Source organism: Ylistrum balloti, unplaced genomic scaffold (genome assembly GCF_031769215.1).
Source record: "Ylistrum balloti isolate Yb309-2 unplaced genomic scaffold, AGI_CSIRO_Ybal_v1 Utg370870, whole genome shotgun sequence".
Lineage (NCBI taxonomy): Eukaryota > Metazoa > Mollusca > Bivalvia > Pectinida > Pectinidae > Ylistrum > Ylistrum balloti.
Window position 1 is genome coordinate 159,544 of NW_026782497.1, and position 50,615 is coordinate 210,158.

The following is a 50,615-nucleotide window of genomic DNA, read 5'->3' on the forward strand; positions in this document are numbered from 1 at the left end:
ATATGACTGCTGTGGTATTAACATCCCGAACAGATTTACACTACAGTGAAGCTGGTATGTTAATTTAGATGCCACCTGAGAAGCATTTCGTTTACCTTATCTACAAATCATAATCGAAGTGTGAATAGCAAATCCGAAGGATTGCATTCATTAGAAACAAGAACGGTCTAGTGAGAATGAACTTATACAAATAAAGCATATGGTGTCCGTACTGATAACGATATATTTTCCCCAAATTTTGTGTAATTAAGTCGTGAATATGTTGACAGGTGAACAACGATTCTCTTTGAAATACATGTATGTTTGCTGAAATTCCGCGACACTGCTAGATTTATCAGATTGAAAGTTTTTCAGTTGTATGACGGAACAATGAGGCTCTTGGTGTCAAGATTATAAACACAAGTTTTTCATCTTTTGTATTGAATTCTAGCTTCTTCAATCATGAAATTTTATGAAAGCAAATTATTTCTATTTCCTGGTGAGAGTAAATTACCACTCAAACGGTCTAGTGACACGTCGCATGTCAGACGCGATATCTTTTTTAACAACGACAACTAGCCTTGAAAATTAGACTGAAATATACTGATTAAAGGTGTTCCTGATCAGATAAACCGCTCGCCAGATATCTAAACTGCTTGACAGTGAAGACCAAGGACTTTCCTCATGCTAACATCGCAAATTGCCGTCGATGTAGACCGTAAAATTTTTCACAAGCTTCTTATCGGTTGAAGTAATCTTCCCTGTGACAAGCTCCACCACTGAGAATGGTACTTTATACAATGGTGAGGCATATCTATGAGACGGGCTGACACGACACTGCGGGTGAGCAGTAATGGCTTAGAACCCGTATCTTAAGAAAACATTTTTTTTTCTCTCTCTATCTCAAATCGAAATGCAATAGAAGTAACGATGTCAAAGTACGCGACCGTACAACTTTGTTGATGGAAGGGAAGGACAGGGACTAAGGCATGAATTATTGGAATAATATGCGGCGTTTGTCGGTACAGTTTAGTTCATGAAGTCGTTGGAGCTTGTGTGGCCTCGTGTCATAGTCTGTCCCTCCTGACAGAACCTTTCCTAATGACACTTTCACTGTACGCATTCCTCAGCGCAATTACAAGGATAAATCCACAATGCGGCGCATAATTGTCTATCTACGATGCTTGTATACGACTTAAGACCGTAATTCAGTAGCGAGTGATAAAAAAAACATATTCACTTTTTTTTTATTTTCTTCAAAACGTTTCGTAAGGAAATATCTTCCTTTTCAATATCTGTCTACCCATCTGTACGTCTGATTATCCCAGCTCCAATTTCTCATCACATTTTTTGCCTCTATCATCTAATCTCCATTTGGAAGTATATTAATTGTTGTCACTCACTGGAGTGTGTGTTTAAATTATGTAACAGTCATTCGTTTGATATCTTAATACTTGAAAGCTGTGTGGCACGCTTGATGTGACTATGAATATTATTTGTTTACATGGAAGACAACATGTTATTTAGATATTGATTCGGACGCTGTGTAAGTGATGGTGTTTAATATGCTAATATTAGATTGTCGTAATCATCACAACGAGAAAGGATCTATTTCTTTATACGATATGAAGCTAGGCGTATTTAACGCTCGTCGATAAGCTTAGTGATTCCGTTGTTGTTTACCTTGCTCTCCTTTAGGAACGTGACATTTCTTAATTGAATTGACCAAACCCATCATCGATAAACCAAAAGAAGGTGAATCTTCCAAACATCTGGTCTCATTTTCTTTGCCCTTTTTTTAGTGTTGCCATGGAAATCTTTTTCTTGTTCATATTTGCCCTCTTTTCATCAAACTGGTATAATAATTAAAATTATATTGACAAATTTTGAATATTTTGAACAGATCATTAACTAGGACATCCCTTACACTTCGTTTCTTCATGTTGATAAATTTTATCTAACCTATTGTTACGTTTATATTGGATTGGCTCCGACTGTATTTATTTCTGATTTTCGTTGAAAGTTTTTAATCATTTGTGTGTCTGTTGAAGTTAGCGACATCTAAACTGAGTTTACGCAATTTTGAAATAACTATTACTTCGCTCTTGGAACGTCATTACAATGGATTATAGCTAATACTAGAGAAAAAACAATTCTCGCGTGTTGTAAATTGTACAAAAGACAAAAAGTGAATATCATCAAATCATCTTTCAGTGAAAATAAAAGATAGGAATGGCAGAGCAAAATAATCGAGTAAACTGCATTATACATCTTTGTTGTTCTTCTAGAACTCGTCAGTGACGCTAAGGGCTTAAGTTAAACCTAGGCCCTGAGCATCACTGACGAGTCCTGGAAAGATGAAACAGCCTTATGATAGAGTTAATTCATTGTTTAGCTCTACTGTATCTGAATTTGCATACAAAGGTGCTATTCACTTTTGTGTCTTTTGCACAATGTTATTAAGAAGTCTAGGAGGCGACTGAAGAAACCCAAAATATACCAAAGCATGTTAAAATCTAGATGGAGAAGCGTAAGTGGAAGCTTGAGATATACCCACGTTTGAACGAATTGAAATAGAAAACAATTGCTTAATTTTCTCTACACGATGTTGCGGATGCGGAAATGAATGAAAGATGATAAACGTTGTTACCAAAATGTCTTATTCTAAATCGTTTTGTATTTCTTTTGAATATTTTATTTACATTTTACATTTGTGAATAATGTGAGGACACAAGCTATTGATTCTTGACCTTTTATTCAATGCTGATATATTGCCATGACTGATCTGTTTCAAAATTCAAGTCGATCGTCTTGGAACACAGCTCTGTGTTATTGTCAAAACTATAAAGTTAAAGATTTAGCGTGATGCTTTCTTCAACTTAAAGCTGAGAATTGAGCGTCATGCCTTTCTTAACTGTTAAGCTAAGGATTCAGCGCCATCCCTTTTTAACTGTTAACCTTTAAGTTAAACGTAATGTCTTTAAAATTAGCATGATAATTAAGCGTTATTATATACCTTAACCGTTATGATGAAAATTTAGCGTGATATGAATTAATTGTTAGGATGAAAAAATTAGCTGATATGTTTTAACTACTTGGATGAAAACTTAACTTGATGCTTTCTGAACTGTTAAGCTGATAAATTGAGAGCGATGCAAACCTCCGAATAGGAATTAAAGTGTAACAAAAAAATGTATTAAATCCCTACAATGATTAACGGTTTTGTACTCATTAACTTTGTCGTTTGTATTCATTAACCGTATCTGTCTATGCTGGTATGTCTACATTTAGTGGCTTTTTAAATGCAGCTTTTAATGAGTAATCCGTTTCAATTCCACTCGAGTAATTGTAATGTAACCTATACAAGTGTCTGCATGTTTCAGCGATGTTTACGTCACATTGTTCCTTTATTTGTCCTTAAAACAATGCATTTCCAAACAATGTCTACGCGATATAATACCATGGCTGTTACCGAGTGTTATTGTGTCAGCGGAAGACAGCGATACAGTGCATGTTCCATGCAGTCAACCGTATATCGAGCTACGGATATACAACATACCGTTATAGGGGTTCTGCTCAATACCATATGCCATTGTAGCATTTTTTTTTCGTGAATGCCACAAACGTTTGCCCTTTGTCATTGTGAAAATATGTATATGTGCCTAATATGAAACCTAAGTACCGTAGAACATGTTTTGGTTTATTCATATCTGTGAACCCGTGCAACTAGAACAGATCTAGGGGAAGATAATTGTTGTGTAGGGTCTCTCCGCCTAACGGTGTTCGTGTTAACTTTTTATCTTCGTCAATATCGGGTAAAGTCTTAAAGCCAGTTATTCAGGAGAGGGTGATACAATCTTTTCTTTCGCCTCTCGCACGAAATTCTTTTGTTTGTCTTCCTCGCTGTCTTTCCTTGCCGATTAGCCATCAGTTAGATTCTATCTACTTCTGGGTCGGTATATAAAACAAGTTATTGTGTTCTTTAGACAGAATCATTAAGAGGTTTGCACATTTTTCTTTGTTGAAAGTTTCTCTCCTTTCTGTATTCCTGACACCAGCTCTTGGCTTAGCATTCGGATATAAAAAGCGAACAAAGATTATTTCATATATTTCATTTTATTTAAAATTTCCCCATCCATCACAATAGATTCATTTGATTATCGCTTATTGCGCAAAAATAATGACAAATATAATGAAATTCATTGCTAGAATTCCAACAAACATTCTTCGGCATTATGCTGTCAAGAAATACTATGCTGCATGACCGGAAATAAATATAATCGGAAATGACGTCATCGTGGAAACTATATATGTAGCTGTCTTGTTTTTAAAAAACATAAATCATGAAGATTAATAAAGATTTATGATGAAGTCATATCATTATGAAAAAATTTGATAAGGAAACATTATATGGAAGCCGAAACTTGCGACCAGTCAGAGTTTGAAAAAAAAAGTTAATGATAATTCAAAATGTTATTTTAAAATTAAAAAACAACTACAAAATCTAATAAATAAATTTGTTTTGTTAATATAATTTGGAGCATTTAAATCTACCAAGCAACAAAAAAAAATTCCTAACGATTAGCAATTCCTTACTGAGATTCCACTCCTTGTCGCTTATGATGAAGAAAACTGAAGAGCATTGCACATTCCCACGTCAATATCGCTAGTTCTACAACATCTCGTGGGTATCATTATCAAACGATCTGTTTGTTTTCTTGGCATAATTATAGATAAAGCAATTTATTTTGAAAAAAACAATGTGCTGTAGATGCATAACGTATCGATTCTTCAGTAATGAAACAGAACAATTGAATAATTAATGCATTTCAAATGTAATGTGCGGACAAACTAAGATAACAAATGTTTTTTGTTGAAGTGAAAGCCATGACAGTTTGAACTTATTTCAACGATCTTGGTTAAAAAAGATCTTATCAAATGACTCCTCCAATAAAATAATGTCCGACATCAATGACGTCATGGAACTGACTAGCCAAACATTAATTACATTAATTGATTCCATTGTAAATTAATGCAAAAATATTATTGTCCATTACATGATAGCAGTTGAAAGACAAAACGATATTAGCACTTACAGACTGTGTTGCTACGGTAACCAACTAAATGCGTTACCATAGTAACCACTTAAGGATATATACATCACGAGATACATATATCTATTTACAAATGTACAAATTATTTGTTAGTATTTACATTTTACATATACAATGTACGGTGCGCGAGCTCGATCATACATCTAAATATTGATATTTAATGTATACACATCGATTTTTTTTTGCTTTATTTATAATGTTTCCATTTTAATGTTCCTCTCAAAATGATGCACAGAAATATCAGAATTGATGGACTAAGAAGCGCTGGTGTTATAACATACACACAGGAAGTGCTATATTTTGATTATTTTGTCTTATTTTTTCAAGAATTCGATATCATTACCGTAACATACGATGTTTTACGATTTTCTCGTTTCGTTCTGTCTGTTATATGAGCGCGCGCAGTAGATGTGCTGGAGACATTTAGTTACCCTGAGGAATAGATGCCGTATTTACATGAACATGAAGAGAAGCCAGAAACACGGCACACAACAATCAAACGCTCGCTTTGCTGCCTTCATTTTTATGCCTAGCTATTTGATAACGCGTTGACATGGAGTATATATCTATCTATATATCATATTTTTGTGTTCGAATTGCCATCTAAATTGCAAATTTGATAACAGAACTCTTATTCATATTCCTAACGAATAACGTTTACATAATACTCCGGTGGATTTTTTATGGATGATTTAAAATGTTCTCGACCAAGACCGATTTGGTCAGTGAAACTCTTGTGTCGCTCGAGAATCAAACGAGGTTCTGATTGACCATGACGCGATCGGATTCAGCTGAGTGTTTGATTAGAGGCTGACAGCAAGACGACAACAACAAACATAGTACGGAGGTAAACAATGACACAAATACCCTTGCTGTTAGTGAGAGATCGGGGTTATGTACACGATAACAGTAGTAGGTACTTGACACGTAATCTGGTGTAGTATGACACCTTACAATACACCAGCCTCAAACATCCATCACACTTGTTTTACATTGAACACTCTTACACTATTCATCCTCTTGTTCAACCGACTTTCATCCTGACGATAATTTTACTCTGATAGTGTACCCACTCATACTCCAACCCTTACTCTAACGACACACACGTCCTCTAGGTAACATACTAATGATACCTCACAGTCGTCATATTACACTTAATTTGTACACAATATCTCTTTCACAAATTGCGTCATCATTCTTTTTTCATACTCTTCTTTCTTCATTTTCTTGTACTCGTCATCCATCTTTCGTCCTTTTAACATTGCGACCTTTCTCCCCATAAATAATAATGGAACATATTTAACGAGTGCCTTAAAACAAACCACTTGACAGTAAATGACTATTTACAATGATACACAAATGAGACAATGTCCGAAATGGCTACCCTTATTTTGTGTCATTTTTCCCATCGTTATAACCGAGATATAAAGATATAATGCTCTGAACGAACAATATCTAGTGGACAGGAGATCAACGAAAAATGTTTCTTTACAAATCAGTTAAAGTTTAGTTCCTTAACAGGTGAAAAACAAGTCTGTGTAATTAATTTGAATAGTCAATGTCATTCTTATACATATTCTCCATCTCAAACGTTGATAGGAGATCATTTTCAAAGAAACATTCAAGTCTTTTCCGCCAAGTTGGCGAAAGCCATTGCAATTCACACCAGTGATCGAATGGTGTTCAGATAAAACAGACTCCGACGTTGGACGAAGACCTCCAGACATGTCAGACATGTCTCTCGGAGTTATAATGGAAGCTGTATCAATCCAGGAATACAGGTGTCCATAGATCTGATCTCCACATTAAAAACTCCGACTTTGCTGTAGGGTAGCCGATATACAGTGTAGTGATATGGGTAGTGATTACATCAGTCACCCCTATAAGAATAATTTAGTTTCACTGCCCGATGATGATCGCTCACTGTCCGTACACCTGTTCAGTTTACATGCGTTTGCACACTTTGCGTCACTGCACTGTTGGTGATGTTTGGGCACCGATACGGTACGTGGATATTGGTACCGCTCGTAATAGTCTGTGCGCCTGCGCAAGAGATACATTGCAAATATGATAAGAGCAAGGAGTACACAAACTCCCGCCACCGGAACTGCTATGTAAATGGGATTGATCATGCCGTTCGAGTTACTGGTCCCATGCTGGTTTGGACATCGGGCTGTTGCAGGAGTGGGCTCCGTATTGAAATCCTCGTACACAGGTTCCTCCACTTCCGGTACTATAAAAAATGTAAATAGAATTTAAACGAAACGAAATTGCAAGGTACATTGTTGTTCCAATAGTTTGAGAAATCTTCCAAAATATATCTTCCAGAATCATTTAAATAAAGCAAACAGCAAAGTGATTCTAATTCTCAGAAATATATATATACGAAATCTTTTTAATAATTAGACAACTAAATTATTGTAGTTCTCAGAAATTTATCAGGATGGTTGTTCTAAACTCATTTTAATCACCGTGTCATTATCTTTAAAGTCTGGCATGATTATTGCTCCAACGTCTTAGGAAATTTTGCCAATAATGCGTCGAGAAATTACTAAAAATAATTTGAGCTTCGTCATATACATATATATAAAGATATATTTATAAAGACGGATTTGCACCATTACTGAGTTATGTAAATGTCATGTTTACGATAACCGATCAGTTCTGAAATAATTAGAGTGCAATCATCAATCTAAAATGGGATTTGGTCTATATGGAAATTTTTGGTTACAATCTCTCTCCATCAGCCATTACGTAATCACAGAATTATGACAGGGCTAGGGAATTCATGATTCCTTGGATTATATTTAACTACGTGCTACGCAGTCAACTAACGAGGATATTTCAATGCAAATAGGTCTGTTAAAACCCGTTTAAATGTTTTCTGGTTTTTATGCAACCTAAATTACATAAGAATAAAGAGAGTAAGGGCCGTTTACTGGAGACCATATTACTAGTATTGTAAGGAAGGTGTGTTAAACTTGGAATATACTGGCGTTTAAATTTAGTTGCACAGTGTGGCGTTGATACATGTAGGTACCGTTTGTGAGCTATGTTACTTGTGCGGTACATAACAAGCGGAGTGAGGTAGTGGGGTACAAACCTGGTCTTTTTTGTGTTTTTGGGTTTTATTGAGTTTTTTTGTTTTTTGTTTTTGTTTTTTGTCGACGAAGTAGTGCGGTATGCATCTGGTCGGTTTTTTTAACTTATGACCGCCACTGATAGTGAGGTAGTGCGGTACATATCAGGTCGTGTGGACCAGTACTGACGGTGAGGTAATGCGGTAGATATCTGGTCGTGTTAACCGGTACAGTTTGTGAGGTAATGCGGTAGGTATCGGGTCGTGTTCACCGGTACAGTTTGTGAGGAAATGCGGTACATACCTGGACGTGGCGGCTGTGTTGGTACGACATTTTTGTTGCAGAAACTCTTGTCGTTACAGCAGTGGAGAACTGGCCATGCAGCCCTCAGCTTGGCGGGGCGACGGTTCTCACACAACAAGGGTGTGCTGCTGTCGATGCACCCCCGGGAAGTCAGGTGCTTAAACAATGGATCGTCGATCGTCTCGCTATAACAGTAATGGGACGCACGACATGTTGTCATCTTCCGGTCCATGCATTCCTGGGTCGTGCAAACGCACTCCAGCCCTGAAACAACAAAATAATATTACGGTACAGCTCAAACATACAACAAGCAAGATAATTTGTACAGGAGCTGGTCAGCTAGTCACTGGTCAGATTTTATTGCTACAATTAACGTCCTTTTCTGTGTTAAGAAAATAATACGTAGTTAACTGCACGTGTTATGTAGACGTATTGTAAACGGGTCTCACTGAAATACATTTATCGCGGGATTTATATAGAATGGATTTGGTGAATGATAAATTGCTTTCTCCTCTTTGCCCTACTCAGTGCTTTATAGGTAGAATGCTGTTCCGGGTAGCGTTCCGCCCCCTGTATTCACCCTGTGTCTGTTCCAACCCCGCCCTTCCATTTACTGCGTGTCTTCTGTTGTTACGCCCCCTACGTTTACACAACGAGTGGGTATTGTACTCAAGCCAGGCTTTCTGACCCAGTACAATATTCTACGCGTTTTTTGTGTTCATTTGACAGTCTCATTTAGATTTTCGGAGGTAAAAGAGCAACATAGAGTGTGTAATGGAGCCGATGTGTGTAGGAATAGTGACAGGGGCGTGGTGGACCTCGGAACCCCTCGTCAATCTGCACTGTGTAAACAGTGGTTATTCCGGATCAACCACTTTGTCAACAACAGAGAAGCACAGAGGATTGTGTCATGAAAGCGTGTGCAGTACTACCCTATTTAGAAGTAGTGAAAAGATACGCAAGCGCAGTATATCAATACATGTTGTAGTATCATCCAATTGACAAGAAATGAAGATGATATTAATAACTTACGATATTCCAAAAAACAACACGAACATACCAATATGGCATCATTATCCAAACTAAAATTCCATAAAACCAGGGCAATATATGAACAGAAGAAAGATTTACACGGAGACTCCTGAAAAAGTAAAAGGAGAATAAGACCAAGTGTTCCGGAAGAGTATGCGTCTTATGTTTCATCGATGGTTCCCGCCATGTAAACCTTGGTCAATCCAATAAAGTAATATCACGTTCTCAAATGAGAATAAGGTAAAGAACAACGGAACCAACAGGCAAACTAACGAGCATCAAATACTTCCAGCTTCATGTCACACAAAGAAATAGAATATTTCTCAATGAGATTACGTTGGCGACCAAGGTACTTCCCCCTAATTTTCATCAACTTGTATCATTTTCAGCGTTGTGTAACAATCAACCGGTTGTGTTGAAAATGCCTTTTTATAAAAAGACTCCATTTGTAAATAAAATGGATGAAAGTATCAAGCGTCTGTTTCAAATGTGTTTCTATTCAAGCAGTGCATGTAAAAATATAAAAAGATGCATCAGCGAAATTTTAATTTGCCCCGTTTACAGTTTGTGACTGACAATATCGGTGTTACATCTACATAAATAGCTATATAGAACGACTTTATATTTGTGCATTGTAAACAGATCATACATTTGGAGAAATAGGAATATTTTTTTATTTGACATATAACTGAATTGACACAACACAAATGGCCCCTTTAAATTTGTACATTGTTAAAACATGCCGTTATAGTCGTTGTCTTATCAATTGTACAATTTACGATATCATACACCTCTCCCGAACAAACAATGCACTAACTGCTAATAATACCACTTCCCAAACAGTCTGTCGAATAAATAATTGTTGATTACCAAAGCATGAGCCCTTTGATGTGATATATCATATGTGCATATCTTTACCTATTTGGTATACCCCATTAGATAGGTAGGGGGCCGGACCTTATGAACAGCCGTAAAACAATACATATGCACTTTGCCCGTTGAACCGATAAATGACGTGCATGTATTTAGCTACTGTAATATACCTGACTAATATCTGCAGGTCTGTTACTGACCTGTAAGTTCAGAAAAGGGTTATCTCTTTTGTCCAACCACGCCAGCATGTCTGAACGCTAAATTAATAAGGTAATGTACATCTATATCCACGAGTTTTTCATTGCCGACCTATGGTGCCAAGTGCCTCTTAGAATGATTGTTTTGAATGGGGTAGGTGATATCACTATTCTGAGGATTTTAGACGGTTTTAGACCCGTAATCAGATGATAACGCCTTGGTAGACATTTCTATCAAATAACCCCGCTAATTAAACACAATGGAACCGGTGGAAATAGATTATTTAAACAAAAAACAAACAAAAAAAAAACAAAAAACAAAAAATCAAAAACAGCGCATCGTGCAACCTTCATTGTGTATTCATGATAGTATTTTGGTGTTTACTTCGCAAATCTATATTCTGAGATGCTGTTGCAAATTTCCCCAGAAAGAAATACAAATGTCGGAACAAAATCCCGATATGAAAGGTTTCTTTTATGGAGGAAATCTCTGATTTTAACAGCTAACAAGAACTTCTGAAAACTGAGGCTTGGATAATAAAACTGAAACGTTCATCAAGCAGTTGCGGACTGGAAATCAGTAAGGAGGCGTAATGATGGTGCACATTTCTCCACAACACTCGGAATTGATACGTCGAACACGCAAGGGACATGACCTAATTTAGTGTTATTGCTGAAGCGAAATTTAATAGTTTTCCAACTCGATTTCATAAAAATATTCACCCAACAAAATGAAGGCAATTCAAAAACACATTTTCAGCAAATTCAGCTGAGCATGAGAGACTGTTTTGTTCTCAATAAAAATACCTTTCAACAAACCGATTGTTTTGAAATTGTCCTTTCATTAACGCTAATGATCAATTGTCTTTGGAATCGTGACGGGAGACTTAAAGCATGTTTTCCCAAGCAAACACGAAACGAACTCATTGTGTACACACGGGGATGGCCCATGTCATGCTTCAGATTGAAACGATATGCAGAGAAATGACTCTCACTGATGTTGTTTGTATAAAGGTCGCGTGTACTTTTTATAATCCATATAATTTAAGACGTGTTCTTTTAATGAAAGTCACGTAAAACGGACTGAAATATCTGCAGGTCCAATATCTAGTTAACATGGACAAGTCGGAAGAGGGAGATAATCTGGAAATAGATATATATGAGACGATGTTGAACCACCACAGACATCATGATGTGCTACTTCTCTAGATCGTCAGGTATAACACTGCTGACGATAAATGTTGTAAAAGTCATTTCTATCGCGGAACACGATAGCTTTGTGGCAATATTGAACACTTGGAACATCAAAGCGCCCGGATGAATTTAACACGCTCTCGGCAAGGGAACCATCTTTCTGTTCCGACATTACTCAAAATTATTTCCTTTACAAAGCACGGTTAGCTTGCATTACAGAGTATTTCTACTTTTGTTGGAATTTAATTTGCCATTTTAAAGCTATTTGAAATAATAAATTAAAAACAACAGCAGAAAACTAGACTTCTGAATTATAATTATCTTAAAACAGATACACGGTAGTTACCGGTTTAATTTAGTTGTGAGTGAGTTGAAACGAATCTGTACGTTACGTGCGGTGAAGAAAGTATGGCGTTACACTGTTGCGTGCTAATATCGTCAGATCCTCCCAGAGGCTGTTGCGGAAACAAGTTTTTAAGAATTTATTTGAATATTGGAAAAGGAATGGAAACTTTTAAAAAATAATATTTTACTAGCATTGACTGTTATCGTCACGGGATATGAGGAAAAGTATAATGTTGAAATTTAAATCGATAGACGGCAGGCTTATGAAATATTGAAACGATGGTGTAATTTTCGAGATATCTCACGAGGTTATGGATAAATGAAATGTAACAATCCCACACGAGGTTACCGAGAAAAAAAAACTGCCATTTTCAATCCAATCACCTGCTATTTTCAAAGTTTCAAGAATGTCAGCAAACCATTAGAGGGAGGAAATGAATGATAAAATCTGTAGACAGAAGCAAGCTCAGAAGAAAACGATGCTGCTACCTTCAGTCGTATTTTATATTCAGGCTAAACAATGATTCTGGCTTTAAGTTAAATAAACAACATTTCCATCAACTAGACGGTTTAAGAAAAACCCTTTGTTTGAATATTTCATTCAAATTCTCCGATTATGTAATAGATACATCTACAGTAGTCTGAACTGCTATGTGTTAGAACAATTTTCACAGATTTGTTCTACACAGTGTTAAACTGAAACCTTGTTTAGAGAGAAAATTGAATTATCAGAAGTGTAAACAAGCGCAATGACAGGTTGTATTTGTTACAATCAGCACGGTAGAGAACGCTAACTATTTTACAGGAAGCGTCTTTTCTAAGTCTTGATCGAATACCAATACACGTCAATGAACGTGCATATCACAACAAACAGACAACGGGTGTGTTCTGTAACCATAGCCTTATAACAAGACAAGAGCGCGTGCCTGGGAAATCCATATCGCACATAGGGGAGGTATGTAGAATTGAAATAGCATTTTGTGTATGTTACGGTCCACAGCATTTCAACCAAGCTCAACCGTCCCCTGTTTTCCAGCGCAAGCCGGGAACCTAACTAATCGTCGAGGTGGGTCATAGGACTGATCCGTCAGTCTAGAAAAAAAATCAGTTTTTTGTCTTTTATTTATTTTTAGTATAATAACTTTGGTTTTGAAAGATTCAACTTCAATTGTAGCCAATAAAAGTTCCGGAGTGGACCGGTATTGAGACAAATGTTTAATACAAATTCAGAGCTGATTAGTATAGGTCAGTTAACTTTGAGCAATAGCACGTGACTCACTCATCCATGTGTGCTGCGCGCTATCAATGAAAGATTCCTTGTTGATTTGCTCAGAAAGTTTTGAAATACATCAACGGCTTTACAGGGTTTTCCTTTGGGAGACCTAGAATTAACTGTTAGTCTTCGATTGTATCCCATCAATTTAACCTGCCTCACAGATAAACCCGACATCATAGTTCACACACGCTCATACCAATATCACGCCGTACTCGTCCATAAAAACGTAATTCATGAAATTTAAAATAGACCCAAAGGCAACATTAAACCGATCCAGAGTGTGCCCCCGAAACACACAAGTCATCAGTCTGAACCTCAGAACGTCATTCAGATGGAATCGATCGAACGTCTTCAACAAAACAGAAACAAACGGGTCTGTATGCGGACTTACTTTCCGGAAGGGTTTGGAGGCAAGTCAATCCAATTTCATGCAAAGTCAACATATTAAGCTATAAATAGGAAAGCGAGGTAGATAAATCTAGGGTTTTACAAGTGTTGGTGAGGGTTTATATATACACCAAACCAAAACAGCTGTTTACAACCCAATGAACGGACTAAAAACTTGTGAAAATGCACGCAATCCTCAGCATGCAGACACACATTTAATAACTGTGATGAAAAATTGCTTTGAAGACGGGATGAGGCCAAGTAGACACAAACGTCACTCACTAATTTTCACACGTTTTGAAATAGGAAAGTCGTGCCTAAGTTCTTTGACAATGATTTATACGAATATGCATATTACCATAATTATTGCACAAAGCCTATATTGTTAATACACGGTCATAATTCCTGTTCGTAGTCGTTCAGTCTCAATGAGGTCGTTCTCGATCTTTGTTCCTGTAGGTACAGTTGGTATTTAAACTGCATGTCTGAAGATTTTTTCTGTTATACAGATAACTTGAGAAAACTGGAGCTAGATAATCGTCGGCTATAATCTAGCGATTTCAATGAAGCTGTCACTTGACTGCACGAATTCTGACTTATAACGGGCGCCTGTATGGTGAGAGAGGCACCTTATTCCGTGGGGGAGGGGGATCAGAGAATGTAGGGAACCGTAACATAAAAAGAATTCTAGTCGTCGGTAATCGGTCCGACTAGAGATTTAGGAGGTAGATAAACTTCAACATAGAATTTGCTACATAGAAATCTGTCTTAGAACTCGGGTTTTAAAGATGGTCTGGAACCAGTAAGAAGCTTGGTTTATATTGCTGCTGGAAAAACCAACACAAAAGGATCTTTTAATGATGAGAATAGCTGCAAATAACTTTGTCGGGAGTAATTAGCATTGAGGTATGTGATGGAGTAGTCACATCCTCCTCCACCGCGAGCCATTAAACTTGAACACTAGAGTAGTCTGCCCTCTCAAGAATACAAGCGTCAGAACGATCTTAAACACAAACGAGAATTAGACTCACAATGTTGACACAAGTATGAGAAATGATTGTATCTAGTGCACGGATGAGCATAAGCTAAAACGTAATTTGTGCATGTATAACTTATAAAAAAATCCCAGTAATCTACGCAGAATAATGGATTAATAATTCTGTTATTTTGTATTTAACAAACTTCTTTTTTCATCTTGTGTGTGTCAGAGTGAGAATTCCCTCGCCAACTTGCAGGAACTTAACATCCAAGAGTGCAGAGTAATTCAATGTACTTGAATGCTATGAACAGAACTAGTCCTGGCGTCGTAAAAATATAGAATGTATTGCTATTCCCATACTCTATAACGGACACCAACGTTCAAAAAGGTCTGATCATCACATTTAAGCAAGAATCATGCTGTATTTCAGGACATGATATTTCGCTTGATAGAGTATGATTTCCTTTTCCTCATGAATCTCTTAACAATGTTTGATGATAGTTTCGAGCACGTGCATTTTTTGTTAACAATATGTAACAAATACACGCGATACTGTAGTAAGCTGTAAGTACTTTTACAAACAGTGACTGCGGCCAGAGCATGTGCGAACCACGCCTGGGTCTCAAACGAGGTGTGAACAACTCTAATAAGTTCATACAGGTGCTTTATGTGAGTCGAATTAAACCTGAAGAGTAGGCGAGGATGTCCGGTAACATACACTGACACACCGACACAAATCATGATAGGGACGGAGCAAGACTACAATTACCATATGGGGTCTCTAATCAAACCAACGCTTCCTCCTTGCGCTAGGCTGTTGTACCTCAATAACCATTATTCCCTAATTCAATTAGTTTGAGAGGTTAAACTACCTTTATCTTTCAAACTTGAATTCTTTCGTTTCCTCTTGTTGGAAACACCAGGTACGCTGGCACATGATTAAGTGGTGAGTATGGCATATCAAACCTGTGGCCGAGTTTTCACTTGATTAAGAAAGCATAATTGCATGACATAATACAAAGATATTTTATTTCCCAGTTTACTCTGAGTGTTTTAGACCCGATCTATTATCATGAAGATTTTTTATAATTCTTTTTTGAGCCGTGACCTGTACTTGAGTAGTGTGCTTGTGAGTGGTGCAAAGAGTAAATTCGGCAACACATAGACTATTGGTAAGTCTAGTGGATAATAGACACATGCATATCAGTGTATCGTACTCCTTACAAAGGTTCACTGAGGAAGCCAAATACCAAACCTTGCAGACTTTGATCTCAACTAAATTCATACTCTAGCTAAAGTGTTCCGGGCACTCACGATTTAATTCGTTAGATTGGCTTATCTCCCAAACGTAGTGTATTCTTGTATCCTCGTGAACTTTTGCAGAGGTTTAGTCAATGAAAATACCTTACTGAATCTGTAAATGGAAACTGTATGATAACTGGTATTGATTTATTTATATTTTGATTATCAACAAGAGTTCGAAACGACCGGAGTTCCGGACGGACGATAAAAGAGACCGGAGTTCCGGACTGACAACAAAAGAGTACTGGATGGCCGATCAGAGAAAAGACCGGAATTCCGTATGAACAGCCAAATAGATAGGATTTCCGTACAGACAACGAAAGAGATCGGAGCTTCGTATGGATAACGGAAGAATGGCAGAGAAAAAGACCGAAGTACCGTCCGGACAACGAAAGATACGGTGCATCCGTACAGACGGACATTCGTATAGACAACGACAGAGTGGTAGAGAAAAAGACCGTGCGGACAACGAAAGAGACAAGAGTTTCGTATAGACGATGAAAGAGTCATAAGAGAGAGAAAAAAAAGATACTGTAATAGTACTCCAGTTGATAAAGGGGAAGATTGTCACTCACAGACTACCTAATGCATAATAGATCTGAATGTACCAGTGGCAACAGATAAATGGAAATGGATTATATGTGTTTGAACCGTACCTTTAAATATATTGTGTTGTTCATTTGTGTTTCGAATAAAGATTTGATCACTGAAATGGACATGTCAACGTTTATGAATAGAATAATCAGACAGAATTCTTCAGTTTTTCATAATCTTAATTCTTATTATGGATAAAATAAACGTATAAGCTTCATAAACCAGATCGGCTACCACACCGAGGGTTTTTTTTACAGGTAGACCAGCGTCTGGTGGGTCTATGTTATGTAAACCTCGGACGGAGATAATCTTTCAGTCGCCAGTCTCTTAACAGGAACGGAATTAAAGTGGTGATAAAGATCTAGCAATTGTCCCAAACCCAGCCGACTTTTGTATTGTATTAAACACAGGACAATATGGCCCCGTGTGTGTAGCACACAGTCTACCTGAACAAAACGGGCCAACCTACCCCGGGTGTCCTATTCGACCAGTACAAACTGATATATTTATGGGTACATATATCAGTTATAAGATATAAAAACGTCTGTTGCTCTCTGGTATGTAGATGTCAGTCTATTAGGGTATTATAGTATGTAGGTACACACAATCACACCTTGCCTATATATATACATACATACACCATATGGTCTTTATTTCATTGTAGTAAAAACGCTTGATAGACATATTTTCAACAATCCTGAAAGATGTCCCATTTTGACGACGTGCAAGCAGTTATCTGAATGGCTCTTATCGTATATCACTAAGCAGAAACATTTAAATTTCGTTTATTTCCTGTTGGTGGTATTAAATATATTTACTTGTCCTTCGATGTGAAGTGTGTCATTCCTTGGTACAATTAAACAGGCTTTATAGGGACAATAAAGTATTATAGTTACCGTAGTTTTCAAAAAATCCCTGAGTCACTAACATTACAGTCATCCCCGAAGTATTGTAGTTGTATCAATCTGATTTTAACCCCATCACCACCCCGTTGTGTACATACTGAGTAGAAATACAGGTTGTATTGTTTGGTGATGAAGCTCTGCACTATGATACAGACATTAAATCCGTATTGCCTTCCCTTTGCTATATCGTGTAGAGCATTTTCGTTACTAGACCCTTTAGAGCCTTCCCTTTGCCAACCAAAAGGAGCCTTTCCTTTTTCAAACCCTAAATAGCATTCCCTTTTCCGAAACCCAAAGAGCCTTCCCTTTAGCGAACCCTAAATAGCATTCCCTTTCTCGAATCCCAAAGAGCTTTCCCTTTAGCGAACCCTAAATAGCATCCCCTTTTCCGAATCCCAAAGAGCCTTCCCTTTAGCGAACCCTAAATAGCATCCCCTTTTCCGAATCCCAAAGAGCCTTCCCTTTAGCGAACCCTAGATATCATTCCCTTTTCCGAATAGCAAAGAGCCTTCCCTTTAGCGAACCCTAAATAGCATTTCCTTTACCAAACCATATAGAGCGTTCCTTGTACAGAACCCTAAATAGTCTTTTCTTTACCAAACCCTACAGGGCCTTCCCTTTACCGAATCCTAAATAGCCTTTCCCAAACCCTATAGAGCCTTTCCTTTTTCAAAACTCACGAAGTAATAAGTATCCTTTCTGCAACAATAATACCGGATAAGAACATCCAACACTATTAAACCTTTAACAATACAGCGACTTCCAGCAGCTGTATCGCCGTAAGTCACCAGTTCATTTGTATTCGTACAGACACAAAGCCCGACTGGAGTTCTGTTACACTGTTGAACAGCTAATATGCTTACATCTTTTCATCGCTCAATCTCCCGAGGGCAATGAGGAAATACTTGACTATAAGAAATATCAGAAATAGTTTCCATGACAATGAGAAGTGGGAAGTGACAAGGAATGGCTTTCTTTCTGACAGAAACAAAACTTGTTCTTACTCTGACAATGTGGTTTACATGTACATTTTCTATTGAGATGTTAACAAATGCTCAGCGTGTTGTAAGGCGAATTGACGAGATCAGGGAAAGATGTCTCTTCCAGATCTTCATCATCATATCGACGTTCATGACAGACGTCCCCCCAATAGTAGCAGCACAATACAGGGTCTGGTGTACATGATAAAATTCACTTTCTCCAAGATAAACGTACCGCCCAAATACTTGAACAGAATATAAGTTGTACCGACTAAAAACAAATGAACTGCGGGGGAATTATCCGGTAATAGTCAAATGGAGAAAAAATCCCCGATAAATTCTACACAGCTCATTGAAGAAAACAGACAGACACAGACATGGGTGTTGGAACGAATACCTGGGGCAAGTCACAGGCCGACCCTATGTCTTACTACCAAGGGCACGCGTGAACTTTAACGCACACCTGTACAGTCACTGTCGGTAGGAAGACCGATTACACATACCAGGATGTCGAATGGCATGTTCTCTCCAACACCTCCGACTGGAGAGTATAAACATACAATAGCGTTACTGTTATATGACCGTCTTTTCCAAGCGGGTCAACAATTACGACCACGTGTTCACGAATGTTCCTTAAATGACGATCTTCCTCAACTCAATGTTTTCTTCTATATAAAATTAAAACCAAGAGAAAAATCGTATTTAACTTGTTTCCGGAGAAAATGTCATTATCAAACAGTCCTGTTATAATAGTTGGTCAAACAAACATCTAGATATCGTCTTCACCGCCAATCTTTTAAAAGCTTTAGGTGAAGTAAATAAAGGGATTCTAGAAATGATAAATATACTTTCAGTTTTTATCAACTCTGATTTCACGGCGATACGTTTGAATTCTGCATGAAAGGGTATAGTTTGTTTGTTTACACATAGTAGCATTACTAAGCTACCTTTATATGAGGTGATGAAAGAGTTGATCCCTTTACACACTCGACTCTTTAAACCACGGAGCATGACAAGCTTTAAAACACTATTTCATTAAGCAATTAGTGGCGCAAAACAAACTATAATGCTAATAGATAATTACCATTCTTACCATATTTATCTAGTTCCTGCCGAATTGGTGACTTATTTTGAATGACATTTTTGATGTGTTAAAGCCAAATTATATTTGAGGGACCACAGTTTCCAACACCGATATGACAGTGAGTTTTGTGTTGAAGTATGCCACTGCGATATTTTTAGTGGAAAGGGAGAACAAAGTTACCTGACTAGATGACGTCACACTAGTCCTTACTTTCTAAGATACTCAGATATTTTAACAGGTAAGAATTGTATCTAAATCCTTTAATCCAGACATAGTATACAAACATTTTAAAGACAGACAAACTTAGTAAACTTAGTTAAAGATAGAGAATTATTGAACGTGTTGTAACTGTGACTGTACCGAAGGTTAACAGTAGGGCACTATCGTATCAGTAATTATTGATGTAAAAACAAAAACTAAAAATTTGAAAACGCTGACGAAGGGAAATACACTTCTACAGTTGATAATACATTGTAAGTAACTTTTCTACTGCTTTCGTTTATCAGGTACTGTTTAAATGGATTTAGGGACAAAATATCACTTAATTTAATGTTTGGAACCAGATTGAATAGAATATAAGGGGGTTATTTGGTGATAATCTGATAAAAATAAGCATATCACCCATTCTGATGTTTTGCTTAAACAATCATTTGTCATCCGAGTGTCATTATGTTCAGCCTGTTAATACACGTTCCACTCAAACGTTCATTGGTTCAGTATACACAAGAAGGCAATAGGTTTAGTGTAGGAACATAATTACTTCAGGAAATTATCGTGGTCATTTTTCATTCGTACGGTCACGCACTTGAACATGAATCTTTGCCATGCTGTCGGCCTGTGTGTCTAGGATTCCAGTAAACTGTGTGACATATTACACCATCATCTTACACATTAATCTTCAGCTTGCATAACTACTGTATTTATCGACCTAGCAGTGACACGTTATCACCATAGTTTTTACAGAAAATTTACATCTAGAATGACAACAAAACGTGTAACATTGACTGCCAGCAGGTACATTGTTTAAGAATTTAACAAAGTGACACATCCAGTTAATTTCGAACGGAATATTATACTGTTATAATGTTATCCCCTATATTTGATATATGTTTAAGTAAACCTCCCTTCTAATCACATGAGTTAATATAAGCTGTGAGCTTGTGTTAAATCGTTGGAAATTATTATAAATACTATTGTTTAGATTACCTCAATACAAAGTATACTATTGCTATTGAAAAAAAATAGATAAATACACGATACTGACCTGTCAACACTATTAATCAGAATATTACGATGCTCTCAATGGCGTGATCATAGCTATATACGTATTGTTTTATCGCGGCAGAGAAAATTTATTAAATAGTAATGACCACTGATCATCAGCCGTCATTTAGGTCTCAGAATATCACTGATGACTTGTCTGGTTCCATGAAATATCTGCGATGTTCTGCTGTATCTAGTTAGTTCAGTGAATTGTGACATTCACTTGTATGGAATTTGTGCAATGTCCATGTATGGCGTTTACAGCTTAATTCCGGATTTCATGTGTTTATTAAGCTTTGTTGACACAGTGGTATTACAAATGTCTATATTTGTATAAGTACACCAAACGTTCATCGTTTTCGTGTTTGATAAAGTTCTCCCAAGCTGCGAACAGTGCACTTATCCTGACCCGGATTGTGTTTAGAATGTATATTTTATGTTATTTTTCTATATTTTATGTGTTACTGGGTAGGGTTCCTTCACGGGTCGCCGGTTATCGCGTTCTACCATCTAACGAACGCAGCATAAATCCAAACATCGGTTCCACAAGAATATTAAATCTAAAATGTATAGTGGCACTAAAGAACTAAACAAGCGTTGATACATTTCTATAAAAAAAAACTGATCTTCGGAAGAAAACTATCTTCATGGTCCAATCACATTCGTATGATGATAACAAAACTGACTATAAATCACAAGCAAATCTTGCAACAGGTGAACCGTGTCTCACGTGCTGTGAAAAGTTTCTATGACGTCATGCTTCAGTGATTGGAGTTACGTCAGTTGATAAGATGACACGTGGTATCGCAATGAATTACAATGGATGTTTTACAAATTACACATGAATGGTTTGTCTTCATACCTTAGATAGCATCGCCTATTTACATATTCATGATGTCATATATTACAAGTTATGGTCTGATGAACACATAAAGATTTATAAGAAAACGTCAACAGTATTGACATCTTATTCAATGTCTGTTTCTTTGATTGCTACCGTTGGGAACAGAAAACGGTCGATAATTGTTGTGATATAAGGGCCAATTATCTGTCTGAAAAGGACAACCTCTCCTTAAATATGTTTAGAGATACGTAATCAAAGGTGTCCCATTTCCTGTCGGGGACAATTACCTGCAATTTGGCGATGTAATAAGGTTGATATATGGATTTCATCCCGCGATAAAAATTGCAAATTGCTGCATTCAAAATCTATTTGCATACTAACTTCCGGCGTTAAATAATTTAGTTTTCGAATTGAATCGGTATAAATATTACGGTAGCGAAGAAATAACACTTTTAGTATTCAAAATTTGAAATAAAAGCGATTTTGAAATTCCGCTTTTAATGTGTTGATACAAGTATTGACGTGGTTGTTTACAAATCTGGTGACACATAAAATCCTCTTTAGATGATGCAGTTTGTTCTCGACGCGACACCAAGTTGACTACTGTCGCGCAATAATTGGCCGGCTTGGTGACAAAGAGTTACAGTCAATGTAGCATGTTTAGATACAAACACACTCGAAAACCATTTACAGTGATATGCATAAGTTTAAACATTACAGTTAGCTTATCTGCTGGAGAGCAGCCACGTCATTCTGTCCAGGGATAAGCTGACTAATTCGGGAGACTTGGTCATGGGATTCCTAATCGTCCCCGTCACTACTAGACATCAACCACGTGCAAGGACATGACGGCCATTGATCGCAACCAACTTCATACATCGAGAAGTGACTGTAACTACCCAGGGTACCTAGAAACACCAAGTGTCGCCTGGTATCGGCGGTATGCGACAGTGACAGGAGTTAAAACAGCTGTGACAAAGAGGAAAAGTCCGTGAAGGACTCAATACCTTCTGTTATCGCCGGATGGTGGCGACTCAGACCACTACAGCAGAAAACATATAAAATAGGATTGATTCGCGCCAGCTAACAATTGCTGTGTAAGAACGCAGAATAAGTCTTCTTGCATTGTTCTCTAAACCAGTAATAACGAAATCCTACCACTTACACAATAAAAGTAGATTGAATACAGCAATGTACCAGATTCTAATACCAATGTCTAAGGATGCTAAATTCATCCCTGGTTCCTTATTTATAAAGCAATAAAACACCAATCAGAACCTAGGAGAGTTGGCTTGTTAAAGGTATCCTCCTTACTATTATACAAGTGTAATTAATTTTATTTGAATTTGTTTAATATGCCTTTAAATTCCTCAGGTATTGCAAAAGAGCATCAAAACCATCGGATTTAATCTATTTTGAGATAAAGCCTTCATTTATGTGATAGTTCTCAGAAGCTAGCAATCTTAATTGCCAAGCGATAAAAGTTAGAATCAAACAACAGAATAAATACTCAAACATTGTAATACTCGCACTTCGTATAGTGGTAAACTATACATGGACGTATGCAGCTTGTATTTGTCTGCGTTTCAATCCATTTTTTTCATATTTCGAATTTTTTCATTGAATTTCCTTTGATTTTTTTTAACCAATTCCAAAAACACAAATAGGAAAAATGTAATGTTGCCGTGAAAAATATCCATAATGAAAATGATAGTTCCTAGTAAAATTACACAAAAATATACAAAACCTCAAAGCACATTATAACGCCTTACATCAACCGAGGACCTAACCTAACATACAGTTATATTGTAGCTATCCAACATGCTAATGGTGTCCATTCTGTCACTCGTTCTCATATGACGCTGTCTATTGCGAGAGTGGTAACCCCCGTAAGATATTTGGCCTGCTGCAAAGATGAACAGTGTTCTTTAATTTTGGTGTTTTTTTTATAATTTAGAATCCTTGTTCGTTCTGTCTTTGATGGTACTTTTCCGTTAGAATCATGCCCCAGCTTCACAAATCTTCTTTAACGTGAGGAAAGCTGAACTACCATAAAATGTAACGTCGGTTAAGGAAGGACTTAAGATTTAAGAAAAAAACTTCCTTAACTTATGCAATGCTATCCTATGCGGAACTTCAAGTTCAAAAATCATTAAGTTAAGAAAGTTTATGAAACTGTGAAAAGTCTATGTAATTTACGAGAGTAAACACGATACCCATTAATGTACACTATCATCGTACATTATACAATTCGTGTTTACATAGTGCCAGTCATTGTACTCCGGTACAAATCGCAAAGACAAACACTCCTTACAAAATTCCTTCGGGAATGGAAGTTATTGATATGCAGGGCGAGCTCACGGACAAGAAATATCTATTTCTGTGTGTTTTTAATAGTTAGTTTTCGCAAGTATGAAATATTCCCCGGGTAACGAGAGGTGGCATGGCCTACTAGTCGCTAATGCATTACTCTCAAGGCTAAGTGCTTTCATTATTCAAAACTCTATCAACAAAATACTCTCTATGTGCTTTCATGTGAAACGCTTTTTTAAGAGTGAAAAAAACTGAGAATAATTTTCAGATATGAAAGCTGTACGAGTACATTTAAGCAGACGGACAAACATAGACATTATTAAACACATTAAATGCACATAAATATCACATTTTCATATGAAAATTGGAAACATGTGTTCGCAAGCTAATGGCTGCAAAGAGACACATATAACAGTACTGGAGGCGTAGATAAACGAAGAAACGATTGTAGTGAATAAACGAGATTTCTTACACAAATATTCATCTGTGATGAGAGGGGGAACTGCCGATGTAACGGCGATATCTCACACGAAATCCGTATAATGGGTTAAAATGCATAGCATACTTCACAAGTTTGTCATTATACTATAGCTGATAATATTACCGTAATACCACCATACTTCTGCTTCGGTACCGTATTCTTATAAATAAACACAAACACAAATCTATCATCGTACTACGATTCTCAAAATAATATCTTGCAATTTTGTACACCGGAAATAACCTCAGTTACATTGAAATACTAAAACAAAAATTGATGCTTTAGTAACAGTTCCATTTAATCGCCGTATTTATTACAATAGTTGTTTTTCCGCGGTGGACGCGTGTGATATGAATTATTGTGACGTAGCTTTAGATACGAAAATGACGTCACGCACACTTGCAGATGGCATTGTGGTGTTACAATGGGAAGCCGCGGTTTTAGAGTCAATATCACTTAATTTTCACGTGGAAATGTCCATTTTCTGAACATGTTGCCTCCATATTCGATCGTGATAAAGTGAAATAAAATTAGCTTCAATATGATATACAATTTATTAATCTCATCAAATTAATTTTTCATTTAAGCTCGCCTAAATATTTTTAGACTCGTTCCACATTTAACATATCAAAATGGGAACTCAAAAATCTCTGAATAAAACGCTGTATTTGTGCCAATCAATGTAGCACTCCCTTGCCCAGAATTACATAACTATAGCTGAAGAAAAATTAAATCTGTTGATTAAAATGTTTAAAAATACAGATCCTTGGAATGTCATCATCAATATTGTAGTGTATGAGCCCTCAAGGATTTCAATAAAACTTAAACGTTTAATACGTGACAACCAACAACACATCGATCATAGGATAATTTAATAAGACTATCTTGTTTTTTTATTATTAATTTCTTTGTTGTAGATTTTGTTGTAGCAAGACACTAGCACAGAACGATACAATCTGAAGTATGTTTATAGGGGGGGGGGGGTTTATTGATTTAGGATTTTTTACACCTGATTAACTACCCTGGTACCTCCCCGTTAAACCTCCATGTCTGTGTTTATACACTGTCTTTGCTTGGACAGTTTTAATTGTGATTTTCCAGTTATTTAAATAGTGATTTCACACTGTGTGAGCTTTACATGGTGTTTAGAGCTTAGCTGAAATCAGCGTTCCCTTGGTTTTAAATGCTAACCTCTCTCCATCTGTGTGAAGTTAAAAAGCTAGTTTAGTCGGCACGTCAACAAGTCACAGTGGCTCAATGCAGTTACAACACTGCTAAGGATAATATCAAGTGTATTCATAGCATTATAATGGACACATCAGATGCACTAATAGGATAGTATGAAAGACATATCGAATGCATATTTATAACATTATAATGTACACATCCAGTGCTCAGCCCTACATTGTAAGGGACACAGTTACACATAGCACTGTAATGTCACGGCATCGAAACGATATACATATGAATATATCTAATTGGCATGCTTCACTTTTACACTTATTTATGAATGCGAGTCATTCTGGACATCAATTATGTAACATCTATTCAAAATGTTTTGAATATAATGATTCTCAATACTACAACATAAACATTAGTCGGTAGTTAGTCTAATGTAGTTTGCCTCAGTTTGTTCTGCAGTAATTCAAACAGTGACGTCATCATAAAATTGATATGATAATGGAGATCTTGAAATAACTACGTTTTCTTAAGGGACTTCAACATACACATCATCAACCATCGTTCAAAAATGGGATTATGAGTTATACAAAAATAGGATTATGAGTAATACAAAAATGGGGCGAAACGCAATTACGTTGAGAAATGGAAAAAGTCAGGACAACGTTATTGCAGGCCGACTGTATAGAACTGTTATAAGACAGGAATATCATTGGAGAGTGTAAATAACGCTTCCTCTGGAACCAGCAGACGAACATGGGGAGACAATGTATGGTTCCAGTCTAACCCAAGCCCTTTAGTACTGACCTAAGCTCTATCTAGGCACCGGGGATGCCCTCCAATCTCATTATGTAACCCTTACGTTACAGAAACCATTTCCCGAGATAAGAATTTTGTCTCGGCCACAGAAAACATCTCACATAAATACACCAATTCTATCCTTCAATTATTACCGAGAATTGCACAGGACCTGAGCTATTATCCACTTCAAACAAATGGTCCAATGCCATGATCGTTTGGCTGTTGTGATCAACTCTCCAAGACTCGCTATCACAGTGACGGTTTTAGGCTGTTCCAAAATACCGTTCCACACAAGGAGATTTTTGGATTAGATATTCTCTTAAGAATAGCTGTCACAACAATTGCTTTTGGTTGATAAGATGACCTTAGGGTTTCTAAAAGAGGGGGGATGTACACTTTGACTGTTTGATTTAAATTAATAATGTCTGTTATACGACTGAACGACCAACGTTTGGCTGTAGAAAAGGCTGTAATGGGCATCTAGGATCATATCAGCCGACTAGTGTGGAGTCGGGCAGTCTGACCAGTGGGTAGTGAACTTGTAGGATGACAGCGCGAATTAGCGTGATGTTTGGTCCTTCGTCTGCTTCACTGACGAAAGGTATGTCCTTCCGTACAGACGACTGAAGTAGACGAGATAAGATGATAAGGAGATTCTGTATAAGAGCCTATAACAAGGGTTTCACAATAAAAAACACGTTTTTATTCAAGGTTGTTGATTTTATCACGTTTGATGTGCTTGATATCAATACAAAAATAGAAAACTCACAACGAGAAACATTTTGAAGTCGTGCAGATGGAAAAGATAAAAAAAACTAAATATTTACAAAAAAAAATCAATATTCGGCATTTTAAAACAAAACACTGATGAACCAACTGAAAAACCCTAACATACATATGATATATATTAGAAGGGAAATCTGGAGGAAAGAACACATGGAATTCAGTCAGAAAAAAAACTGATAATACATTTACCCCAAACAAATCTGAAAGGCAGGGGGCTTGAGATGGAAATGAATGGTTCTCATGACTATAACGACGGCAGGCACTTGACAAAGTGATCTGTGGCTGGATGGTTTCGGGCGTATATTAAGGATACACTTATTCACACTGTTTGATGCTCAGTATATCCATCACCAGGGTTCTCTGGCTTCGGAGGAGGCGCCAATATGAAGCCACTCCAGGATTCAGTCCAGTAGCTTGTGTATTTTAAAAAAAGGACATTTCGGTAAATATAATCCGTCTAGAAAGATTAAACTGGTTAAATGGAGCACTGGTATATTATCACAAGATGACAAACTCCGGATTCGGTATGCATGTATATATTATTGATCGGCCATTGTGTTACGGTAATGAATACAACGATATAAATTGTGTCAATGCACTATCAGAACACGGTAATTGTTTTATAGGGCTAATGTAATTGTCTCTGAATTTTCAATTTCCTTTCTTCAGCGAGTGAAACACTGATTGAAGAAATACCCTTCAAATATAGACTTACACAAACCTCGGGCGCCTAGAATATTGGTGCCCTTACCAAATGCGATGGGGATTTGGAAATCATCACCGGGGTCGTAACTGTAGAGATACGTACAGGGACTGTGTACACAGATTCAATTAGAAATGGTAATTCACGTGCACTATCGTGCAAAGCTTTAGCATGAAGCGGAGAGCTACTTTCAAATTATATAGATATGAACCAGGATTGTTTCTTAATGTTCCTTTACCATTACTATAGAGGAAAGAGACCTTCCAGGTCTAATCTAATAACTCTGTTTATCGCCAGGCCGAATTACATGTATCAATCGTGTGTGTGGAGAGGAGACTGGCAGGGCCTATTGGGAGACGGCAGAAAAGGGATATATGGAAAAAACAGCAGGATACCGGTTTAAACTTTATCTGACTATGAAGGCCTAGAAAACAGCCAATAGTTAGTGGGTGTATGCAGCGATACAAGTTTACATCACTCGCTGATAGCAGTTCAGTTTTCTGTTGCTTTAGATGTTAAGGGTAAAATGTCTTTAGTATTTTTGTGTCATTTCCGCTCGCAATGTGGTAAATAATGTTTAAATAATTACAGCTCTCAAAGGGAGAACTGTAGCATACAGTATGATAGCATATCATAAGTTTTTACAACGATAGTCAATGTTTTGCCTTACTTGCCCCCTACGTCATCAAGTTAACACATTCATGCTTGTGTATTTGATTTCTCTTCGCTCTAAATACTGTAATGAAGTTACACGATCATACCTACATATGTATGTTTACTGATACCAACTTTATATATGGCATTATAGGGTCGTTTGTTTGTTTGTGTATTTTAAAGGGCTGCTGTTATTCTCGTTTTCAGAAGACGTACAAACACATTTACTTGTTTTCAGGGGAAATCTTTGATTCAAAACATAGCCAGTTACATGTATCTACTAGAGACTGTATTTTGAAAACTCGTGTCTCCGTGACAGGAACATGACGTAGATATATGGCCCCAATACTCTCCTTTCGTGTCAACCAACCATTACCAAGACACTGAACATGAGTTACAAAGTGATGTATCAGGGGGTCACATCCGGGTATTTAATAAAAGTTTAGCTGACACCAGTTGACGACAAAGTCGTCGCTCGATGGCACCATGGTGAATCATTGCCTGTCCGAAACAAAAGAGGATATTGTGGTCAACATACTGAAAGTTAGATGACGATTCACATATGACAACACTCTCAAGAATTATCTACAAATGTAAGATGTCGTTTGTCATGAGGTAGTAAAAGTGCCATGTTTCCCCAGTAAATAACGCCAGGAGACAAATAACTTTGTTAACCATTTGTACGACATACTATTAACACTGAAACCACACATAAGTCTTCCCTGTGTGAAACACTGGCTACCGCTCTACTACTGTACTAGACATCAAAGGACGCCGCATATACCAGTACATCTGAATGGTGCAAAACACACACTCGTCAACCTTTCCTTAACCAAACGTCGCTGTCACCATGATCCCGTCATTGTCGGGGCCATAAAACAGCCACACTCAGGGTCAAAGGAAGGTTTTAACAAAGCGGTCTTATAGGGAACATGATCCGTGATACGCTCAATTACGTGCAGACAATATGTAACTTTTTTTTTCATTTTGTACACACTGATTACAACATATTGTTGCTGATCAACAGCTTAGAGAATTCGTAATCAAAGTATGTATGTAACATAAACAATGCCCGAAACAAAATCACATTCAAGAAACGTTTAATCCTGGGTTTTGTACATGCTTTCGTTTCTTACCCAAGTTATCAGTAGCTACACGGTGGAGTGTACTTGATATCTTACAGAAACTCGTGCAAACTATTTTTAAACGAGATGCTGGAACTCTTTGAATGTTATGAGATATGACCGCAACTACTTTACAAATGGGTGGAACATTTTATTTTCAACAGGATTCTGGCGTTTGATAAAATGAAGTTGCCATCTTGTGTGATGATTGTAGGTATCATGACTATCAGGGGAGTTTGAGGATCGAGTTTTGAGGAGAAGACATCACGTTATCTAGAACAGGCTGTCGGGAACTGCACGCAGAACTAGCTTGTAATTGACGTGTTTTCGTATATATTGTATCACAAATATTTATACAGGTCTACGTCTGAGATTCAAGGGAAATTCCCCCGTGGTATATTAACCCTCCCTGGATCACTGGACTCTAATAAGTCTGTTTGTAGTTGTTTGGCTGTCTTTCCCATTACGAGTGATTTTAAACATGTTAATGCGGAAAGTTATACTTGCGACATAGCCTACAGATGCTGCCAACCGGTGAAAGCCATGCCACATTTATGCTTTTTTCTGCACAAAACTCAGTGTGTGATCAATTTTTATGGGTTTCAAGAGAAGGAGTTTTTGCAGAGGAAATCTGTCGGTGTAAATATGAATAGTCATTTTGCCTGCTGAGTAAACCACATGATGCGTTGTTTCATTTTTAGCTCTTGTGTCCCGGTAATATAAACACGGATAATTAATAGAACTATTGACATATCTGGGGAATGCTGCCACTTTGTTTCTATAGCATGCAATGTCTATAATGTAGACCCAACGACTCCAGATAAAGTGGGAGAGTAATTGTACCTATCGTGCTGAGGAGTGATAGTATATACCATCTCATTTATATATTATACAAATGAGTTCCTTACCCAGCTATAAAGTCTTGTTATAATAGTAACAGCTACATAATAACGTCTGTTTCAAAAGCTTATAAACAGGCTCAATTACTTTAAAGCATAGTACTAAACCATTTTCATGATTTTTCTGGTGCTGTTGATTTATATATATGCGGATATGGTTGCGACAACTCTGAAGATCGTGAATTAATCAGTTGATGATACAGAAGGATATTACGTCCAATCATCAAACTGCATACAAATAACCCAAAACATGAAACGAAATGCAAGCATGTTTTCACAAGATAGTAAAACAAAGACTGCCCTTTCCATCTACGAAACACAGTGGTGTATACCATGCAAATACACAAATACTAAGCTTTAAATGCGTGAAATGAGATTATATCAATTATGTGCATTTATAATGACCATGATAACGAATTTCAGAAAATGAATAAGTTAATATTAAGAATTTTAGAATTTAAATATAATCAAGAAAGTACCAAGATGCCACCATAATCATAATCAAAACTCATATTCAAGAAAACTAGAGCAAAATATGAACAAAAGACAGATTTACACAGAGACTCCTGAAAAAGTACAAGGAGAATAAGACAAACCCTAACCCTTAAAGCGACAAGATAAGATCCAAGTGTTTTATGTGTGTGGTTTTTTTTTAATATCAAACTGAAATGACATTGGATTTAACATTGATCCCACGCATAGGTTGTGTACAGAATTATTCAGATTTGGAGTATACAACTGACCGACCACATTTTTGGCATGTTTATGACATTTGTTTCAATCGATCAGGGATCCATCGAGTTCTCAGCCAAGACAACGTTAAGTGATATAGGTGTTGTTTTAGTTTGTTTGCTTTGTTTTTTTTGTGGACCGATTCTTGACGAATTTAATCTTAGCTATCATGTAAGGTGTTAAGCAGTTAAACCTGACTTTTTACCTGCGTGTTATCTGATGACACTGAGCATACCTGTGTTGTCAGAAAGACCACATCTATCAGTGTTAGAGGACGGGGCGTCTTTATCTCACTTCATGGGATCCATGTTTTTAAACTACCCTCGATCTACTACCTCAGCAGGTCAAATAACCCCATCTCATTGATGGCAGTTTTTAGACGTCCGGTAAACAAAGCTTTTGTTTTAATATATAGACGTTATACTTAGAATACACTAAAACTGCTTTATACAAAAAAGTGTTGTATCAATATATGCAAACGTTAACGGTTGTTTCAAGAATGTGATGGAATTTCTCATAATGTACGTGAGCACGTGATTCACTTGACTGAAAGCATGGCAAGCTTACATTTGTAAAAACTGGTTAAACTCAGATATCATTTCTAAGACCTTCAACAAACTTTTTTTTTTCAAGTTTGTAAATACTTCATATCAAATAAACCTTAACAGATGTATTTAAGTTTTTTAATATTATTATTTATTTCAATATATATAAAACGTGACTCATCCATAGTGTGTACCATTTACCTAAATATTTTCACAGTAAGATGTTACACGCCAAGGTAGGTAAATGGCTGCTTCAATATTACAATTACAATCTACAGTTGGCGTGTACTTTTTACGTGTAGGTCTACCGTTTGAGATAAGCTGTAAGTTCTTACAGACAACGCGAGCGCCTCAGGAAAGATGTGCCGATTCGTTTGTTTTATATTTGAATATTTGTGTCGACAGAAAATAACAATTTTTGAAATACAACAGATATGCATAAAGTTTGCCCCGCGGCTACACTTTCCGTTTGATTTTAATGTGTATTGTATACAAAATGTTGTTTCGGCGATAAGTACAAAATTCAAAATTGATATTTCCCGATTAGAAAATAGCAAAAACAAGAGGCTAACTTGCCAAATTAACACGGAAACAAAAATTGCATACGGGGAATAGAGCAATATAGATTTTATTAATAAGATATGCATATTTTTGGTGTAAGTATTTTGAGGTTATGAGAGAGTCTCCAATCTTTATTTTTTTCGTGTTATCTTATTGTTTTTCCGAGACTTGACAATGTTTAAAATAACGAAGGTTTCATCTGCCGAACTCACCCTCTCAGTCAAATACGGCAACTTGTGTAAGAAAAGCATCACACGAGAACTAGGAGATCATATTGCCTCCACGCAGGCCTGTGAAGATGTTGTTACGTTTCTAATTCGTCTTAATACAGGCCTGATGATCACTTCTCTACTTTCTTATAGAATTGTTAGTGAATAGGATTGCTTCGGCGCTAAATCGGTGAGACAATTACGATAAAAATGTCGATAAACACATTCATACTGAAGTATTACACAGAAATTACATCAGCCATTACCGTTTATTCAAAAGCCTATTACGTCGACTTAAGCCCGGGATCGGAACGATACAAATTCATGATGGAATTCAGCTATCATTCAATCACCAATCTAGGAACAAAAGCGTAGGAAATCAATAAGAGACTGCTCCTATGTATTAATTATTGGTGGTTTTATCTTGGGGGCCACGACCATCAGAGGGAGAATTCTACATTTGCTAGAAGTCCATAATATTGTCGGATTCATGCCGTAATTAACTCGGTCTGTAGAATTTATACTTAGGGATTTATTGCATGCTTTCTGTTTATCAAACGCATCTCGGATTTAGCTGGAGCAGAATAAGATGGGCATTGCATGAAGAGAGGACCGTTGTGTAATAGGCGGTATGACGTAACAGATTACAGCATGTGAAACAAAAGTATCATATCTATTCGTTATCCGCAAAAACATTACGTTACATCCATTATCATCGGGATATTTAAGTTTAGAAAAATAATCCGAAACACTTTAAAATCATATTTTACTGTTGAACATGGCTGATGCTATCACAACATGCAATGCGTTATTTTCGAGGACAACGCTAGTTGACTCACAGCATGCCGACCAAATAACTGGCCAATTTGTTGTGATTTATAATGACAACATCAGCGCCATCTGGTGACGAACTAATGATTTAGAGATCTAGGGACGATAACTTTTGATACTATCATAGTGATATTTCAATATTATACATATCCAATCCCCGTATAAATGTCAACGTTGTAAATTATCTTGAATAGATTGGTATCTCTCTGTAGGACTTGCTTCAGAAAAATGATTGAACATATCGTTTCAGCACATAATGCATGGTTAGAGTTCTCATCTGATGTAAATGATAAGCAATGAAACGATTAGTGTGGTAACCTTACAGAGGATAGAAGTTAATGCCAGGGTATACCTGACATATATCTCGATTCCATTATTAATAAATTGTGAAACTTACTCTAGCGCATGTGTTGTTTAGTTAACAAAACTTAACCGCCGGAAGTTATTACAAATTCACTCAGAATAACCTGGTTATTATTTGTGATGATTGGTGTGGCGCATTTACAAACTTTACTAAACAGATTCCCATCACAAAGAAAATACTCATTTAGAGTCAATTAGAACGAAAGTATTTCAATATGGTTGCAGGCAATCGTCCATCAAACGCCCCGCTATCGTACTGAGGAAACAACCCCATTCAGCGTCGGTAGAATGTGTCTGATGAAGTCACTTATGTGTAAATATTTTCATACATACACCAAGCTAATTCTATAAAAGATAGAGCCGGACTATTTTTTGCTGCACTCGTGGCCCACGGCTCATCGCGCGGTGATTAGGCAGTGCCGTGTTACACATATCAAACGTATTATGTCAAGTCTATAGCTCATGTAGAGCTCTGCCGCTGTGATCCACCGTTTTACATCGCGAATCTACGTAATGACGTTTTGAGAAACTCTTTTACACGATAGTTCTCATGGCTCTTCTAATTTCAGAAGACGTCTTTTAAAACTTCAACCTTTGTAATGGTTTCGGTACATATTTTTATCAATCCGAGACGTAGACAAACGAGGTAAATAACTAGGGATATAGAATAATACCGTCAAGATAACTCCAACACGGGTTGAAAAAATATGCACCAAAAAATGTGTATTGCATCTTGCATATTCTCGGCAGTAAGAACCCAAAATCCCAGACGATATAAAATATATCAGCTTTGAATTTTTTTTTTTTTATTATTATTATTTGTTTGTGCATACTTTAACTTGAATATTAATGGATATTATAACTGAATAAATGACATTGACGTCTTAATATGACATTTATTATTACCACTTCATTTTGGAGACCATGAATCATCGTTTTTAATAAACTTCGTCTCAACACAGCTGTCTGTAATTGTAGGTATCGCGTTCGTCAGAGTTCCCGACTCGCTTTGATGTGATAAGTATATATTATATTTGAAATGAAACAACGCCATAGTGATCATTCCATGACCTCTGTCACTAGACAAGGTCATGCCCGAGTCACGGACAATACTGACCAAAGTCCAGGGAGGACAGCCGCTGGACATATTGATATGTGGGGGTCAAAGAGCTTGTTACTTTGACATGGCAGTGCCGACAGGTTGGTGTAGGATACATTTAAAACATAAGCCTCCCCGAAAGCGTGTATTGTTGTTACTGATGCAGTGCCCCCAACGATAACATTAACACGACATTGTAAGATAAGGACATCGTTAGCAAGTCTATTGTTACCCATCAATCAGACGGAGGGGTTCAATATATAATAGTGTTGTGAGAGTGAGAGGCAGCAGAGATTAATTAATCTCAATGTTTCTATCCGTTATCTCTCGATATCTCCATAAATAAGTCGTCCATTATTAACTCTCATTACGAGATTACCAGGTAATGAAAGATGGCTGATAAAACAAATAAACACTGAGATGTCAGTGCTCCAAATTAACAAACTATTGCTGTAACTATAAAACCTCGATGTGTTCACCCCTTGTCAAGGTGTTAGTCAGCACATCCAGAGCTAACACGGCTGCTAAGTTTTTAACTGTTTTTTTTATTATTATTGCTGTGTTTTTACATTTCTATCAAAACATATGTAACTACACTGATCATTTAAAATGTAATGTTATGATTGTTTACAAGAATCCTTTGGCAAGGGGCATTTCTGTTCTGTCTTCATTTCTGGTGCGTTTATTTTTTTTTATTACAGAATCATATATCTGTATTCGTAAATTTTGAAAAAAAATAACTGAAGTCTTCAACCAAGTTACTTTAAGCTGTTTCTTCTTTGTCTAAAATATTTTTGAAATGTCAGGAATTTTCTTATTTTTTTAACAACAAGACAGTCACCTAATCGGAAATACCTTACTGTTTAAAAAGTACAAATAGCGTGGAGGGAACGGAAATGAATACATCACAGATGTCAACTGTTACAGTATGATGTAGGGATTCTACTTTCTGTGAATGATTGCTGACGTTCATTTTGCCGATCAGGTACATAACATATCAAAATAATTTTCTTTGATCAGTGCCCTGAAAGTTAAAGAAGTCGAAATATCTAAAAAGAGGTACTTACACAAAACCTGTACTTAATAATTGAAAACTATTCAAATCGACACGAAAATATGTAACCGCGAATTTTAAAAAATCGAATATATTGACGTCATCAGGATGACGTGATTTTGCAACCAAGAGAAACACATTCTGCCTCTACTAAGGGTGTATACGTGATGTGTTCAATGGTTAATGTAATGGAATGCTGTGATAATTGTTACATGACAAGACAATGTGAGGTATATATATATGTGTGTCACATAGATATGCAATGTACTTATACATTTCTTAGATATACTTTTTCATGATTAATGAGGCTCTGAAGATTGTAAATTACCCATTGTTGTAAAAATACTTGAAAATTAAAAAAAAAATAAACACTTTTATTATTCAATTTTGTTTTCATACACAAAATACATGAACTTGGCAACAGCATCGGTAACTATTTCCGCATGATGTTTTAAACAATTGACCTTTTAAACTTGCAGGAGAAGCACTCCGTGACCTACCGGCCCCTGTAGTCTATAACCCTTAGAAGGGATTATTGACAGATGGCATCGAAATGTGCAACCGATTTCGTAAAGGAACGTTCAAATTTACACACATTTAACAGCTTAATGAGAAACTGATGGTCTCGGGAAAATTTTACATATATTGAAGCTATTGTACAGTTTTAGAATCATTCATAGATTTATATTGTTTCCAGAACCATCTTCCTGCTTGTTTGTAACTTGTAACATTAAACACAAACATGCCAGCAAGCGTTAGTTGAATACAAACAGATGTAGATGTACACCTGAAATATTATCAATAATATACACAGATTTCATAATAAAATACAAAAAAAATGTAACAATAATTCACATTTTTTTTTCTGTGTTATAAATGTTACATGTTCAACATTACAGGACATTAATCGGATTGCTTTTCAAATAAAAATTTTCTGAGATGATTTTTGTATAGAAATAAGAATATAATTTGAAAGAACAAGTTATATATACTTTCATACAAAATTTATTATTGACTGTCGCCTTAATTATTTCATCCTTCACAGTACCTCGCTTGAATTGAGGAAAAATATATCAATAATATTCAATTTATAATGTGTAATCGTAGAATGCAGAAGAGTGTAACACGTGACGATCAATTTGTATTGCTATATAATAGGACCGATTACATTTCTGTCATGTTTTTACGAAAAATTGAAATATGATTACTGAACTATATTTAAACGAAGTCCACGTGTTATAACTGTTTCTGTTTATCCAGTATATGTTGTATAAAATTTCGTAGTATTATAATAATAATGATATATAAAAATGATTGATTTCCACGACTATTTGATAATAAGACGATAAAATATTTGTTAAGCATAGTCTATCCCTTACCCACAACAGAAAAAAATTCTTTATTTTTTCACTTTATAAAAAAACATTAAAATATATTTCATTGATTTCCGTTTCTGCTTCAATGCAAATATTACAAACATACATTTGAAATGATAAGTTTGGCATAATTCCAAGTTTTTGAATTCCATACGAATGCCTGTCGTTCAGATCAGTACACGTGCGTGCATCTCACAGATACGTGCAATAATACATTAACAGGAAAGCAGTTTAATTTTGACAGCTCTTTGAATTTCTTTGAAGTTTTTATCTACGGCGTTTTCATAACTGAAAATAACTCCCTTGGGGTGTGTAAAAAATCTAACTATAAATTATAACCGACAACATTGCCTGACTGCATGAGAATGTGCACGTGATAAAAACTGCACGTGGGGAGATTTTGGACTTCATGGAAGTGTTCGCCGTAAACACATTGCATGACAGCACAGATTAAGCTATATCATTCTTTCGTTTGAAGTTATGAACTACTTGACAATTTAACAAGTACCTCTGACAGTCATTTTACCCATGTTGTGTTATTGTAATGAGGCATTAGTAGTGATAATGACGTATAATTAACTCACATCACGTGCAAAGCTTGTTAACATTGTACCCCTAATTACTGTAATGACATAACAGTGATAATTTTTTCTGAGTTACAAACACTCCTGATCGTTTGAAGTAAGTCCATAATTACTGTATAATTATGTAATAGATCACTACCACGGACTCCTTTACATGGGAAGTAAGAAAGCTCTTTTATCTACACGGTCAAATGTTAATTTATATGATTAAAACGCCAAAACCTATTATGCCTGGGTCCTTTCTACACCTGTCCAATAATGGTAGAAAATTTCTAATTGAGCCAGTTCCTCAATAGCATATGCCTTATATGAGAGAATTATCTCACGGAGATTACAATACAAATTTGCCTTAATTTGTTTTATGCATGTGCACACCTAATTAAAAATTATCAACGATCAGTCTTCAGAAAAGATATGACGTCAATTTAAGCAATGATAATTTTACTATAATATGCTAACCTCACGGGGGGGTTGTTTATGATGTTGCCAGGTCGATGCACATTTTGTGCTTTCACATTACCAGGAGTTCTCTTTTTTTTTTTAAATTGAAAATCACGTGTTATCAATTATCATATTATTGTACATACATCAAAAATAAAAAATAAAAGAAACTGGTCTGATATGTTCAGGAGTTTTAAAATCAAAATATCTTCTGTCAAAAGTAATCTTCAATGTCATGGAACTTTTAGTTATAATCAAAAAAAATATCCCACTCAAGTGAAAGTAATGAAAGCTATTTAGAAAATTCCATAATGTCGATTTAAATCTTAGGTTCAAAAGTTAATTGATAATAAAGAAACGAGAAATCCTTGGGTTGGAAATACTGACAATTACAAACGTCCTTTAAAATTATAGTTAACTGAAAAAGGTGAAATCGGACAACACTAGGCCTTGTTTCTTAAGGTATCATAAAAGACTCCACGAGGTTGACGATGTTATCATGACTTGTGCTGTTAGTAATTGTGGTAAAGGAGTGGATTCCGGTGAGCTATTCAACGTTTTGTAGCAAATCTATTGTTTATGAATGTGCTCGAGCTACATGGTTGGTCACCAATTTCCCCCAATTTACTAGCCTATTACAACGTGCATAATACGAATCGACACGAAATACATACCGGCTACAACGTCTGAAGGAAAGACTTTTAAAAACTAGTGTAAACTAATCGCGAACAGACTGAACTTAAAACAGCCTTATCAGGAGAGGGCATCTCTGGTTCTGTGGAGAGTAACACGTATTTATGTATATCACCGTCCCCGCGACACCAGTGACAGGACTAGCCTTAGTACCTGGGACCTGTGACCAGGGTCGCCATGTGCATTGGCTTAAAACGTATACAGTATAATATTGTAAATGGGTTATTTCTCTGGAGTATTGATTGTATATAATCATAGGACTACAAACTGTTACTATGTAGTTGATTTTACGTATATTTCATCTAGTACACAACTTTATAACATTGTAGCAAGTTCTGACAGCCAAGCCTTTAAGTTCTTCGACACAAAAATGTATATATAATTTTAGCCTGATTATACTATACCTCTCAGTACTGATAACGTGATTTAATCTACTAAGTTTTCTATTGTGTTGGTTTTGTTGGTCTTTTCATCCTCATACGGTGAAATACATACTTATTTAAGTTATATTCATTTCTATCGTACAATATTTATCATTTGAACAAATTTAAATGTAGGTCTTTATAGTTACGTAACCATAATTAAAAACAAACATTAAAAAGGAAGCTAGTTATCTTGGTGAAAAATCGCCATCTACAATTCGGAATTACCATCTCATCCGGTTGTTGTTTTTATCTCGATTTTTACAAAAGATGCCTTTCGCGGCTGAGATACATTCTGCCGCCTCAAAATAATTACATTCTGTTAATAAATGTCATAATAAAACGCGTAATTTATTTATTTGAATACGAAACTAAAAGTTTACGCCAGTAATATAATACTACACGTGTTTTTTCATATCGCAATCACCAAGCGTCTGTCGAATATTGACTTTTTGTGGCTTGACATAACATCGGGCAATGAAAGCGTTCTGAAGAGCTGTGTTTGTTCCAATTTTCACCAAGACACACTTTTCCATCTCTTTATCGATATCACAACACTAGCAGGATGTGTTGGAAGTTGGTATTATGTGAAAATTATCACAGCGCTGATAATTAAATTAGCGGTGTGGCGTCGGTGTATCGGGCAGGACGCAGGTTTTTTAGGCTCCTACAGGAACTTCTAAGCGCCACAGCTACTATAAATTGTGTCTAAGTTATGTTCACACCAAAGTCTTGATGGTGCGTACAATATAACTGACTGAGAATAAACGGAATATAATAAAACCTAGATAAAGGCGAGGTCTTACTTCTTCTGACGCAGCCACAAATATTCTTTCATTTTAACAAGTTGTTCTTTTTATATTTCTGGGTAATTCAGGACGAATAAGAATATATTATAACAAAAAAATTAAGAAAGAATAAAAAAAAAATACGAAGTGTTTCAAACCTGTATATGATTTTAAATACGTCGTGCAATATGTAGAATGTTTTATAGAAAAGAGCGAGAAAATGTTATCAACTTGTCTAATCTAGTAGGCTGTCATAACATTTAAAGTTCTTTAATTACATATATATAGTTAATATATCAATTGTCATTACACCTGTGTTTAATGATTAAGTGTTTTTCTTTGTGGTGATATTTCCCATGAAATTATGTTATTAGTGTAAGACCTCAAAGCTTTTTATATTTTCAATAGAATGGCCTTGTGTACAGGAACCGAAAGGTGCTCAAGTGATTGTACTCATCTAGACTCTTTGAACACATATAATGTGTTGGATATCTTACTAAAGTGGTAGAGACATGTCAATTAGACACCATTCTACCACTAACGATCATAGGTCCAGCCCCACGATATTGTTGAGACTCAGAGGCAACATCGCCAAGGTGGTCTACTCCAGCGTTTAAGTTATGTCCAACTTTATAATAATCATGTTTGCTATTGGTCTACTATACTGTTGTGTATCAAGGTTTAATTATTTTGTTCAAAGATCGATAGAGTGCCACATGAAATTATTGAAAAAAATGGAATACCATGGCAACAAAACTATAATTCAAACTAAAATTCCATGAAACAACGACAAAATTTTAACAAAAGAAAAAAAAACTGCATTAAGGACTTCTAGAAAATATAAACAGGATATCTTGGCCTTGCAATAGCCTTCAAAATATATCAAATATATTGATGTACAAAAATGGATGTCAATTTTCTTATATATAGAATATAACACCAACGTGAATTATCATAACAATATTTATTGGTTGTGATACCAGGTTATAGGAAATGTTACCTAGAATGATTAAATATCGAAATATCAAAAGAAATATGACAAAGATTGAGAAAGGGAGGCATTTTTGATTGTAAAAATTCAAATTTGAAGTTTAGATGACTGAGATCTTAGAATGTACTGAAATATAGTTTTGGTTTTTATTCAGTGAATTCGATAAGATTATTCTGTCAATGAAACAATGACAAATTTTACCAAGAAAACGAAAAAGATATTTCGAAACAATTGAAATAAATTGTCAATTCCATCCTAAATGGTTCTTTTTTTTACAGAATTATTCATTTGATTGATAAACACGTTGACATTTTCCTATATAAGGCTCGTAAATAATTTATAATCGTGTTATCTTTGTGCTTTCATAGCGTGGCACGAATCGATATTTCTATTGATATAATGTGTACGATTCCACACAGTATCTGTCATGTAAATTTCAGTTTTTCTCTCTGTAACTAAATGACCTGCTGATGAGTAGCATGTGTCTTGTCCTATACATACCTACCATATTATTTACTATTGATCAACACCTGTTTGTTTATCTATTATGTATATATAGGTATACTAAAAATTGCCAGTTTACTTACATTCCTATTCCACGTATATTTTTTTCAGTGTATAAAGATTAAATTGTTACTCAGGGAGTTAAATATTTAAGTTGTGTTATCTATTTATTTATTTTTTTCTTTCATGTCACCGATGAAATGTGAATCATTTAAAGATAGCGTGTAAATAAACGGAATGATACTAGTGAACTGCTACCAACCACAGGTAGGTTTGTAATTAGATACAGGTAAATGACCAGACTACACCTTGACCATGTGTATACTGTACATACATATCCCCATTTATTTTATAGGGGAAGGATAGGCTGAACTGAAGGAATGTTTCACGGAAGTCACAAAAACGGGTTAAAATACATTTGATACAAAATACCTTTGCAAGGTAGCCTGCGGTGTTGTTAAGTCGTCTTTAAGTCTATATAAACTGTGTGTTCAGTATGAAATCGGAGGCAAAGGATCTTCCTAGAGCTCTTTATCTACTGTTTACAATACACAATATCACTCACAGTGTAATATACCTATGTCAATATTGACTTAAACACATTTTACCGGTATCATATGTTGTGACCTAACAGTAAATAAACATTAGTTTATCACCTGAACCTGGCACGAATCCTGTTGCTCTTTTATTTCTTATGTTATGAGAGAGAGAGAGAAAAAAGCAAAAAAATGATACAACTTACCTGAACTTATTGTAAAGAATAAGCTTCCACATAGCACAGCCTGTAGAACACTTAGCCACATGGCTGATTCGTAAACACTAGTTTCGCTTTTGTAAATCCCAGTGTTTTTTCGTTACGTGTGTATATACATATATATATATAAATATATGTGACTTGCACCACGAGTGTATGTAGCCTGTCACACCATGCTTGTTGTCCGTTGTAGCGGCTTGAGTGTGCTCAGCGCTTTACTCTGCTCTACTGACTAGCGTACAGTGTTACAGCCCGGACCATAACGCCAATTCTCGACATTCTGATAACATCCTCGTCCGGTGATTGGTCGTTGAGTTTTACCTAATAAACTTCAACAGAGCCGTGTGTTTACTAATAATACAGCTACGGTTAGATGATTCTGATGCTAGGCAGAAAACACATCGCTTCAGTCATAGAGCTATTTGGTATATCTCAATCTGTCAAAATGCTGTTCATAATATCTCGGGTTAAACAAGTAAACATCGACAAAGAAATATTAATGTTATAGTTTGAAGCGGGTAAACGTTGACAAAGAGGCAGGTAAACATCGAGAAAAGCATAATAATGTTATAGTTTGAAGAAGGTTAACATCGACAGGAGATACTAATGTTATATTTTTAAGCTGGTAAACATCGACAAAGAAATACAAATGTTATACATGTAGTTTGAAGCAGGTAAACGTTATAGTTTGCGTTTTAAGCAGGAAAACGGTGACAAAGAAGAGGTAAGCATCGATAAAGAAATACCATTGTTATTGTTTGTTGTTTATGAAGTTTTACGTCGACAAAGGAGAGCCAAAGTTATAGTTTTAAGCAGGTAATCGTTGACAAACACATACTAATGCTATATTAACTCGATACAAGTCCTTAACTTCATAATGACGATGATGAGAATAACACAAGGATAACTGAAGGTTTGTAAATAATTTATAAAAACAAATCTTGACTAGTACAAAATAAGCAAATCTGCAAAACATTCAAATATATTTGTGTAGAAATTTATATATATAATTAAAACAGCTATAAAATTGAGAGAATCACAATAATACTGATACAAATGTGTTTGGTAATCCATTCAATTTTCCAATTAACGATATCATACATAGTCTGTGTATCCTTGCACCAAACATTCAACTGAAAGGAAAAAGACATCGTGCTAGGAATGGTAGACCTAACCGGAAACAATTATAAAAAATTAACTTTATGATACTTACATATACAACTAAGTAGTGGTAGTAAAACAAAGATGCATTTCAAAACATGTATCATTATGAAAATTTGATTTTGAGGCAAATGAAATCTGCCTTAATTTAGTGTAATCACAGATCAAATCAGTGTTGGAAATAAGGATCTGGCACTGACACTATTAATACACATATTAAAGAAGTGATATGAATTGCTGATAAATTGTTGGTAAAGGTTTTGAAAATGATACGTGTTGTATGAAAGTGTGTTGTTGGAGAGAATATGGCGAAGAAGGATAGATGCATAAAAAAAGGTACAATGTTAAGTTAACGTGATGGTGTAGTAGTATTCGTAAATGGAAATGTGTTTTTCGAATGTTTCGAAATTGTACTGCCATAAAATGAGTGTAATTTTAGAGAAAATTGAAATGTGTGATTATTTTATATAATGAAGTTAAATAAATGTTAAATAGTGATATTTAAAAAGAGTATCGTCTGCAGATAGTGTTATATGACAGAAGTAAGTGAAATGTTTCACAGAATGTCGCCTGTGTGAGGCTTCAGAAAAGTACTGATCTGTTATACAATACATAATGCAAATTTACTACGTTAGAATAAAATACCGGACTGTTCTTTATTGAATTTGTACTGCAGGATGTAGTATAATGGATCACAATGTGTGATAAAATCTTGTTTTTGTAATAAAATGCTTCTGGGAAATAGAAAAAAGAAGGAAAACGTTGTCGAAAACAAGAAATACCAACCTGTAAACATAATCATAAATCAAACTCAAATTCAACAAAATCAGGGTAAATATGAACAAAGGAAAGATTTGCGAGAATACTTATGAACAGGTACAAGGAGAATAAGACCAAGTGTTCCGGAAGAGTAAGCATGATCGACTTCATCGATGACACTCACCATGTAAATCTTGACTAATCCAAGTAAATAATGCCACTGTCCCAAATGAGAACAAGGTAGAGAACAACGGAAACGACAGGTAACCTGTTTTGATAAGCTCTTCATAGTTTGGTTTCAGAAAGGGAAAATAGAATAGAAATACGGATGAGATGCCATTTACAAAGATATACCAATGTTACAGTGTGTGTTTAAGCAAGTAATCGTTGACACAGAAATAACAATGTTAAGCCTAGTGTTTTAAGCAAGACAACATTAACATAGAGATAACAATAATGTATTTCAAGCATGTAAAACATTGACAAAGAAATACCAATAGTAATCCCATTGTTCACAGGGAATATGACACTCATTTTAGAAACTATTTTCCCCTAGCAACTCTGTTACTTTTTCTGTGCGCTTATCTTTTCCATCTATAGGCAGGCGAGTGGTAACAGTCGCCAAAAATACCAATAGCATACAAAACGGTGCGGCCATAGTCTACATACATTGACAATTATTTGCACCATGAAATACCGAACGTTTTCCTGTTGTAATTGATGAAATGTGTAATCGATGCATAAATAAATGCGTCTGAGGGCTTGACATTGGATTGATTTGTACAGATCACTAGATAATATTGATATTAGAGCTGACCAGTACAGATCACTATATAATATTGATATTAGAATTGACCAGTACAGATCACTATATAATATTGATATTAGAATTGACCAGTTCAGATCACTATATAATATTGATATTAGAATAGACCAGTACAGATCGCTAGATAATATTGATATTAGAGCTGACCAGTAAAGATCACTAGATAATATTGATATTAGAATTGACCAGTACAGATCGCTAGATAATATTGATATTAGAATTGACCAGTACAGATCGCTAGATAATATTGATATTAGAATTGACCAGTACAGATCACTAGATAATATTGATATTAGAGCTGACCAGTAAAGATCACTAGATAATATTAATATTAGAGCTGACCAGTACAGATCACTAGATAATATTGATATTAGAGCTGACCAGTACAGATCGCTAGATAATATTGATATTAAAATTGACAAATACAGATCGCTATATAATATTGATATTAGAACTGACCAGTACATATCACTAGATAATATTGATATTAGAATTGACCAGTACAGATCGCTAGATAATATTGATATTAAAATTGACCAGTACAGATCGCGAGATAATGTCTATATAAGAACTGACCTCTACAGATCACTAGATAATAATGATATGAGAATTGACCAGTACAGATCGCTAGATAATATTGATAATAGAACTGACCAGTACAGATCGCTAGATAATATTGATATTAGAATTGAACTGTACAGCTAGCTGGATAATGTTGACTTTAGAAATGTTTTGACTTCAACATGATTTAACTGAAATCAAAGTCTAAAGTCCATCCCTGTATTATAAAAACTCTGTAGTGTTTAAAACGAAGCAATTTAGCACAACATTTGTGAGTAACAGCTCCATGATTATAGTTATGAGTTTGCATGGATGACTTTGTCAGCTAGGTAATGCTTTATTACATCACATACTGAAAGATTTATTTATTTTAAGTATGGTTACGATCATGCTAGTTTTATCTATTTATTTATTTACTTACTTATTCATCCATTCATTCATTCATTGAACGATCGTTTAGTATTTTTAAACAGCCCTGAGTATATATCAATCATCAACGTTCCATTTTGGAACTTTTATTTTCAATACCAACATTTCAATTGTTTTACTTTGCACACTACTATAACTCTTGACAACTAAAGAAACGCTCTCGTGCGTTAGAGAGTTTTCTTCCCCATGGAGGGAGAACTGCGATACAGAAATATGAATGCACCCACAAATATACGGACGACGAAATGAAAACAAATCATGTTTCTGGTTGTAAATATCATCGTCGAGTTCGGTAGTAGTCTTCCAACAGACTATAAACATATCTACATGTATGGAAGTAAACTGTGCCGCTCTCTTGGATTATTCGTGTTTGGTTTGATACTAGGCTGAATGTATTGAAGAGGTTATCCGGTCGCAAAGACTTTACATAGTCAATTTCACTTTCGGATATATTGATGACATCTTGGCTTTAAAAAAGATTCACACCCACAAGAATTGAGAAGTGAGTACACGACATACTTCTACATACAGGCCTTTACTTAGACATTATCATACAACATAACAAACAGTGACTGTTTCCCACCAAGCTGTGCCATAAACGGGAAGATTTCAATTTATTTTTGTGAAGTTTCCATTTCTTGATAGCAAATTCTCGCATCCCCTTATGATGTTTACATCTCGCAACTGATGACGGCAACTGACAGACTCACAACACACAGGGTTTCGAGAGATGCAGACAGATAAATATTATCAGGTCATTTTATGATCCTCATTATGATCTCATTGGGAAACATTCTACTCCTTGGTGTGATATGAATTCGAACATGTGTGATGCTCTTTGGTTTGCCTGGACCTGCTTGCTCAAAGCGTCGCTAGAGTTAACCTGCTGTTTGAGAAAATGTTCAAGTACAATGTAAACACAATTTGAACATTTTATTTCTTGAAAGCTGTAGATTTATTGTCATTATTGCCTCTGTGTCAATTCTCTTTGAAAGTTGTTTAACGCACCTTTAGATTTTGACATTTCTGTCTATCACTGTGGATTTTTCTCGGTATCCTCCTCAGGATAAAGGCTAGGCATTTAGCAACCTAGAAAGACGAAGTTGCAATTTTGTGATTTTGAATATGAAATGCTTTAGAATATGTGATTGCGGAATAAGTAATAAAATAAAGACAAAAAATAAACCTGTGTACATTCTTTGGTAACATTCACTAAATAGGCAATAAGCTCTCCTCTGTTTTCATGTTTGTTTCAGAAATTACAAATATGTTGGTCTCCGTATATTGTTTCCTGGGAATATGTTAATATTTGTTAGGAAGACAATGGAATATGAATGTTCATTAAACTGAAGTAGAGAAAAAATATTCAAATTACGTTAAATTGCATTCATTACATTACTTTTCCGTTTACATAACAATCGCCAAGTACTATTGTATATACTTTTTATCCTTGTTCATAAGCTGAGAACGTGATATTACTTAAGATTTACATCACGAAAGTCGGCGATATAATCAGAAATCTTGCCAAACATATCTCGATGTTTCTCTGTTCATAGTTTGCCCCTTTTTCCCTAGCTCTGCAATAGAGTAACGTTGATATTGTTTCTTCGCATGTTTGCTTTCTGCATTTAAAATTCAAGGGTTCAGCTGTACTGTACTTTTCACAGCTCTTGTTTTGATGATGTAGGAGACATTTGTTGATTATCGCCACGGTCTCATGGGAGATCTCGCGATTGCTAATCTCTAATGATGGCACTTTCAGGGAACATCACAAATATCAGATTGATTGCCCTAAGACGTACACATTATAAACTGCAATTTCTCTATTGTTCATCTATGGTATTTTCATTCCATTTTCTCTGAAAACGAGGGCGTATATTCTTTCACCGTGTCATGTAGACAAATTCTCATCTCAACTAGATTTCCCACGGGGAGAATTACCTGGTTGATCTTTAAAAGTAAAACAAATGGTGGAGAATTTTCCAGCTAAACTTTTCATCATTAATTCGCTGACATGTCGTAAAATGTGTGTAGCGAAGATCGCAATCCATTGCAAGAGCATGTCATAAATCGCCTGGAAATGTCGCCAATAGTTAATATTGTCGAGTTGGTAGTACTGCTGGGTGATCTTGAGTACAATTAAATAGCAATTGACTGGGATATAAAAGCAGATTACCGTCAATAAACCACACTGACGGGCTGCTACTCTGTCCCCTGACTACTCAGAAAACTCGCGAGAACGAGGCTGGTGAGAGTATGTCATCCACAATTAATGTTCACATCCGGTCATACTTAACACCACTTCGTCTTCAGAAACAATCAATATGATAAAAACTAATTGGTAAAACAAGCCTTCAGGTCAAATCACAATCAGTAGTGTCCTGAGTGACTATTACATGGTTTGTTTTTTCTGTTGTCACCAATAGTTTTCAAGATACTATATACAAACTTGCCATCCATATGTATCAGAAATGAGTTTTGTACATACGCGAGTACACACCTGAGTCACAATAGAATAAAAAAAATCTTAAAAATAATACTGATATAGTCGATATTTCTGAAGAGATAATTATCGAAAAATTCAAGATATGGAATTTTACTCGTATAAAACACAGATAACTACAGTATATATGTATTTTATATAGATGGCTTCGTACCAATCAGATAAATGAAAATCATTTTTCAAACAGACAAAACAAATGGTTTTCATAATATAATATCTCCTTGTGAGATATGAAATTGAACGAGATTGAATATCGTTAGTGTGCCTAGAAGTTCCATTGTTAAACTTCTTGTAGACCTAACTTTCCTTTTCTAGATGGAATGAGATGTTTATGGTAAGTGTCGTCGATAAGAGAGAAAAAAGCCATCCACGTTGTCTTATCGATGTAACGTTTCAGGAGTGTCCGCGAAAATATGTAATATTTCACCCTCGTTTAATTGAATTTCAATTTAAGAGCTGTGAACTAAGGCCGTTTTGATGTGTTATTTTACTTAACTAAATTTATTTGGACATTTTTTTTATATATCTAAAGATATGTTAATACTTGCCTAAACGACATTAATTTATTTACATACCAAATTCTTTTGTCAACATACTTGTTGTAACTATAATTACAACGGACAATTATGTATAAACATGGAAATACATGAAATAGTGTACACATTAACAAGTGTATTGTATAACTACTTTTATATCACACGTAACTATTTAACTTACATGTATAACTAATGTTGTATCACACGTAACTATTTAACTTACATGTATAACTAATGTTGTATCACACGTAACTATTTAACTTACATGTATAACTAATGTATCATCACACGTAACTATTTAACTTACATGTATAACTAATGTTGTATCACACGTAACTATTTAACTTACATGTATAACTAATGTTGTATCACACGTAACTATTTAACTTACATGTATAACTAATGTATCATCACACGTAACTATTTAACTTACATGTATAACTAATGTTGTATCACACGTAACTATTTAACTTACATGTATAACTAATGTTGTATCACACGTAACTATTTAACTTACATGTATAACTAATGTTGTATCACACGTAACTATTTAACTTACATGTATAACTAATGTATCATCACACGTAACTATTTAACTTACATGTATAACTAATGTTGTATCACACGTAACTATTTAACTTACATGTATAACTAATGTTGTATCACACGTAACTATTTAACTTACATGTATAACTAATGTATCATCACACGTAACTATTTAACTTACATGTATAACTAATGTTGTATCACACGTAACTATTTAACTTACATGTATAACTAATGTTGTATCACACGTAACTATTTAACTTACATGTATAACTAATGTTGTATCACACGTAACTATTTAACTTACATGTATAACTAATGTTGTATCACACGTAACTATTTAACTTACATGTATAACTAATGTTGTATCACACGTAACTATTTAACTTACATGTATAACTAATGTATCGTCACACGTAACTATTTAACTCACATGTATAACTAATGTATCGTCACACGTAACTATTTAACTTACATGTATAACTAATGTATCATCACACGTAACTATTTAACTTACATGTATAATTATTGTATCATCACACGTAACTATTTAACTTACATGTATAACTGATGTATCGTCACACGTAACTATTTAACTTACATGTATAACTGATGTATCATCACACGTAACTATTTAACTTGCATGTATAACTCTCTAGACGTTTTACTTCACCAC

At 35.6% G+C, this 50,615-nt stretch overlaps 1 protein-coding gene across 1 annotated transcript; it reads right to left on the reverse strand.

Annotated features, from left to right (window-relative positions):
- Positions 1-4,100: 4,100 nt before the first annotated feature.
- On the reverse strand, positions 4,101-42,813 carry LOC132559175 (uncharacterized). The gene is made up of 3 exons (XM_060223788.1): positions 42,607-42,813; positions 8,477-8,740; positions 4,101-7,326 (listed from the first exon to the last, which is right to left on the reverse strand). The coding sequence occupies exons 1-3, from the start codon at positions 42,665-42,667 to the stop codon at positions 6,974-6,976; spliced, it is 678 nt and encodes a 225-aa protein (XP_060079771.1). The 5' UTR covers positions 42,668-42,813; the 3' UTR covers positions 4,101-6,973.
- Positions 42,814-50,615: the final 7,802 nt, after the last annotated feature.

Excerpts from the sequence above, each read along its gene's own strand:
- LOC132559175 (XM_060223788.1), bottom strand. The coding sequence starts at position 42,667 with ATGTGGCTAAGTGTTCTACAGGCTGTGCTATGTGGAAGCTTATTCTTT. Across the intron at positions 8,741-42,606 it reads ATTCTTTACAATAAGTTCAG|GGCTGGAGTGCGTTTGCACG; the intron begins GTAAGTTGTATC and ends TTGTTGTTTCAG. Across the intron at positions 7,327-8,476 it reads AACACAGCCGCCACGTCCAG|TACCGGAAGTGGAGGAACCT; the intron begins GTATGTACCGCA and ends CATTTTTTATAG.